Genomic DNA, 72,089 nt, shown 5'->3' with positions numbered 1-72,089 from the left:
GGGATACAGTAAACCGGAAGGGAAGCATCGGAATCTAAAACTGTACTCACAGGAGAGGTTCATATCATAGAATGTTATAGTGTCAGTCCTCTTGTACTCAAGTCGGCTATGTGACTTTTGTATTAAATTCGGATGCAATTTCTGTGTTTCATCGTCAATAAGAAGATATAAGGGATACAGTAAAACTTAAGTTAAGCATCGGAATCTAAAACTGGACTCACAGGAGAGGCTCAAAACACAGAAATTTAAAGTGTCAGTCCTCTTGTACTTAGGTCGGCATTGAGACTTTTATATTAAATTCGGATGCAAATTCTGTGTTTCATCGTCAATAAGAAGGTCCAAGGCATACAGTTAACCTGAAGTGAAGCATCGGAATCTAAAGCTGGACTCACAGGAGATATTGAAACCATAGAAAGTTTGAGTGTCTGTCCTCTTGTACTTAAGTCGGCTTTGTGCCTTTTGTAATAAATTCGGATGCAATTTGTGTGTTTCATCGTTAATAAGAAGGTCCAAGGGATACAGTAAATCTGAAGTGAAGCATCGGAATCTAAAACTGGACCCACAGGACAGGTTCAAATCATAGAAAGTTAGAGTGTCAGTCCTCTTGTACTTAAGTCGGCATTGTGACTTTTGCATTAATTTCGGATGCAATTTCTGTGTTTCATCGTCAATAAGAACGTCCATGGGATACAGTAAACCTGAAGTGAAGCATCGGAATCGAAAACTGGACTCACAGGAGAGGTTAAAATCATTGAAAGTTAGTGTCCAAGTCTTCTTGTACTTCAGTCGGCATTGTGCCTTTTGTATTAAATTCGGATGCAATTTCTGTGTTTCATCGTCAATACGAAGGTCCATGGGATACAGTAAACCTGAAGTGAAGCATCGGAATCGAAAACTGGACTCACAGGAGAGGTTCAAATCATAGAAAGTGAGAGTGTCAGTCCGCTTGTACTTAAGTCGGCATTGTGACTATTGTATTAAATTCGGATGCAATTTCTGTGTTTCATCGCCAATAAGAAGGTCCAAGGGATACAGTAAACCTGAAGAGAAGCATGGGAATCGAAAACTGGACTCACAGGAGAGGTTCAAATCACAGAAAGTTAGAGAGCGAGTCTTCTTGTACTTAAGTCCGCATTGTGACTTTTGTATTAAATTTGGATGCAATTTCTGTGCTTCATCGTCAATAAGAAGGTCCAAGGGATACAGTAAACCCGAAGTGAAGCATCGGAATCTAAAACTGGGCTCACAGGAGAGGTTCATATCATAGAAAGTTAGAGTGTCAGTCCTCTTGTACGCAAGTCGGCTTTGTGACTTTTGTATTAAATTCGGATGCAATTTCTGTGTTTCACAGTCAATAAGAAGGTCCAAGGGATACAGTAAACCTGAAGTGAAGCATCGGAATCTAAAACTGGACTCACAGGAGAGTTTCAAATCTTAAATGGTGGGAGTGTCAGTCCGCTTGTACTTAAGTCGGCATTGTGAAATTTGTATTAATTCGGATGCAATTTCAGTGTTTCATCGTCAATAAGAAGATCCAAGGGATACAGTAAACCTGAAGTGAAGCATCGGAATCGAAAACAGGACTCACAGGAGGGGTTCAAATCACAGAAAGTTAGAGTGTCAGTTCTCTTGTACTTAAGTCGGCATTGTGACTTTTGTATTAAATTCGGATGCAATATCTGAGTTTCATCGTCAATAAGAAGGTCCAAGGGATACGGTAAACCTGAAGTGAAGTATCCGAATCTACAACTGGACTCACAGGAGGGCTTCAAATCATAGAAAGTTTGAGTGTCAGTTCTCTTGTACATAAGTCGGCATTGTGACTTTTGTATTAAATTCGGATGCAATTTCTGTGCCTCATCGTCGATAAGAAGGTCCAAGGGATACAGTAAACCTGAAGAGGAGCATGGGAATCGAAAACTGGACTCACAGGAGAGGTTCAAATCACAGAAAGTTAGAGAGTGAGTCCTCTTGTACTCAAGTCGGCATGTTGACTTTTGTATTAAATTCGGATGCAATTTCTGTGCTTTATCGTCAATAAGAAGGTCCAAGGGATACAGTAAACCTGAAGGGAAGCATCGGAATCTAAAACTGTACTCACAGGAGAGGTTCATATCATAGAATGTTATAGTGTCAGTCCTCTTGTACTCAAGTCGGCTATGTGACTTTTGTATTAAATTCGGATGCAATTTCTGTGTTTCATCGTCAATAAGAAGATATAAGGGATACAGTAAAACTTAAGTTAAGCATCGGAATCTAAAACTGGACTCACAGGAGATGCTCAAAACACAGAAATTTAAAGTGTCAGTCCTCTTGTACTTAGGTCGGCATTGAGACTTTTGTATTAAATTCGGATGCAAATTCTGTGTTTCATCGTCAATAAGAAGGTCCAACGGATACAGTAAACCTGTTTGAAGTATCCGAATCTACAACTGGACTCACAGGAGGGGTTCAAATCATAGAAAGTTAGAGTGTCAGTTCTCTTGTACTTATGTCGGCATTGTGACTTTTAATTAAGTTCGGATGCAAATTCTGTGTTTCATCGTCAATAAGAAGGTCCAAGGGATACAATAAACCTGAAGTGAAGCATCGGAATATAAAACTGGACTCACAGGAGAGGTTCAAATCATAGAAATTTAGAGTGTCAGTCCTCTTGTACTTAAGTCGGCATTGAGACTTTTGTATTAAATTCGGATGCAATTTCTGTGTTTCATCGTCAATAAGAAGGACCAAGGGATACAGTAAACATGAAGTGAGGCATCGGAATCTAAAACTGGACTCACAGGAGATATTCAAACCATAGAAAGTTAGAGTGTCAGTCCTCTTGTACTTATGTCGGCAATGTGCCTTTTGTATTAAATTCGGATGCAATTTGTGTGTTTCATCGTTAATAAGAAGGTCCAAGGGATACAGTAAATCTGAAGTGAGGCAGCGGAATCTAAAACTGGACTCACAGGACAGTTTCAAATCATACAAAGTTAGAGTTTCAGTCCTCTTGCACTTAAGTCGGCATTGTGACTTTTGTATTAAATTCGGATGCAATTTCTGTGTTTCATCGTTAATAAGAAGGTCCAAGGGATACAGTAAACCTGAAGTGAATCATCGGAATCTAAAACTGGACTCACAGGAGAGGTTCAAATCATAGAAAATTAGAGTGTCAGTTCTCTTGTACTTATGTCGGCATTGTGACTTTTGTATTAAGTTCGGATGCAATTTCTGTGTTTCATCGTCAATAAGAAGGTCCAAGGGATAGAGTAAACCTGAAGTGAAGGATCGGAATCGAAAACTGGACTCACAGGAGAGGTTCAAATCATAGAAAATGAGAGTGTCAGTCCGCTTGTGCTAAAGACGCCATTGTGACTATTGTATTAAATTCGGATGCAGTTTCTGTGTTTCATCGCCAATAAGAAGGTCCAAGGGATAAAGTAAACGTGAAGTTAATCAACGGAATCTAAAACTGGACTCAAAGGAGAGGCTCAAAACACAGATATTTAAAGTGTCAGTCTTCTTGTACTTAAGTCGGCATTGAGACTTTTGTATTAATTTCGGATGCAATTTCTGTGTTTCATCGTCAATAAGAAGGTCCAAGGCATACAGCAAACCTAAAGTGAAGCATCGGAATCTAAAGCTGGACTCGTAGGAGATATTCAAACCATAGAAAGTTAGAGTGTCTGTCCTCTTCTACTTAAGTCGGCATTGTGCCTTTTGTAATAAATTCGGATGCAATTTGTGTGTTTCATCGTTAATAAGAAGGTCCAAGTGATACAGTAAATCTGAAGTGAAGCATCGGAATCTAAAACTGGACTCACAGGACAGGTTCAAATCATAGAAAGTTAGAGTTTCAGTCCTCTTGTACTTAAGTCGGCATTGTGACTTTTGTATTAAATTCGGATGCAAATTCTGTGTTTCATCGTCATTAAGAAGGGCCAAGGGATACAGTAAACCTGTTTGAAGCATCCGAATCTACAACTGGACTCACAGGAGGGTTTCAAATCATAGAAAGTTAGAGTGTCAGTACTCTTGTACTTATGTCGGCATTGTGACTCTTGTATTAAGTTCGGATGCAATTTCTGTGTTTCATCGTCAATAAGAAGGACCAAGGGATACAGTAAACCTGAATTGAAGCATCGGAATCTAAAACTGGACTCACAGGAGAGTTTCAAATCATAGAAATTTAGAGTGTCAGTCCACTTGTACTTAAGTCGGCATTGAGACTTTTGTATTAAATTCGGATGCAATTTCTGTGTTTCATCGTCAATAAGAAGGCCAAAGGGTTACTGTAAACATAAAGTGAAGCATCGGAATCTAAAACTGGACCCACAGGAGATATTCAAACCATAGAAAGTTAGAGTGTCAGTCCTCTTGTACTTAAGTCGGCATTGTGCCTTCTGTATTAAATTCGGATGCAATTTGTGTGTTTCATCGTTAATAAGAAGGTCCAAGGGATACAGTAAATCTGAAGTGAAGCATCGGAATCTAAAACTGGACGCACAGGACAGGTTCAAATCATACAAAGTTAGTGTTTCAGTCCTCTTGTACTTAAGTCGGCATTGGGACTTTTGTATTAAATTCGGATGCAATTTCTGTGTTTCATCGTTAATAAGAAGGTCCAAGGGATACAGTAAACCTGAAGTGAATCATCGGAATCTAAAACTGGAATCACAGGAGAGGTTCAAATCATTGAGAGTTAGAGTGTCAGTCCTCTTGTACGTAAGTCCCCATTAAGATTTTTGTATTAAATTCGGATGCAATTTCTGTGTTTCATCGTCAATATGAAGGTCCAAGGGATACAGTAAAGATGAAGTGAAGTATCCGAATCTACCACTTGGATTCACAGCAGGGGTTCAAATCATAGAAAGTTAGAGCGTCAGTTCCCTTGTACTTAAGGCTGCATTGTGACTTTTGTATTATATTCGGATGCAATCTCTGTGTTTCATCGTCAATAAGAAGGTCCAAGGGATACAGTAAACCTGAAGTGAAGCATCGGAATCGAAAACTGGCCTCACAGGAGAGGTTCAAATCATAGAAAGTGAGAGTGTCAGTCCGCTTGTACTTAAATCGGCATTGTGACTATTGTATTAAATTCGGATGCAATTTCTCTGTTTCATCGCCAATAAGAAGATCCAAGGGATACAGTAAACCTGAAGTGAAGCATCGGAATCGAAACCAGGACTCACAGGAGGGGTTCAAATCATAGAAAGTTAGAGTGTCAGTTCTCTTGTACTTAAGTCGGCATTGTGACTTTTGTATTAAATTCGGATGCAATTTCTGTGTTTCATCGTCAATAAGAAGGTCCAAGGGGTACAGTAAACCTGAAGTGAAGTATCCGAATCTACAACTGGACTCACAGGAGGGGTTCAAATCATAGAAAGTTAGAGTGTAAGTTCTCTTGTACTTAAGTCGGCATTGTGAATTTTGTATTAAATTCGGATGCAATATCTGTGTTTCATCGTTAATAAGAAGGTCCAAGGGATACAGTAAACCTGAAGAGAAGCATGGGGATCGATAACTGGACTCACAGGAGAGGTTCAAATCACAGAAAGTTAGAGTGTGAGTCCTCTTGTACTTAAGTCGGCATGTTGACTTTTGTATTAAATTCGGATGCAATTTCTGTGCTCCATCGTCAACAAGAAGGTCCAAGGGATACAGTAAACCTGAAGTGAAGCATCGGAATCTAAAACTGAACTCACAGGACAGGTTCAAATCATACAAAGTTAGAGTTTCAGTCCTCTTGTACTTAAGTCGGCATTGGGACTTTTGCATTAAATTCGGATGCAATTTCTGTGTTTCATCGTTAATAAGAAGGTCCAAGGGATACAGTAAACCTGCAGTGAATCATCGGAATCTAAAACTGGACTCACAGGAGAGGTTCAAATCATAGAAAGTTAGAGTGTCAGTCCTCTTGTACGTAAGTCGGCATTGTGACTTTTGTATTAAATTCGGATGCAATTTCTGTTTTTCATCGTCAATAAGAAGGTCCAAGGGATACAGTAAACCTGAAGTGAAGTATCCGAATCTACAACTGGACTCACAGGAGGGGTTCAAATCATAGAAAGTTAGAGTGTCAGTCCTCTTGTACTTAAGTCTGCATTGTGACTTTTGTATTGTATTCGGATGCAATCTCTGTGTTTCATCGTCAATAAGAAGGTCCAAGGGATACAGTAAACCTGAAGTGAAGCATCGTAATCTAAAACTGGACTCACAGGAGAGGTTCAAATCATAGAAATTTAGAGTGTCGGACCTCTTCTACTTAAGTCGCCATTGAGACTTTTGTATTAAATTCGGATGCAATTTCTGTATTTCTTCGTCAATAAGAAGGTCCAAGGGATACAGTAAACCTGAAGTGAAGCATCGGAATCCAAAACTGGACTCACAGGAGAGGTTCCTATCATGGAAAGTTAGAGTGTCAGTCCTCTTGTATTTAAGTCGGCATTGTGATTTTTGCATTAATTTCGGATGAGATTTCTGTGTTTCATCGTCAATAAGAAGGTCCAAGGGATACAGTAAACCTGAAGTGAAGCATCGGAATCTAAAACTGGACTCACAGGAGAGGTTAAAATCATAGAAAGTTAGTGTGCCAGTCTTCTTGTACTTCAGTCGGCATTGTGCCTTTTGTATTAAATTCGGATGCAATTTCTGTGTTTCATCGTCAATAAGAAGGTCCAAGGGATACAGTAAACCTGAAGTGAAGCATCGGAATCGAAAACTGGACACACAGGAAAGGTTCAAATCATAGAAAGTGAGAGTGTCAGTCCGCTTGTACTTAAGTCGGCATTGTGACTATTGTATTAAATTCGGATGCAATTTCTGTGTTTCATCGCCAATAAGAAGGTCCAAGGGATACAGTAGACCTGAAGAGAAGCATGGGAATCGAAAACTGGGCTCACAGGAGAGGTTCAAATCACAGAAAGTTAGAGTGTGAGTCCTCTTGTACTTAAGTCGGCATTGTGACTTTTGTATTAAATTTGGATGCAATTTCTGTGCTTCATCGTCAATGAGAAGGTCCAAGGGATACAGTAAACCCGAAGTGAAGCATCGGAATCTAAAACTGGACTCACAGGAGAGGTTCATATCATAGAAAGTTAGAATATCAGTCCTCTTGTACTCAAGTCGGTTTTGTTACTTTTGTATTAAATTCGGATGCAATTTCTGTATTTCATCGTCAATAAGAAGGCCCAAGGGATACAGTAAACCTGAAGTGAACTATCCGAATCTACAACTGGACTCACAGGAGGGGTTCAAATCATAGAAAGTTAGAGTGTCAGTCCTCTTGTACTTAAGTCGGCATTGTGACTTTTGTATTATATTCGGATGCAATTTCTGTGTTTCATCGTCAATAAGAAGGTCCAAGGGATACAGTAAACCTGAAGTGAAGCATCGGAATCTAAAACTGGACTCACAGAAGAGGTTCAATTCATGGAAAGTGAGAGTGTCAGTCCGCATGTTCATAAGTCGGCATTGTGAATTTAGTATTAAATTCGGATGCAATTTCTGTGTTTCATCGTCAATAAGAAGATCCAAGGGATACAGTAAACCTGAAGTGAAGCATCGGAATCGCAAACAGGGCTCACAGGAGAGGTTCAAATCACAGAAAGTTAGAGTGTCATTCCTCTTGGACTTAAGTCGGCATTGTGACTTTTGTATTAAATTCGGATGCAATTTCTGTGCCTCATCGTCAATAAGAAGGTCCAACGCATACAGTAAACCTGAAGTGAATCATCGGAATCTAAAACTGGACTCACAGGAGAGGTTCAAATCATAGAAAGTTAGAGTGTCAGCCCTCTTGTACTTAAGTCGGCATTGTGACTTTTGTATTGAATTCGGATGCAATTTCTGTGTTTCATCGTCAACAAGAAGGTCCAAGGGATACAGTAAACCTGAAGTGACGCATCGGAATCGAAAACGGGACACACAGGAGAGGTTAAAATCATAGAAAGTTAATGTGTCAGTCTTCTAGTACTTCAGTCGGCATTGTGCCTTTTGTATTAAATTTGGCTGCAATTTCTGTGTTTCATCGTCAATAAGAAAGTCCAAGGGATACAGTAAACCTGAAGTGAAGCATCGGAATCGAAAACTGGACTCACAGGAGAGGTTCAAATCATAGAAAGTGAGAATGTCAGTCCGCTTGTACTTAAGTCGGCATTGTGACTATTATATTAAATTCGGATGCAATTTCTGTGTTTCATCGCCAATAAGAAGGTCCAAGGGAGACAGTAAACCTGAAGAGAAGCATCGGAATCGAAAACTGGACTCACAGGAGAGGTTCAAATCACAGAAAGTTAGAGTGTGAGTCCTCTTGTATTTAAGTCGGCATTGTGACTTTTGTATTAAATTCGGATGCAATTTCTGTGCTTCATCGTCAATAAGAAGGTCCAAGGGATACAGTAAACCTGAAGTGAACTATCGGAATCTAAAACTGGACTCACAGGAGAGGTTCAAATCACATAAAGTTAGAGTGTCAGTCCTCTTGTACTCAAGTCGGCTTTGTGACTTTTGTATTAAATTCGGATGCAATTTCTGTGTTTCATCGTCAATAAGAAGGTCCAAGGGATACAGGAAACCTGAAGTGAAGTATCGGAATCTAAAACTGGTCTCACAGGAGAGGTTCAAATCATAGAAAGTTAGAGTGTCAGTCCGCTTGTACTTAAGTCGGCATTGAGACTTTTGTATTAAATTCGGATGCAATTTCTGTGTTTCATCGTCAATAAGAAGGTCTAAGGGATACAGTAAACCTGAAGTGAAGTATCCGAAACTACAACTGGACTCACAGGAGGGGTTCAAATCATAGAAAGTTAGAGTGTCAGTTCTCTTGTACTTAAAACGGCATTGTGACTTTTGTATTAAATTCGGATGCAATTTCTGTGTTTCATCGTCAATAAGAAGGTCCAAGGGATACAGTAAACCTGAAGTGAAGTATCAGAATCTACAACTGGACTCACAGGAGGGGTTAAAATCATTGAAATTTAGAGTGTCAATTCTCTTGTACTTAAGTCGGCATTGTGACTTTTGTATTAAATTCGGATGCAATTTCTGTGTTTCATCGTCAATAAGAAGGTCCAAGGGATACAGTAAACCATAAGTGAAGCATCGGAATCTAAAACTGAACTCACAGGAGAGGTTCAAATCATAGAAATTTAGAGTGTCAGTCCTCTTGTACTTAAGTCGGCATTGAGACTTTTGTATTAAATTCGGATGCAATTTCTGTGTTTCATCGTCAATAGGAAGGTCCAGGGGATACAGTAAACCTGAAGTGAAGCATCGGAATCTAAAACTGGACTCACAGGAGAGGTTCAAATCATGGAAAGTTAGAGTGTCAGTCCTCTTGACTTAAGTCGGCATTGTGAGTTTTTTATTAAATTCGGATGCAATTTCTGTTTTTCATCGTCAATAAGAAGGTGCAAGGGATACAGTAAACCTGAAGTGACGCATCGGAATCGAAAACAGGACTCACAGGAGAGGTTAAAATCATAGAAAGTTAATGTGTCAGTCTTCAAGTACTTCAGTCGGCATTGTGCCTTTTGTATTAAATTCGGCTGCAATTTCTGTGTTTCATCGTCAATAAGAAAGTCCAAGGGATACAGTAAACCTGAAGTGAAGCATCGGAATCGAAAACTGGACTCACAGGAGAGGTTCAAATCACAGAAAGTGAGAGTGTCAGTCCGCTTGTACTTAAGTCGGCATTGTGACTATTATATTAAATTCGGATGCAATTTCTGTGTTTCATCGCCAATGAGAAGGTCCAAGGGATACAGTAAACCAGAAGTGAAGCATCAGAATCGAAAACTGGACTCACAGGAGACGTTAAAAGCATAGAAAGTTAGTGTGTCAGTCTTCTTGTACTTCAGTCGGCTTTGTGCCTTTTGTATTAAATTCGGACGCAATTTCTGTGTTTCATCGCCGATAAGACGGTCCAAGTGATACAGTTAACCTGAAGAGAAGCATCGGAATCGAAAACTGGACTAACAGGAGAGGCTCAAATCACAGAAAGTTAGAGTGTGAGTCCTCTTGTACTTAAGTCGGCATTGTGACTTTTGTATTAAATTCGGATGCAATTTCTGTGCTTCATCGTCAATAAGAAGGTCCAAGGGATACAGTATACCTGAAGTGAAGCATCGGAATCTGAAACTGGACTCACAGGAGAGGTTCAAATCATAGAAAGTGAGAGTGTCAGTCCGCTCGTACTTAAGTTGGCATTGTGAATTTTGTATTAAATTCGGATGCAATTTCTGTGTTTTATCGTCAATAAGAAGGTCCAAGGGATACAGTAAACCTGAAGTCAAGCATCGGAATCGAAAACAGGACTCACAGGAGAGGTTCAAATCACGGAAAGTTAGAGTGTCAGTCCTCTTGTACTTAAGTCGGCATTGTGACTTTTGTATTAAATTCGGATGCAATTTTTGTGCCTCATCGTCAATAAGCAGGTCCATGGGATACAGTAAACCTGAAGTGAAGCATGGGAATCTCAAACTGGACTCACAGGAAAGGTTCAAATCATCGAAAGTTAGAGTGTCAGTCCTCTTGTACTTAAGTCGGCATTGAGACTTTTGTATTAAATTCGGATGCAATTTCTGTGTTTCATCGTCAATAAGAAGGTCCAAAGGATACAGTAAACCTGAAGTGAAGCATCGGAATCTGAAACTGGACACACGAGAGTGGTTCATATCATGGAAAGTTAGAGTGTCAGTCCTCTTGTACTTATGTCGGCATTGTGACTTTTGTATTAAACTCGGATGCAATTTCTGTATTTCATCGTCATTAAGAGGGTCAAGGGATACAGTAAACCTGAAGTGAAGCATCGGAATCTCAAACTGGACTCACAGGAAAGGTTCAAATCATCGAAAGTTAGAGTGTCAGTCCTCTTGTACTTAAGTCGGCATTGAGACTTTTGTATTAAATTCGGATGCAATTTCTGTGTTTCATCGTCAATAAGAAGGACCAAGGGATACAGTAAACCTGAAGTGAAGTATCGGAATCTAAAACTGGACTCACAGGAGAGGTTCAAATCATAGAAAGTTAGAGTGTCAGTCCGCTTGTACTTAAGTCGGCATTGTGAATTTTGTATTAAATTCGGATGCAATTACTGTGATTCATCGTCAATAGGAAGATCCAAGGGAAACAGTAAACCTGAAGTGAAGCATCGGAATCGAAAACAGGGCTCACAGGAGTGGTTCAAATCACAGAAAGTTAGAGTGTCAGTCCTCTTGTACTGAAGTCGGCATTGTGACTTTTGTATTAAATTCGGATGGAATTTCTGTGCCTCATCGTCAATAAGAAGGTCTAAGGGATACAGTAAACCTGAAGTGAAGTATCCGAAACTACAACTGGACTCACAGGAGGGGTTCAAATCATAGAATGTTAGAGTGTCAGTTCTCTTGTACTTAAGTCGGCATTGTGACTTTTGTATTAAATTCGGATGCAATTTCTGTGTTTCATCGTCAATAAGAAGGTCCAAGGGATACAGTAAACCTGAAGTGAAGTATCCGAATCTACAACTGGACTCACAGGAGGGTTTAAAATCATTGAAATTTAGAGTGTCAATTCTCTTGTACTTAAGTCGGCATTGTGACTTTTGTATTAAATTCGGATGCAATTTCTGTGTTTCATCGTCAATAAGAAGGTCCAAGGGATACAGTAAACCAGAAGTGAAGCATCGGAATCTAAAACTGAACTCACAGGAGAGGTTCAAATCATAGAAATTTAGAGTGTCAGTCCTCTTGTACTGAAGTCGGCATTGAGACTTTTGTATTAAATTCGGATGCAATTTCTGTGTTTCATCGTCAATAAGAAGGTCCAGGGGATACAGTAAACCTGAAGTGAAGCATCGGAATCTAAAACTGGACTCACGGGAGAGGTTCAAATAATGGAAAGTTAGAGTGTCAGTCCTCTTGTACTTAAGTCGGCATTGTGAGTTTTTTATTAAATTCGGATGCAATTTCTGTTTTTCATCGTCAATAAGAAGGTCCAAGGGATACAGTAAACCTGAAGTGACGCATCGGAATCGAAAACTGGACTCACAGGAGAGGTTTAAATCATAGAAAGTTAATGTGTCAGTCTTCAAGTACTTCAGTCGGCATTGTGCCTTTTGTATTAAATTCGGCTGCAATTTCTGTGTTTCATCGTCAATAAGAAAGTCCAAGGGATACAGTAAACCTGAAGTGAAGCATCGGAATCGAAAACTGGACTCACAGGAGAGGTTCAAATCACAGAAAGTGAGAGTGTCAGTCCGCTTGTACTTAAGTCGGCATTGTGACTATTATATTAAATTCGGATGCAATTTCTGTGTTTCATCGCCAATAAGAAGGTCCAAGGGATACAGTAAACCTGAAAAGAAGCATCGGAATCGAAAACTGGACTCACAGGAGAAGTTCAAATCACAGAAAGTTAGAGTGTGAGTCCTCTCGTATTTAAGTCGGCATTGTGACTTTTGTATTAAATTCGGATGCAATTTCTGTGCTTCATCGTCAATAAGAAGGTCCAAGGGATACAGTAAACCTGAAGTGAAGCATCGGAATCTAAAACTGGACTCACAGGAGAGGTTCAAATCATATAAAGTTAGAGTGTCAGTCCTCTTGTACTCAAGTCGGCTTTGTGACTTTTTTATTAAATTCGGATGCAATTTTAGTGTTTCATCGTCAATAAGAAGGTCCAAGGGATACAGAAAACCTGAAGTGAAGCATCGGAATCTAAAACTGGACTCACAGGAGGGGTTCAAATCATAGAAATTTAGAGTGTCAGTCCGCTTGTACTTAAGTCGGCATTGTGAATTTTGTGTTAAATTCGGATGCAATTTCTGTGTTTCATCGTCAATAAGAAGATCCAAGGGATACAGTAAACCTGAAGTGAAGCATCGGAATCGAAAACAGGACTCACAGGAGAGGTTCAAATCACCGAAAGTTAGAGTGACAGTCCTCTTGTACTTAAGGCGGCATTGTGACATTTGTATTAAATTCGGATGCAATTTCTGTGCCTCATCGTCAATAAGAAGGTCCAAGGGATACAGTATACCTGAAGTGAAGCATCGGAATATGAAACTGGACTCACAGGAGAGGTTCAAATCACGGAAAGTTAGAGTGTCAGTCCTCTTGTACTTAAGTCGGCATTGTGACTTTTGTATTAAATTCGGATGCAATTTTTGTGCCTCATCGTCAATAAGCAGGTCCATGGGATACAGTAAACCTGAAGTGAAACATCGGAATCTCAAACTGGACTCACAGGAAAGGTTCAAATCATCGAAAGTTAGAGTGTCAGTCCTCTTGTACTTAAGTCAGCATTGAGACTTTTGTATTAAATTCGGATGCAATTTCTGTGTTTCATCGTCAATAAGAAGGTCCAAGGGATACAGTAAACCTGAAGAGAAGCATCGGAATCGAAAACTGGACTCACAGGAGAGGTTCAAATCATAGAAAGTGAGGGTGTCAGTCCGCTTGTACTTAAGTCGGCATTGTGACTATTATAAAAATTCGGATGCAATTTCTGTGTTTCATCGCCAATAAGAAGGTCCAAGGGATACAGTAAACCTGAAGAGAAGCATCGGAATCGAAAACTGGACTCACAGGAGAGGTTCAAATCACAGAATGTTAGAGTGTGAGTCCTCTTGTATTTAAGTCGGCATTGTGACTTTTGTATTAAATTCGGATGCAATTTCTGTGCTTCATCGTCAATAAGAAGGTCCAAGGGATACAGTAAACCTGAAGTGAAGCATCGGAATCTAAAACTGGACTCACAGGAGAGGTTCAAATCATAGAAAGTTAGAGTGTCAGTCCTCTTGTACTCAAGTCGGCTTTGTGACTTTTGTATTAAATTCGGATGCAATTCCTGTGTTTCATCGTCAATAAGAAGGTCCAAGGGATACAGTAAACCTGAAGTGAAGTATCGGAATCTAAAACTGGACTCACAAGAGAGGTTCAAATCATAGAAAGTTAGAGTGTCAGTCCGCTTGTACTTAAGTCGGCATTGTGAATTTTGTATTAAATTCGGATGCAATTTCTGTGTTTCATCGTCAATAAGAAGATCCAAGGGATACAGTAAACCTGAAGTGAAGCATCGGAATCGAAAACAGGGCTCACAGGAGAGGTTCAAATCACAGAAAGTTAGAGTGTCAGTCCTCTTGTACTTAAGTCGGCATTGTGACTTTTGTATTGAATTCGGATGCAATTTCTGTGTTTCATCGTCAATAAGAAGGTCCAAGGGATACAGTAAACCTGAAGTGAAGTATCCGAATCTACAACTGGACTCACAGGAGGGGTTCAAATCATAGAAAGTTAGAGTGTCTGTTCTCTTGTTCTTAAGTCAGCATTGTGATTTGTGTATTAAATTCGGATGCAATTTCTGTGTTTCATCGTCAATAAGAAGGTTCCAAGGGATACAGTAAACCTGAAGTGAAGCATCGGAATCTAAAACTGGACTCACAGGAGAGGTTCAAATCATGGAAAGTTAGAGTGTCAGTCCTCTTGTACTTAAGTCGGCATTGTGAATTTTGTATTAAATTCGGATGCAGTTTCTGTGTTTCATCGTCAATAAGAAGGTCCAAGGGATACAGTAAACCTGAAGTGAAGCATCGGAATCTAAAACTGAACTCACAGGAGAGGTTCAAATCACAGAAATTTAGAGTGCCAGTCCTCTTGTACTTATGTCGGCATTGAGACTTTTGTATTAAATTCGGATGCAATTTCTGTGTTTCATCATCAATAAGAAGGTCCAAGGGATACAGTAAACCTGAAGTGAAGCATCGGAATCTAAAACTGGACTCACAGGAGAGGTTCAAATCATGGAAAGTTAGAGTGTCAGTCCTCTTGTACTTAAGTCGGCATTGTGAATTTTGTATTAAATTCAGATGCAATTACTGTGTTTCATCGTCAATAAGAAGATCCAAGGGATACAGTAAACCTGAAGTGAAGCATCGGAATCGAAAACAGGGCTCACAGGAGAGGTTCAAATCACAGAAAGTTAGAGTGTCAGTCCTCTTGTACTTAAGTCGGCATTGTGACTTTTGTATTGAATTCGGATGCAATGTCTGTGTTTCATCGTCAATAAGAAGATCCAAGGGATACAGTAAACCTGAAGTGAAGCATCGGAATCGAAAATAGGGCTCACAGGAGAGGTTCAAATCACAGAAAGTTAGAGTGTCAGTCCTCTTGTACTTAAGTCGGCATTGTGACTTTTGTATTGAATTCGGATGCAATTTCTGTGTTTCATCGTCAATAAGAAGGTCCAAGGGATACAGTAAACCTGAAGTGAAGTATCCGAAACTACAACTGGACTCACAGGAGGGGTTCAAATCATACAAAGTTAGAGTGTCAGTCCTCTTGTACTTAAGTCGGCATTGTGACTTTTGTATTAAATTCGGATGCAATTTCTGGGTTTCATCGTCAATAAGAAGGTCCAAGGGATAGAGTAAACCTGAAGTGAAGTATCCGAATCTACAACTGGACTCACAGGAGAGGTTCAAATCATAGAAAGTTAGTGTGTCAGTCTTCTTGTACTTCAGTCGGCTTTGTGCCTTTTGTATTAAATTCGGATGCAATTTCTGTGTTTCATCGCCACTAAGAAGGTCCAAGTGATACAGTTAACCTGAAGAGAAGCATCGGAATCGAAAACTGGACTAACAGGAGAGGTTCAAATCACAGAAAGTTAGAGTGTGAGTCCTCTTGTACTTAAGTCGGCATTGTGACTTTTGTATTAAATTCGGATGCAATTTCTGTGCTTCATCGTCAATAAGAAGGTCCAAGGGATACAGTATACCTGAAGTGAAGCATCGGAATCTGAAACTGGACTCACAGGAGAGGTTCAAATCACGGAAAGTTAGAGTGTCAGTCCTCTTGTACTTAAGTCGGCATTGTGACTTTTGTATTAAATTCGGATGCAATTTTTGTGCCTCATCGTCAAGAAGCAGGTCCATGGGATACAGTAAACCTGAAGTGAAGCATCGGAATCTCAAACTGGACTCACAGGAAAGGTTCAAATCATCGAAAGTTAGGGTGTCAGTCCTCTTGTACTTAAGTCAGCATTGAGACTTTTGTATTAAATTCGGATGCAATTTCTGTGTTTCATCGTCAATAAGAAGGTCCAAAGGATACAGTAAACCTGATGTGAAGCATCGGAATCTGAAACTGGACTCACGAGAGTGGTTCATATCATGGAAAGTTAGAGTGTCAGTCCTCTTGTACTTATGTCGGTATTGTGACTTTTGTATTAAACTCGGATGCAATTTCTATATTTCATCGTCATTAAGAGGGTCAAGGGATACAGTAAAACTGATGTGAAGCATCGGAATCTAAAACTGGACCCACAGGAGAGGTTAAAATCATAAAAAGTTAGAGTGTCAGTCCTCTTGTACTTAAGTCGGCATTGTGACTTTGTGTTGAATTCGGATGCAATTTCTGTGTTTCACCGTCAATGAGAAGGTCCAAGGGATACAGTAAACCTGAAGTGAAGCATCGGAATCTAAAACTGGACTCACATGAGAGGTTAAAATCATAGGAAGTTAGTGTGTCAGTCTTCTTGTACATCAGTCGGCATTGTGCCTTTTGTATTAAATTCGGATGCAATTTCTGTGTTTCATCGTCAATAAGAAGATCCAAGGGATACAGTAAACCTGAAGTGAAGCATCGGAATATGAAACTGGACTCACAGGAGAGGTTCAAATCACGGAAAGTTAGAGTGTCAGTCCTCTTGTACTTAAGTCGGCATTGTGACTTTTGTATTAAATTCGGATGCAATTTTTGTGCCTCATCGTCAATAAGCAGGTCCATGGGATACAGTAAACCTGAAGTGAAACATCGGAATCTCAAACTGGACTCACAGGAAAGGTTCAAATCATCGAAAGTTAGAGTGTCAGTCCTCTTGTACTTAAGTCAGCATTGAGACTTTTGTATTAAATTCGGATGCAATTTCTGTGTTTCATCGTCAATAAGAAGGTCCAAGGGATACAGTAAACCTGAAGAGAAGCATCGGAATCGAAAACTGGACTCACAGGAGAGGTTCAAATCATAGAAAGTGAGGGTGTCAGTCCGCTTGTACTTAAGTCGGCATTGTGACTATTATAAAAATTCGGATGCAATTTCTGTGTTTCATCGCCAATAAGAAGGTCCAAGGGATACAGTAAACCTGAAGAGAAGCATCGGAATCGAAAACTGGACTCACAGGAGAGGTTCAAATCACAGAATGTTAGAGTGTGAGTCCTCTTGTATTTAAGTCGGCATTGTGACTTTTGTATTAAATTCGGATGCAATTTCTGTGCTTCATCGTCAATAAGAAGGTCCAAGGGATACAGTAAACCTGAAGTGAAGCATCGGAATCTAAAACTGGACTTACAGGAGAGGTTCAAATCATAGAAAGTTAGAGTGTCAGTCCTCTTGTACTCAAGTCGGCTTTGTGACTTTTGTATTAAATTCGGATGCAATTCCTGTGTTTCATCGTCAATAAGAAGGTCCAAGGGATACAGTAAACCTGAAGTGAAGTATCGGAATCTAAAACTGGACTCACAAGAGAGGTTCAAATCATAGAAAGTTAGAGTGTCAGTCCGCTTGTACTTAAGTCGGCATTGTGAATTTTGTATTAAATTCGGATGCAATTTCTGTGTTTCATCGTCAATAAGAAGATCCAAGGGATACAGTAAACCTGAAGTGAAGCATCGGAATCGAAAACAGGGCTCACAGGAGAGGTTCAAATCACAGAAAGTTAGAGTGTCAGTCCTCTTGTACTTAAGTCGGCATTGTGACTTTTGTATTGAATTCGGATGCAATTTCTGTGTTTCATCGTCAATAAGAAGGTCCAAGGGATACAGTAAACCTGAAGTGAAGTATCCGAATCTACAACTGGACTCACAGGAGGGGTTCAAATCATAGAAAGTTAGAGTGTCTGTTCTCTTGTTCTTAAGTCAGCATTGTGATTTGTGTATTAAATTCGGATGCAATTTCTGTGTTTCATCGTCAATAAGAAGGTTCCAAGGGATACAGTAAACCTGAAGTGAAGCATCGGAATCTAAAACTGGACTCACAGGAGAGGTTCAAATCATGGAAAGTTAGAGTGTCAGTCCTCTTGTACTTAAGTCGGCATTGTGAATTTTGTATTAAATTCGGATGCAGTTTCTGTGTTTCATCGTCAATAAGAAGGTCCAAGGGATACAGTAAACCTGAAGTGAAGCATCGGAAACTAAAACTGAACTCACAGGAGAGGTTCAAATCACAGAAATTTAGAGTGCCAGTCCTCTTGTACTTATGTCGGCATTGAGACTTTTGTATTAAATTCGGATGCAATTTCTGTGTTTCATCATCAATAAGAAGGTCCAAGGGATACAGTAAACCTGAAGTGAAGCATCGGAATCTAAAACTGGACTCACAGGAGAGGTTCAAATCATGGAAAGTTAGAGTGTCAGTCCTCTTGTACTTAAGTCGGCATTGTGAATTTTGTATTAAATTCAGATGCAATTACTGTGTTTCATCGTCAATAAGAAGATCCAAGGGATACAGTAAACCTGAAGTGAAGCATCGGAATCGAAAACAGGGCTCACAGGAGAGGTTCAAATCACAGAAAGTTAGAGTGTCAGTCCTCTTGTACTTAAGTCGGCATTGTGACTTTTGTATTGAATTCGGATGCAATGTCTGTGTTTCATCGTCAATAAGAAGATCCAAGGGATACAGTAAACCTGAAGTGAAGCATCGGAATCGAAAATAGGGCTCACAGGAGAGGTTCAAATCACAGAAAGTTAGAGTGTCAGTCCTCTTGTACTTAAGTCGGCATTGTGACTTTTGTATTGAATTCGGATGCAATTTCTGTGTTTCATCGTCAATAAGAAGGTCCAAGGGATACAGTAAACCTGAAGTGAAGTATCCGAAACTACAACTGGACTCACGGGAGGGGTTCAAATCATACAAAGTTAGAGTGTCAGTCCTCTTGTACTTAAGTCGGCATTGTGACTTTTGTATTAAATTCGGATGCAATTTCTGTGTTTCATCGTCAATAAGAAGGTCCAAGGGATAGAGTAAACCTGAAGTGAAGTATCCGAATCTACAACTGGACTCACAGGAGAGGTTCAAATCATAGAAAGTTAGTGTGTCAGTCTTCTTGTACTTCAGTCGGCTTTGTGCCTTTTGTATTAAATTCGGATGCAATTTCTGTGTTTCATCGCCACTAAGAAGGTCCAAGTGATACAGTTAACCTGAAGAGAAGCATCGGAATCGAAAACTGGACTAACAGGAGAGGTTCAAATCACAGAAAGTTAGAGTGTGAGTCCTCTTGTACTTAAGTCGGCATTGTGACTTTTGTATTAAATTCGGATGCAATTTCTGTGTTTCATCGTCAATAAGAAGGTCCAAAGGATACAGTAAACCTGATGTGAAGCATCGGAATCTGAAACTGGACTCACGAGAGTGGTTCATATCATGGAAAGTTAGAGTGTCAGTCCTCTTGTACTTATGTCGGTATTGTGACTTTTGTATTAAACTCGGATGCAATTTCTATATTTCATCGTCATTAAGAGGGTCAAGGGATACAGTAAAACTGATGTGAAGCATCGGAATCTAAAACTGGACCCACAGGAGAGGTTAAAATCATAAAAAGTTAGAGTGTCAGTCCTCTTGTACTTAAGTCGGCATTGTGACTTTGTGTTGAATTCGGATGCAATTTCTGTGTTTCACCGTCAATGAGAAGGTCCAAGGGATACAGTAAACCTGAAGTGAAGCATCGGAATCTAAAACTGGACTCACAGGAGGGGTTCAAATCATAGAAATTTAGAGTGTCAGTCCGCTTGTACTTAAGTCGGCATTGTGAATTTTGTGTTAAATTCGGATGCAATTTCTGTGTTTCATCGTCAATAAGAAGATCCAAGGGATACAGTAAACCTGAAGTGAAGCATCGGAATCGAAAACAGGACTCACAGGAGAGGTTCAAATCACCGAAAGTTAGAGTGACAGTCCTCTTGTACTTAAGGCGGCATTGTGACATTTGTATTAAATTCGGATGCAATTTCTGTGCCTCATCGTCAATAAGAAGGTCCAAGGGATACAGTATACCTGAAGTGAAGCATCGGAATATGAAACTGGACTCACAGGAGAGGTTCAAATCACGGAAAGTTAGAGTGTCAGTCCTCTTGTACTTAAGTCGGCATTGTGACTTTTGTATTAAATTCGGATGCAATTTTTGTGCCTCATCGTCAATAAGCAGGTCCATGGGATACAGTAAACCTGAAGTGAAACATCGGAATCTCAAACTGGACTCACAGGAAAGGTTCAAATCATCGAAAGTTAGAGTGTCAGTCCTCTTGTACTTAAGTCAGCATTGAGACTTTTGTATTAAATTCGGATGCAATTTCTGTGTTTCATCGTCAATAAGAAGGTCCAAGGGATACAGTAAACCTGAAGAGAAGCATCGGAATCGAAAACTGGACTCACAGGAGAGGTTCAAATCATAGAAAGTGAGGGTGTCAGTCCGCTTGTACTTAAGTCGGCATTGTGACTATTATAAAAATTCGGATGCAATTTCTGTGTTTCATCGCCAATAAGAAGGTCCAAGGGATACAGTAAACCTGAAGAGAAGCATCGGAATCGAAAACTGGACTCACAGGAGAGGTTCAAATCACAGAATGTTAGAGTGTGAGTCCTCTTGTATTTAAGTCGGCATTGTGACTTTTGTATTAAATTCGGATGCAATTTCTGTGCTTCATCGTCAATAAGAAGGTCCAAGGGATACAGTAAACCTGAAGTGAAGCATCGGAATCTAAAACTGGACTCACAGGAGAGGTTCAAATCATAGAAAGTTAGAGTGTCAGTCCTCTTGTACTCAAGTCGGCTTTGTGACTTTTGTATTAAATTCGGATGCAATTCCTGTGTTTCATCGTCAATAAGAAGGTCCAAGGGATACAGTAAACCTGAAGTGAAGTATCGGAATCTAAAACTGGACTCACAAGAGAGGTTCAAATCATAGAAAGTTAGAGTGTCAGTCCGCTTGTACTTAAGTCGGCATTGTGAATTTTGTATTAAATTCGGATGCAATTTCTGTGTTTCATCGTCAATAAGAAGATCCAAGGGATACAGTAAACCTGAAGTGAAGCATCGGAATCGAAAACAGGGCTCACAGGAGAGGTTCAAATCACAGAAAGTTAGAGTGTCAGTCCTCTTGTACTTAAGTCGGCATTGTGACTTTTGTATTGAATTCGGATGCAATTTCTGTGTTTCATCGTCAATAAGAAGGTCCAAGGGATACAGTAAACCTGAAGTGAAGTATCCGAATCTACAACTGGACTCACAGGAGGGGTTCAAATCATAGAAAGTTAGAGTGTCTGTTCTCTTGTTCTTAAGTCAGCATTGTGATTTGTGTATTAAATTCGGATGCAATTTCTGTGTTTCATCGTCAATAAGAAGGTTCCAAGGGATACAGTAAACCTGAAGTGAAGCATCGGAATCTAAAACTGGACTCACAGGAGAGGTTCAAATCATGGAAAGTTAGAGTGTCAGTCCTCTTGTACTTAAGTCGGCATTGTGAATTTTGTATTAAATTCGGATGCAGTTTCTGTGTTTCATCGTCAATAAGAAGGTCCAAGGGATACAGTAAACCTGAAGTGAAGCATCGGAATCTAAAACTGAACTCACAGGAGAGGTTCAAATCACAGAAATTTAGAGTGCCAGTCCTCTTGTACTTATGTCGGCATTGAGACTTTTGTATTAAATTCGGATGCAATTTCTGTGTTTCATCATCAATAAGAAGGTCCAAGGGATACAGTAAACCTGAAGTGAAGCATCGGAATCTAAAACTGGACTCACAGGAGAGGTTCAAATCATGGAAAGTTAGAGTGTCAGTCCTCTTGTACTTAAGTCGGCATTGTGAATTTTGTATTAAATTCAGATGCAATTACTGTGTTTCATCGTCAATAAGAAGATCCAAGGGATACAGTAAACCTGAAGTGAAGCATCGGAATCGAAAACAGGGCTCACAGGAGAGGTTCAAATCACAGAAAGTTAGAGTGTCAGTCCTCTTGTACTTAAGTCGGCATTGTGACTTTTGTATTGAATTCGGATGCAATGTCTGTGTTTCATCGTCAATAAGAAGATCCAAGGGATACAGTAAACCTGAAGTGAAGCATCGGAATCGAAAATAGGGCTCACAGGAGAGGTTCAAATCACAGAAAGTTAGAGTGTCAGTCCTCTTGTACTTAAGTCGGCATTGTGACTTTTGTATTGAATTCGGATGCAATTTCTGTGTTTCATCGTCAATAAGAAGGTCCAAGGGATACAGTAAACCTGAAGTGAAGTATCCGAAACTACAACTGGACTCACAGGAGGGGTTCAAATCATACAAAGTTAGAGTGTCAGTCCTCTTGTACTTAAGTCGGCATTGTGACTTTTGTATTAAATTCGGATGCAATGTCTGTGTTTCATCGTCAATAAGAAGGTCCAAGGGATAGAGTAAACCTGAAGTGAAGTATCCGAATCTACAACTGGACTCACAGGAGAGGTTCAAATCATAGAAAGTTAGTGTGTCAGTCTTCTTGTACTTCAGTCGGCTTTGTGCCTTTTGTATTAAATTCGGATGCAATTTCTGTGTTTCATCGCCACTAAGAAGGTCCAAGTGATACAGTTAACCTGAAGAGAAGCATCGGAATCGAAAACTGGACTAACAGGAGAGGTTCAAATCACAGAAAGTTAGAGTGTGAGTCCTCTTGTACTTAAGTCGGCATTGTGACTTTTGTATTAAATTCGGATGCAATTTCTGTGCTTCATCGTCAATAAGAAGGTCCAAGGGATACAGTATACCTGAAGTGAAGCATCGGAATCTGAAACTGGACTCACAGGAGAGGTTCAAATCACGGAAAGTTAGAGTGTCAGTCCTCTTGTACTTAAGTCGGCATTGTGACTTTTGTATTAAATTCGGATGCAATTTTTGTGCCTCATCGTCAAGAAGCAGGTCCATGGGATACAGTAAACCTGAAGTGAAGCATCGGAATCTCAAACTGGACTCACAGGAAAGGTTCAAATCATCGAAAGTTAGGGTGTCAGTCCTCTTGTACTTAAGTCAGCATTGAGACTTTTGTATTAAATTCGGATGCAATTTCTGTGTTTCATCGTCAATAAGAAGGTCCAAAGGATACAGTAAACCTGATGTGAAGCATCGGAATCTGAAACTGGACTCACGAGAGTGGTTCATATCATGGAAAGTTAGAGTGTCAGTCCTCTTGTACTTATGTCGGTATTGTGACTTTTGTATTAAACTCGGATGCAATTTCTATATTTCATCGTCATTAAGAGGGTCAAGGGATACAGTAAAACTGATGTGAAGCATCGGAATCTAAAACTGGACCCACAGGAGAGGTTAAAATCATAAAAAGTTAGAGTGTCAGTCCTCTTGTACTTAAGTCGGCATTGTGACTTTGTGTTGAATTCGGATGCAATTTCTGTGTTTCACCGTCAATGAGAAGGTCCAAGGGATACAGTAAACCTGAAGTGAAGCATCGGAATCTAAAACTGGACTCACATGAGAGGTTAAAATCATAGGAAGTTAGTGTGTCAGTCTTCTTGTACATCAGTCGGCATTGTGCCTTTTGTATTAAATTCGGATGCAATTTCTGTGTTTCATCGTCAATAAGAAGGTCCAAGGGATACAGTAAACCTGAAGAGAAGCATCGGAATCGAAAACTGGACTCACAGGAGAGGTTCAAATCATAGAAAGTGAGGGTGTCAGTCCGCTTGTACTTAAGTCGGCATTGTGACTATTATAAAAATTCGGATGCAATTTCTGTGTTTCATCGCCAATAAGAAGGTCCAAGGGATACAGTAAACCTGAAGAGAAGCATCGGAATCGAAAACTGGACTCACAGGAGAGGTTCAAATCACAGAATGTTAGAGTGTGAGTCCTCTTGTATTTAAGTCGGCATTGTGACTTTTGTATTAAATTCGGATGCAATTTCTGTGCTTCATCGTCAATAAGAAGGTCCAAGGGATACAGTAAACCTGAAGTGAAGCATCGGAATCTAAAACTGGACTCATATGAGAGGTTCAAATCATAGAAAGTTAGAGTGTCAGTCCTCTTGTACTCAAGTCGGCTTTGTGACTTTTGTATTAAATTCGGATGCAATTCCTGTGTTTCATCGTCAATAAGAAGGTCCAAGGGATACAGTAAACCTGAAGTGAAGTATCGGAATCTAAAACTGGACTCACAGGAGAGGTTCAAATCATAGAAAGTTAGAGTGTCAGTCCGCTTGTACTTAAGTCGCCATTGTGAATTTTGTATTAAATTCGGATGCAATTTCTGTGTTTCATCGTCAATAAGAAGGTCCAAGGGATACAGTAAACCTGAAGTGACGCATCGGAATCGAAAACTGGACACACAGGAGAGGTTAATATCATAGAAAGTTAATGGGTCAGTCTTCTAGTACTTCAGTCGGCATTGTGCCATTTGTATTAAATTCGGCTGCTATTTCTGTGTTTCATCGTCAATAAGAAAGTCCAAGGGATACAGTAAACCTGAAGTGAAGCATCGGAATCTAAAACTGGACTCACAGGAGAGGTTCAAATCACAGAAAGTTAGAGTGTCAGTCCTCTTGTATTTAAGTCGGCATTGTGACTTTTGTATTAAATTCGGATGCAATTTCTGTGCTTCATCGTCAATAAGAAGGTCCAAGGGATACAGTAAACCTGAAGTGAAGCATCGGTATCTAAAACTGGACTCACAGGAGAGGTTCAAATCACAGAAAGTTAGGGTGTGAGTCCTCTTGTATTTAAGTCGGCATTGTGACTTTTGTATTAAATTCGGATGCAATATCTGTGCTTCATCGTCAATAAGAAGGTCCAAGGGATACAGTAAACCTGAAGTGAAGCATCGGAATCTAAAACTGGACTCACAGGAGAGGATCAAATCATAGAAAGTTAGAGTGTCGGTCCTCTTGTACTTAAGTCGGCATTGTGACTTTTGTATTGAATTCGGATGCAATTTCTGTGTTTCATCGTCAATAAGAAGGTCCAAGGGATACAGTAAACCTGAAGTGAAGTATCCGAAACTACAACTGGACTCACAGGAGGGGTTCAAATCATAGAAAGTTAGAGTGTCAGTTCTCTTGTACTTAAGTCGGCATTGTGACTTGTGTATTAAATTCGGATGCAATTTCTGTGTTTCATCGTCAATAAGAAGGTTCCAAGGGATATAGTAAACCTGAAGTGAAGCATCGGAATCTAAAACTGGACTCACAGGAGAGGTTCAAATCATAGAAAGCTAGAGTGTCAGTCCTCTTGAACTGAAGCCGGCATTGTGACTTTTGTATTAAATTCGGATGCAATTTCTGGGTTTCATCGTCAATAAGAATTTCCAAGGGATACAGTAAACCTGAAGTGAAGTATCCGAATCTGCAACTGGACTCACAGGAGGGGTTCAAATCATTGAAATTTAGAGTGTCAGTTCTCTTGTACTTAAGTCGGCATTGTGACTTTTGTATTAAATTCGGATGCAATTTCTGTGTTTCATCGCCAATAAGAAGGTCCAAGGGATACAGTAAACCTGAAGTGATGCATCGGAATCTAAAACTGAACTCACAGGAGAGGTTCAAATCACAGAAATTTAGAGTGCCAGTCCTCTTGTACTTAAGTCGGCATTGAGCCTTTTGTATTAAATTCGGATGCAATTTCTGTGTTTCATCGTCAATAAGAAGGTCCAAGGGATACAGTAAACCTGAAGTGAAGCATCGGAATCTAAAACTGGACTCACAGGAGAGGTTCAAATCATGGAAAGTTAGAGTGTCAGTCCTCTTGTACTTAAGTTGGCATTGTGACTTTTGTATTAAATTCGGATGCAATTTCTGTGTTTCATCGCCAATAAGAAGGTCCAAGGGATACAGTAAACCTGAAGTGACGCATCGGAATCGAAAACTGGACACACAGGAGAGGTTAATATCATAGAAAGTTAATGTGTCAGTCTTCTAGTACTTCAGTCGGCATTGTGCCATTTGTATTAAATTCGGCTGCTATTTCTGTGTTTCATCGTCAATAAGAAAGTCCAAGGGATACAGTAAACCTGAAGTGAAGCATCGGAATCTAAAACTGGACTCACAGGAGAGGTACAAATCACAGAAAGTTAGAGTGTGAGTCCTCATGTATTTAAGTCGGCATTGTGACTTTTGTATTAAATTCGGATGCAATTTCTGTGCTTCATCGTCAATAAGAAGGTCCAAGGGATACAGTAAACCTGAAAAGAAGCATCGGAATCGAAAACTGGACTCACAGGAGAGGTTCAAATCACAGAAAGTGAGAGTGTCAGTCCGCTTGTACTTAAGTCGGCATTGTGACTATTATATTAAATTCGGATGCAATTTCTGTGTTTCATCGCCAATAAGAAGGTCCAAGGGATACAGTAAACCTGAAAAGAAGCATCGGAATCGAAAACTGGACTCACAGGAGAGGTTCAAATCACAGAAAGTTAGAGTGTGAGTCCTCTCGTATTTAAGTCGGCATTGTGACTTTTGTATTAAATTCGGATGCAATTTCTGTGCTTCATCGTCAATAAGAAGGTCCAAGGGATACAGTAAACCTGAAGTGAAGCATCGGAATCTAAAACTGGACTCACAGGAGAGGTTCAAATCATATAAAGTTAGAGTGTCAGTCCTCTTGTACTCAAGTCGGCTTTGTGACTTTTTTATTAAATTCGGATGCAATTTTAGTGTTTCATCGTCAATAAGAAGGTCCAAGGGATACAGAAAACCTGAAGTGAAGCATCGGAATCTAAAACTGGACTCACAGGAGGGGTTCAAATCATAGAAATTTAGAGTGTCAGTCCGCTTGTACTTAAGTCGGCATTGTGAATTTTGTGTTAAATTCGGATGCAATTTCTGTGTTTCATCGTCAATAAGAAGATCCAAGGGATACAGTAAACCTGAAGTGAAGCATCGGAATCGAAAACAGGACTCACAGGAGAGGTTCAAATCACCGAAAGTTAGAGTGACAGTCCTCTTGTACTTAAGGCGGCATTGTGACATTTGTATTAAATTCGGATGCAATTTCTGTGCCTCATCGTCAATAAGAAGGTCCAAGGGATACAGTATACCTGAAGTGAAGCATCGGAATATGAAACTGGACTCACAGGAGAGGTTCAAATCACGGAAAGTTAGAGTGTCAGTCCTCTTGTACTTAAGTCGGCATTGTGACTTTTGTATTAAATTCGGATGCAATTTTTGTGCCTCATCGTCAATAAGCAGGTCCATGGGATACAGTAAACCTGAAGTGAAACATCGGAATCTCAAACTGGACTCACAGGAAAGGTTCAAATCATCGAAAGTTAGAGTGTCAGTCCTCTTGTACTTAAGTCAGCATTGAGACTTTTGTATTAAATTCGGATGCAATTTCTGTGTTTCATCGTCAATAAGAAGGTCCAAGGGATACAGTAAACCTGAAGAGAAGCATCGGAATCGAAAACTGGACTCACAGGAGAGGTTCAAATCATAGAAAGTGAGGGTGTCAGTCCGCTTGTACTTAAGTCGGCATTGTGACTATTATAAAAATTCGGATGCAATTTCTGTGTTTCATCGCCAATAAGAAGGTCCAAGGGATACAGTAAACCTGAAGAGAAGCATCGGAATCGAAAACTGGACTCACAGGAGAGGTTCAAATCACAGAATGTTAGAGTGTGAGTCCTCTTGTATTTAAGTCGGCATTGTGACTTTTGTATTAAATTCGGATGCAATTTCTGTGCTTCATCGTCAATAAGAAGGTCCAAGGGATACAGTAAACCTGAAGTGAAGCATCGGAATCTAAAACTGGACTCACAGGAGAGGTTCAAATCATAGAAAGTTAGAGTGTCAGTCCTCTTGTACTCAAGTCGGCTTTGTGACTTTTGTATTAAATTCGGATGCAATTCCTGTGTTTCATCGTCAATAAGAAGGTCCAAGGGATACAGTAAACCTGAAGTGAAGTATCGGAATCTAAAACTGGACTCACAAGAGAGGTTCAAATCATAGAAAGTTAGAGTGTCAGTCCGCTTGTACTTAAGTCGGCATTGTGAATTTTGTATTAAATTCGGATGCAATTTCTGTGTTTCATCGTCAATAAGAAGATCCAAGGGATACAGTAAACCTGAAGTGAAGCATCGGAATCGAAAACAGGGCTCACAGGAGAGGTTCAAATCACAGAAAGTTAGAGTGTCAGTCCTCTTGTACTTAAGTCGGCATTGTGACTTTTGTATTGAATTCGGATGCAATTTCTGTGTTTCATCGTCAATAAGAAGGTCCAAGGGATACAGTAAACCTGAAGTGAAGTATCCGAATCTACAACTGGACTCACAGGAGGGGTTCAAATCATAGAAAGTTAGAGTGTCTGTTCTCTTGTTCTTAAGTCAGCATTGTGATTTGTGTATTAAATTCGGATGCAATTTCTGTGTTTCATCGTCAATAAGAAGGTTCCAAGGGATACAGTAAACCTGAAGTGAAGCATCGGAATCTAAAACTGGACTCACAGGAGAGGTTCAAATCATAGAAAGTGAGAGTGTCAGTCCTCTTGTACTGAAGCCGGCATTGTGACTTTTGTATTAAATTCGGATGCAATTTCTGGGTTTCATCGTCAATAAGAATTTCCAAGGGATACAGTAAACCTGAAGTGAAGTATCCGAATCTGCAACTGGACTCACAGGAGGGGTTAAAATCATTGAAATTTAGAGTGTCAGTTCTCTTGTACTTAAGTCGGCATTGTGATTTTGTATTAAATTCGGATGCAGTTTCTGTGTTTCATCGTCAATAAGAAGGTCCAAGGGATACAGTAAACCTGAAGTGAAGCATCGGAATCTAAAACTGAACTCACAGGAGAGGTTCAAATCACAGAAATTTAGAGTGCCAGTCCTCTTGTACTTATGTCGGCATTGAGACTTTTGTATTAAATTCGGATGCAATTTCTGTGTTTCATCATCAATAAGACGGTCCAAGGGATACAGTAAACCTGAAGTGAAGCATCGGAATCTAAAACTGGACTCACAGGAGAGGTTCAAATCATGGAAAGTTAGAGTGTCAGTCCTCTTGTACTTAAGTCGGCATTGTGAATTTTGTATTAAATTCAGATGCAATTACTGTGTTTCATCGTCAATAAGAAGATCCAAGGGATACAGTAAAACTGAAGTGAAGCATCGGAATCGAAAACAGGGCTCACAGGAGAGGTTCAAATCACAGAAAGTTAGAGTGTCAGTCCTCTTGTACTTAAGTCGGCATTGTGACTTTTGTATTGAATTCGGATGCAATGTCTGTGTTTCATCGTCAATAAGAAGATCCAAGGGATACAGTAAACCTGAAGTGAAGCATCGGAATCGAAAATAGGGCTCACAGGAGAGGTTCAAATCACAGAAAGTTAGAGTGTCAGTCCTCTTGTACTTAAGTCGGCATTGTGACTTTTGTATTGAATTCGGATGCAATTTCTGTGTTTCATCGTCAATAAGAAGGTCCAAGGGATACAGTAAACCTGAAGTGAAGTATCCGAAACTACAACTGGACTCACAGGAGGGGTTCAAATCATACAAAGTTAGAGTGTCAGTCCTCTTGTACTTAAGTCGGCATTGTGACTTTTGTATTAAATTCGGATGCAATTTCTGTGTTTCATCGTCAATAAGAAGGTCCAAGGGATAGAGTAAACCTGAAGTGAAGTATCCGAATCTACAACTGGACTCACAGGAGAGGTTCAAATCATAGAAAGTTAGTGTGTCAGTCTTCTTGTACTTCAGTCGGCTTTGTGCCTTTTGTATTAAATTCGGATGCAATTTCTGTGTTTCATCGCCACTAAGAAGGTCCAAGTGATACAGTTAACCTGAAGAGAAGCATCGGAATCGAAAACTGGACTAACAGGAGAGGTTCAAATCACAGAAAGTTAGAGTGTGAGTCCTCTTGTACTTAAGTCGGCATTGTGACTTTTGTATTAAATTCGGATGCAATTTCTGTGCTTCATCGTCAATAAGAAGGTCCAAGGGATACAGTATACCTGAAGTGAAGCATCGGAATCTGAAACTGGACTCACAGGAGAGGTTCAAATCACGGAAAGTTAGAGTGTCAGTCCTCTTGTACTTAAGTCGGCATTGTGACTTTTGTATTAAATTCGGATGCAATTTTTGTGCCTCATCGTCAAGAAGCAGGTCCATGGGATACAGTAAACCTGAAGTGAAGCATCGGAATCTCAAACTGGACTCACAGGAAAGGTTCAAATCATCGAAAGTTAGGGTGTCAGTCCTCTTGTACTTAAGTCATCATTGAGACTTTTGTATTAAATTCGGATGCAATTTCTGTGTTTCATCGTCAATAAGAAGGTCCAAAGGATACAGTAAACCTGATGTGAAGCATCGGAATCTGAAACTGGACTCACGAGAGTGGTTCATATCATGGAAAGTTAGAGTGTCAGTCCTCTTGTACTTATGTCGGTATTGTGACTTTTGTATTAAACTCGGATGCAATTTCTATATTTCATCGTCATTAAGAGGGTCAAGGGATACAGTAAAACTGATGTGAAGCATCGGAATCTAAAACTGGACCCACAGGAGAGGTTAAAATCATAAAAAGTTAGAGTGTCAGTCCTCTTGTACTTAAGTCGGCATTGTGACTTTGTTTTGAATTCGGATGCAATTTCTGTGTTTCACCGTCAATGAGAAGGTCCAAGGGATACAGTAAACCTGAAGTGAAGCATCGGAATCTAAAACTGGACTCACATGAGAGGTTAAAATCATAGGAAGTTAGTGTGTCAGTCTTCTTGTACATCAGTCGGCATTGTGCCTTTTGTATTAAATTCGGATGCAATTTCTGTGTTTCATCGTCAATAAGAAGGTCCAAGGGATACAGTAAACCTGAAGAGAAGCATCGGAATCGAAAACTGGACTCACAGGAGAGGTTCAAATCATAGAAAGTGAGGGTGTCAGTCCGCTTGTACTTAAGTCGGCATTGTGACTATTATAAAAATTCGGATGCAATTTCTGTGTTTCATCGCCAATAAGAAGGTCCAAGGGATACAGTAAACCTGAAGAGAAGCATCGGAATCGAAAACTGGACTCACAGGAGAGGTTCAAATCACAGAATGTTAGAGTGTGAGTCCTCTTGTATTTAAGTCGGCATTGTGACTTTTGTATTAAATTCGGATGCAATTTCTGTGCTTCATCGTCAATAAGAAGGTCCAAGGGATACAGTAAACCTGAAGTGAAGCATCGGAATCTAAAACTGGACTCATATGAGAGGTTCAAATCATAGAAAGTTAGAGTGTCAGTCCTCTTGTACTCAAGTCGGCTTTGTGACTTTTGTATTAAATTCGGATGCAATTCCTGTGTTTCATCGTCAATAAGAAGGTCCAAGGGATACAGTAAACCTGAAGTGAAGTATCGGAATCTAAAACTGGACTCACAGGAGAGGTTCAAATCATAGAAAGTTAGAGTGTCAGTCCGCTTGTACTTAAGTCGCCATTGTGAATTTTGTATTAAATTCGGATGCAATTTCTGTGTTTCATCGTCAATAAGAAGGTCCAAGGGATACAGTAAACCTGAAGTGACGCATCGGAATCGAAAACTGGACACACAGGAGAGGTTAATATCATAGAAAGTTAATGGGTCAGTCTTCTAGTACTTCAGTCGGCATTGTGCCATTTGTATTAAATTCGGCTGCTATTTCTGTGTTTCATCGTCAATAAGAAAGTCCAAGGGATACAGTAAACCTGAAGTGAAGCATCGGAATCTAAAACTGGACTCACAGGAGAGGTTCAAATCACAGAAAGTTAGAGTGTGAGTCCTCTTGTATTTAAGTCGGCATTGTGACTTTTGTATTAAATTCGGATGCAATTTCTGTGCTTCATCGTCAATAAGAAGGTCCAAGGGATACAGTAAACCTGAAGTGAAGCATCGGAATCTAAAACTGGACTCACAGGAGAGGTTCAAATCACAGAAAGTTAGGGTGTGAGTCCTCTTGTATTTAAGTCGGCATTGTGACTTTTGTATTAAATTCGGATGCAATATCTGTGCTTCATCGTCAATAAGAAGGTCCAAGGGATACAGTAAACCTGAAGTGAAGCATCGGAATCTAAAACTGGACTCACAGGAGAGGATCAAATCATAGAAAGTTAGAGTGTCGGTCCTCTTGTACTTAAGTCGGCATTGTGACTTTTGTATTGAATTCGGATGCAATTTCTGTGTTTCATCGTCAATAAGAAGGTCCAAGGGATACAGTAAACCTGAAGTGAAGTATCCGAAACTACAACTGGACTCACAGGAGGGGTTCAAATCATAGAAAGTTAGAGTGTCAGTTCTCTTGTACTTAAGTCGGCATTGTGACTTGTGTATTAAATTCGGATGCAATTTCTGTGTTTCATCGTCAATAAGAAGGTTCCAAGGGATATAGTAAACCTGAAGTGAAGCATCGGAATCTAAAACTGGACTCACAGGAGAGGTTCAAATCATAGAAAGTTAGAGTGTCAGTCCTCTTGAACTGAAGCCGGCATTGTGACTTTTGTATTAAATTCGGATGCAATTTCTGGGTTTCATCGTCAATAAGAATTTCCAAGGGATACAGTAAACCTGAAGTGAAGTATCCGAATCTGCAACTGGACTCACAGGAGGGGTTCAAATCATTGAAATGTAGAGTGTCAGTTCTCTTGTACTTAAGTCGGCATTGTGACTTTTGTATTAAATTCGGATGCAATTTCTGTGTTTCATCGTCAATAAGAAGGTCCAAGGGATACAGTAAACCTGAAGTGATGCATCGGAATCTAAAACTGAACTCACAGGAGAGGTTCAAATCACAGAAATTTAGAGTGCCAGTCCTCTTGTACTTAAGTCGGCATTGAGCCTTTTGTATTAGATTCGGATGCAATTTCTGTGTTTCATCGTCAATAAGAAGGTCCAAGGGATACAGTAAACCTGAAGTGAAGCATCGGAATCTAAAACTGGACTCACAGGAGAGGTTCAAATCATGGAAAGTTAGAGTGTCAGTCCTCTTGTACTTAAGTTGGCATTGTGACTTTTGTATTAAATTCGGATGCAATTTCTGTGTTTCATCGCCAATAAGAAGGTCCAAGGGATACAGTAAACCTGAAGTGACGCATCGGAATCGAAAACTGGACACACAGGAGAGGTTAATATCATAGAAAGTTAATGTGTCAGTCTTCTAGTACTTCAGTCGGCATTGTGCCATTTGTATTAAATTCGGCTGCTATTTCTGTGTTTCATCGTCAATAAGAAAGTCCAAGGGATACAGTAAACCTGAAGTGAAGCATCGGAATCTAAAACTGGACTCACAGGAGAGGTACAAATCACAGAAAGTTAGAGTGTGAGTCCTCATGTATTTAAGTCGGCATTGTGACTTTTGTATTAAATTCGGATGCAATTTCTGTGCTTCATCGTCAATAAGAAGGTCCAAGGGATACAGTAAACCTGAAGTGAAGCATCGGAATCTAAAACTGGACTCACAGGAGAGGTTCAAATCACAGAAAGTTAGGGTGTGAGTCCTCTTGTATTTAAGTCGGCATTGTGACTTTTGTATTAAATTCGGATGCAATATCTGTGCTTCATCGTCAATAAGAAGGTCCAAGGGATACAGTAAACCTGAAGTGAAGCATCGGAATCTAAAACTGGACTCACAGGAGAGGTTCAAATCATAGAAAGTTAGAGTGTCAGTCCTCTTGTACTCAAGTCGGCTTTGTGACTTTTTTATTAAATTCGGATGCAATTGCTGTGCCTCATCGTCAATAAGAAGGTCCAAGGGATACAGTAAACCTGAAGTGAAGTATCCGAAACTACAACTGGACTCACAGGAGGGGTTCAAATCATAGAAAGTTAGAGTGTCAGTTCTCTTGTACTTAAGTCGGCATTGTGACTTGTGTTTTAAATTCGGATGCAATTTCTGTGTTTCATCGTCAATAAGAAGGTCCAAGGGATACAGTAAACCTGAAGTGAAGTATCCGAATCTACAACTGGACTCACAGGAGGGGTTCAAATCATTGAAATTTAGAGTGTCAGTTCTCTTGTACTTAAGTTGGCATTGTGACTTTTGTATTAAATTCGGATGCAATTTCTGTGTTTCATCGTCAATAAGAAGGTCCAAGGGATACAGTAAACCTGAAGTGAAGCATCGGAATCTAAAACTGAACTCACAGGAGAGGTTCAAATCACAGAAAGTGAGAGTGTCAGTCCGCTTGTACTTAAGTCGGCATTGTGACTATTATATTAAATTCGGATGCAATTTCTGTGTTTCATCGCCAATAAGAAGGTCCAAGGGATACAGTAAACCTGAAAAGAAGCATCGGAATCGAAAACTGGACTCACAGGAGAGATTCAAATCTCAGAAAGTTAGAGTGTGAGTCCTCTTGTATTTAAGTCGGCATTGTGACTTTTGTATTAAATTGGGATGCAATTTCTGTGCTTCATCGTCAATAAGAAGGTCCAAGGGATACAGTAAACCTGAAGTGAAGCATCGGAATCTAAAACTGGACTCACAGGAGAGGTTCAAATTATATAAAATGAGAGTGTCAGTCCTCTTGTACTCAAGTCGGCTTTGTGACTTTTGTATTAAATTCGGATGCAATTTCTGTGTTTCATCGTCAATAAGAAGGTCCAAGGGATACAGAAAACCTAAAGTGAAGCATCGGAATCTAAAACTGGACTCACAGGAGGGGTTCAAATCATAGAAATTTAGAGTGTCAGTCCGCTTGTACTTAAGTCGGCCTTGTGAATTTTGTATTAAATTCGGATGCAATTTCTGTGTTTCATCGTCAATAAGAATATCCAAGGGATACAGTAAACCTGAAGTGAAGCATCGGAATCGAAAACAGGACTCACAGGAGAGGTTCAAATCACCGAAAGTTAGAGTGTCAGTCCTCTTGTACTTAAGTCGGCATTGTGACTTTTGTATTAAATTCGGATGCAATTTCTGTGCCTCATCGTCAATAAGAAGGTCCAAGGGATACAGTAAACCTGAAGTGAAGTATCGGAATCTAAAACTGGACTCACAGGTGAGGTTCAAATCATAGAAAGTTAGAGTGTCAGTCCTCTTGTACTTAAGTCGGCATTGTGACTTTTGTATTAAATTCGGATGCAATTTCTGTGTTTCATCGTCAATAAGAAGGTCCAAGGGATACAGTAAACCTGAAGTGAAGCATCCGAATCTACAACTGGACTCACAGGAGGTGTTCAAATCATAGAAAGGTAGAGTGTCAGTTCTCTTGGTCTTAAGTCGGCATTGTGACTTTTGTATTAAATTCGGATGCAATTTCTGTGATTCATCGTCAATAAGAAGGTCCAAGGGATACAGTAAACCTGAAGTGAAGCATCGGAATCTGAAACTGGACTCACAGGAGAGGTTCAAATCATAGAAATTTAGAGTGTCAGTCCTCTTGTACTTAAGTCGCCATTGAGACTTTTGTATTAAATTCGGATGCAATGTCTGTGTTTCATCGTCAATAAGAAGGTCGAAGGGATACAGTAAACCTGAAGTGAAGCTTTGGAATCTAAAACTGGACTCACAGGAGAGGTTCAAATCATGGAAAGGTAGTGTGTCAGTCCTCTTGTACTTATGTTGGCATTGTGACTTTTGTGTTAATTTCGGATGCAATTTCTGTGTTTCATCGTCAATAAGAAGGTCCAAGGGATACAGTAAACCAGAAGTGAAGCAACGGAATCTAAAACTGGACTCACAGGAGAGGTTAAAATCATAGAGAGTTAGTGTGTCAGTCTTCTTGTACTTCAGTCGGCAGTGTGCCTTTTGTATTAAATTCGGATGCAATGTCTGTGTTTGATCGCCAATAAGAAGGTCCAAGTGATACAGTTAACCTGAAGAGAAGCATCGGAATCGAAAACTGGACTCACAGGAGAGGTTCAAATCACAGAAAGTTAGAGTGTGAGTCCTCTTGTACTTAAGTCGGCATTGTGACTTGTGTATTACATTCGGATGCAATTTCTGTGTTTCATCGTCAATAAGAAGGTCCAAGGGATACAGTAAACCTGAAGTGAAGCATCTGAATCTAAAACTGGACTCACAGGAGAGGTTCAAATCACAGAAAGTTAGAGTGTCAGTCCTCTTGTACTTAAGTCGGCATTGAGACTTTTGTATTAAATTCGGATGCAATTTCTGTGTTTCATCGTCAATAAGAAGTTCCAAAGGATACAGTAAACCTGAAGTGAAGCATCGGAATCTGAAACTGGACTCACGAGAGTGGTTCATATCATGGAAAGTTAGAGTGTCAGTCCTCTTGTACTTAAGTCGGCATTGTGACTTTTGTATTAAATTCGGATGCAATATCTGTGTTTCATCGTCATTAAGAGGGTCAAGGGATACAGTAAACCTGAAGTGAAGCATCGGAATCTAAAACTGGACCCACATCAGAGGTTAAAATCATAAAAAGTTAGAGTGTCAATCCTCTTGTACTTACGTCGGCATTGTGACTTTTGTGTTGAATTCGGATGCAATTTGTGTGTTTCATCGTCAATAAGAAGGTCCAAGGGATACAGTAAACCTGAAGTGAAGCGTCGGAATCTAAAACTGGACTCACAGGAGAGGTTCAAATCACAGAAAGTTAGAGTGTGAGTCCTCTTGTATTTAAGTCGGCATTGTGACTTTTGTATTAAATTCGGATGCAATTTCTGTGCTTCATCGTCAATAAGAAGGTCCAAGGGATACAGTAAACCTGAAGTGAAGCATCGGAATCTAAAACTGGACTCACAGGAGAGGTTCAAATCACAGAAAGTTAGGGTGTGAGTCCTCTTGTATTTAAGTCGGCATTGTGACTTTTGTATTAAATTCGGATGCAATATCTGTGCTTCATCGTCAATAAGAAGGTCCAAGGGATACAGTAAACCTGATGTGAAGCATCGGAATCTAAAACTGGACTCACAGGAGAGGATCAAATCATAGAAAGTTAGAGTGTCGGTCCTCTTGTACTTAAGTCGGCATTGTGACTTTTGTATTGAATTCGGATGCAATTTCTGTGTTTCATCGTCAATAAGAAGGTCCAAGGGATACAGTAAACCTGAAGTGAAGTATCCGAAACTACAACTGGACTCACAGGAGGGGTTCAAATCATAGAAAGTTAGAGTGTCAGTTCTCTTGTACTTAAGTCGGCATTGTGACTTGTGTATTAAATTCGGATGCAATTTCTTTGTTTCATCGTCAATAAGAAGGTTCCAACCGATATAGTAAACCTGAAGTGAAGCATCGGAATCTAAAACTGGACTCACAGGAGAGGTTCAAATCATAGAACGTTAGAGTGTCAGTCCTCTTGAACTGAAGCCGGCATTGTGACTTTTGTATTAAATTCGGATGCAATTTCTGGGTTTCATCGTCAATAAGAATTTCCAAGGGATACAGTAAACCTGAAGTGAAGTATCCGAATCTGCAACTGGACTCACAGGAGGGGTTCAAATCAATGAAATTTAGAGTGTCAGTTCTCTTGTACTTAAGTCGGCATTGTGACTTTTGTATTAAATTCGGATGCAATTTCTGTGTTTCATCGTCAATAAGAAGGTCCAAGGGATACAGTAAACCTGAAGTGAAGCATCGGAATCTAAAACTGAACTCACAGGAGAGGTTCAAATCACAGAAATTTAGAGTGCCAGTCCTCTTGTACTTATGTCGGCATTGAGACTTTTGTATTAAATTCGGATGCAATTTCTGTGTTTCATCGTCAATAAGAAGGTCCAAGGGATACAGTAAACCTGAAGTGACGCATCGGAATCGAAAACTGGACACACAGGAGAGGTTAATATCATAGAAAGTTAATGTGTCAGTCTTCTAGTACTTCAGTCGGCATTGTGCCATTTGTATTAAATTCGGCTGCTATTTCTGTGTTTCATCGTCAACAAGAAAGTCCAAGGGATACAGTAAACCTGAAGTGAAGCATCGGAATCTAAAACTGGACTCACAGGAGAGGTTCAAATCACAGAAAGTTAGAGTGTGAGTCCTCATGTATTTAAGTCGGCATTGTGACTTTTGTATTAAATTCGGATGCAATTTCTGTGCTTCATCGTCAATAAGAAGGTCCAAGGGATACAGTAAACCTGAAGTGAAGCATCGGAATCTAAAACTGGACTCACAGGAGAGGTTCAAATCACAGAAAGTTAGGGTGTGAGTCCTCTTGTATTTAAGTCGGCATTGTGACTTTTGTATTAAATTCGGATGCAATATCTGTGCTTCATCGTCAATAAGAAGGTCCAAGGGATACAGTAAACCTGAAGTGAAGCATCGGAATCTAAAACTGGACTCACAGGAGAGGTTCAAATCATAGAAAGTTAGAGTGTCAGTCCTCTTGTACTCAAGTCGGCTTTGTGACTTTTTTATTAAATTCGGATGCAATTGCTGTGCCTCATCGTCAATAAGAAGGTCCAAGGGATACAGTAAACCTGAAGTGAAGTATCCGTAACTACAACTGGACTCACAGGAGGGGTTCAAATCATAGAAAGTTAGAGTGTCAGTTCTCTTGTACTTAAGTCGGCATTGTGACTTGTGTTTTAAATTCGGATGCAATTTCTGTGTTTCATCGTCAATAAGAAGGTCCAAGGGATACAGTAAACCTGAAGTGAAGCATCGGAATCTAAAACTGAACTCACAGGAGAGGTTCAAATCATAGAAATTTAGAGTGTCAGTCCTCTTGTACTTAAGTCGGCATTGTGACTTTTTTATTAAATTCGGATGCAATTTCTGTTTTTCATCGTCAATAAGAAGGTCCAAGGGATACAGTAAACCTGAAGAGACGCATCGGAATCTAAAACTGGACTCACAGGAGAGGTAAAAATCATAGAAAGTTAATGTGTCAGTCTTCTAGTACTTCAGTCGGCATTGTGCCTTTTGTATTAAATTCGGCTGCAATTTCTGTGTTTCATCGTCAATAAGAAAGTCCAAGGGATACAGTAAACCTGAAGTGAAGCATCGGAATCGAAAACTGGACTCACAGGAGAGGTTCAAATCACAGAAAGTGAGAGTGTCAGTCCGCTTGTACTTAAGTCGGCATTGTGACTATTATATTAAATTCGGATGCAATTTCTGTGTTTCATCGCCAATAAGAAGGTCCAAGGGATACAGTAAACCTGAAAAGAAGCATCGGAATCGAAAACTGGACTCACAGGAGAGATTCAAATCTCAGAAAGTTAGAGTGTGAGTCCTCTTGTATTTAAGTCGGCATTGTGACTTTTGTATTAAATTCGGATGCAATTTCTGTGCTTCATCGTCAATAAGAAGGTCCAAGGGATACAGTAAACCTGAAGTGAAGCATCGGAGTCTAAAACTGGACTCACAGGAGAGGTTCAAATTATATAAAATGAGAGTGTCAGTCCTCTTGTACTCAAGTCGGCTTTGTGACTTTTGTATTAAATTCGGATGCAATTTCTGTGTTTCATCGTCAATAAGAAGGTCCAAGGGATACAGAAAACCTGAAGTGAAGCATCGGAATCTAAAACTGGACTCACAGGAGGGGTTCAAATCATAGAAATTTAGAGTGTCAGTCCGCTTGTACTTAAGTCGGCCTTGTGAATTTTGTATTAAATTCGGATGCAATTTCTGTGTTTCATCGTCAATAAGAATATCCAAGGGATACAGTAAACCTGAAGTGAAGCATCGGAATCGAAAACAGGACTCACAGGAGAGGTTCAAATCACCGAAAGTTAGAGTGTCAGTCCTCTTGTACTTAAGTCGGCATTGTGACTTTTGTATTAAATTCGGATGCAATTTCTGTGCCTCATCGTCAATAAGAAGGTCCAAGGGATACAGTAAACCTGAGGTGAAGTATCGGAATCTAAAACTGGACTCACAGGTGAGGTTCAAATCATAGAAAGTTATAGTGTCAGTCCTCTTGTACTTAAGTCGGCATTGTGACTTTTGTATTAAATTCGGATGCAATTTCTGTGTTTCATCGTCAATAAGAAGGTCCAAGGGATACAGTAAACCTGAAGTGATGCATCCGAATCTACAACTGGACTCACAGGAGGTGTTCAAATCATAGAAAGGTAGAGTGTCAGTTCTCTTGGTCTTAAGTCGGCATTGTGACTTTTGTATTAAATTCGGATGCAATTTCTGTGTTTCATCGTCAATAAGAAGGTCCAAGGGATACAGTAAACCTGAAGTGAAGCATCGGAATCTGAAACTGGACTCACAGGAGAGGTTCAAATCATAGAAATTTAGAGTGTCAGTCCTCTTGTACTTAAGTCGCCATTGAGACTTTTGTATTAAATTCGGATGCAATGTCTGTGTTTCATCGTCAATAAGAAGGTCCAAGGGATACAGTAAACCTGAAGTGAAGCTTTGGAATCTAAAACTGGACTCACAGGAGAGGTTCAAATCATGGAAAGGTAGTGTGTCAGTCCTCTTGTACTTATGTTGGCATTGTGACTTTTGTGTTAATTTCGGATGCAATTTCTGTGTTTCATCGTCAATAAGAAGGTCCAAGGGATACAGTAAACCAGAAGTGAAGCAACGGAATCTAAAACTGGACTCACAGGAGAGGTTAAAATCATAGAAAGTTAGTGTGTCAGTCTTCTTGTACTTCAGTCGGCAGTGTGCCTTTTGTATTAAATTCGGATGCAATGTCTGTGTTTGATCGCCAATAAGAAGGTCCAAGTGATACAGTTAACCTGAAGAGAAGCATCGGAATCGAAAACTGGACTCACAGGAGAGGTTCAAATCACAGAAAGTTAGAGTGTGAGTCCTCTTGTACTTAAGTCGGCATTGTGACTTGTGTATTACATTCGGATGCAATTTCTGTGTTTCATCGTCAATAAGAAGGTCCAAGGGATACAGTAAACCTGAAGTGAAGCATCTGAATCTAAAACTGGACTCACAGGAGAGGTTCAAATCACAGAAAGTTAGAGTGTCAGTCCTCTTGTACTTAAGTCAGCATTGAGACTTTTGTATTAAATTCGGATGCAATTTCTGTGTTTCATCGTCAATAAGAAGTTCCAAAGGATACAGTAAACCTGAAGTGAAGCATCGGAATCTGAAACTGGACTCACGAGAGTGGTTCATATCATGGAAAGTTAGAGTGTCAGTCCTCTTGTACTTAAGTCGGCATTGTGACTTTTGTATTAAATTCGGATGCAATATCTGTGTTTCATCGTCATTAAGAGGGTCAAGGGATACAGTAAACCTGAAGTGAAGCATCGGAATCTAAAACTGGACCCACAGGAGAGGTTAAAATCATAAAAAGTTAGAGTGTCAATCCTCTTGTACTTACGTCGGCATTGTGACTTTTGTGTTGAATTCGGATGCAATTTGTGTGTTTCATCGTCAATAAGAAGGTCCAAGGGATACAGTAAACCTGAAGTGAAGCGTCGGAATCTAAAACTGGACTCACAGGAGAGGTTAAAATCATAGGAAGTTAGTGTGTCAGTCTTCTTGTACATCAGTCGGCATTGTGCCTTTTGTATTAAATTCGGATGCAATTTCTGTGTTTCATCGCCGATAAGAAGGTCCAAGTGATACAGTAAACCTGAAGAGAAGCATCGGAATCGAAAACTGGACTCACAGGAGAGGTTCAAATCACAGAAAGTTAGAGTGTGAGTCCTTTTGTACTTAAGTCGGCATTGTGACTTTTGTATTAATTTCGGATGCAATTTCTGTGCTTCATCGTCAATAAGAAGGTCCAAGGGATACAGTAAACCTGAAGTGCAGCATCGGAATCTAAAACTGGACTCACAGGAGAGGTACAAATCATAGAATGTGAGAGTGTCAGTCCGCTCGTACTTATGGCGGCATTGTGAATTTTGAATTAAATTCGGATTCAATTTCTGTGTTTCATCGTCAATAAGAAGGTCCAAGGGATACAGTAAACCTGAAGTGAAGCATCGGAATCTAAAACTGGACTCACAGGAGAGGTTCAAATCATAGAAATTTAGAGTGTCAGTCCACTTGTACTTAAGTCGGCATTGTGAATTTTGTATCAAATTCGGATGCAATTCCTGTGTTTCATCGTCAATAAGAAGATCCAAGGGATACAGTAAACCTGAAGTGAAGCATCGGAATCGAAAACAGGAGTCACAGGAGAGGTTCAAGTCACAGAAAGTTAGATTGTCAGCCCTCTTGTACTTAAGTCAGCATTGTGACTTTTGTATTAAATTCGGATGCAATTTCTGTGTCTCATCGTCAATAAGGAGGTCCAAGGGATACAGTAAACCTGAAGTGAAGTATCGGAATCTAAAACTGGACTCACAGGAGAGGTTCAAATCATAGAAAGTTAGAGTGTCAGTCCTCTTGTACTTAAGTCGGCATTGTGACTTTTGTATTAAATTCGGATGCAATTTGTGTGCCTCATCGTCAATAAGAAGGTCCATGAGATACAGTAAACCTGAAGTGAAGCATCGGAATCTCAAACTGGACTCACAGGAGAGGTTCAAATCACAGAAAGTTAGAGTGTGAGTCCTCTTGTACTTAAGTCGGCATTGTGACTTTTGTATTAAATTCGGATGCAATTTCTGTGCTTCATCGTCAATAACATGGTCCAAGGGATACAGTAAACCTGAAGTGAAGCATCGGAATCTAAAACTGGACTCACAGGAGAGGTTCAAATCATAGAAAGTGAGAGTGTCAGTCCGCTCGTACTTAAGTCGGATTTGTGAATTTTGTATTACATTCGGATTCAATTTCTGTGTTTCATCATCAATAAGAATTTCCAAGGGATACAGTAAACCTGAAGTGAAGCATCGGAATCTCAAACTGGACTCACAGGAGAGGTTCAAATCATCGAAAGTTAGAGTGTCAGTCCTCCTGTACTTAAGTCGGCATTGACACTTTTGTATTAAATTCGAATGCAATTTCTGTGTTTCATCGTCAATAAGAGGGTCCAAAGGATACAGTAAACCTGAAGTGAAGCATCGGAATCTCAAACTGGACTCACAGGAAAGGTTCAAATTATCGAAAGTTAGAGTGTCAGTCCTCTTGTACATAAGTCGGCATTGAGACTTTTGTATTAAATTCGGATGCAATTTCTGTGTTTCATCGTCAATAAGAAGGTCCAAGGGATACAGTAAACCTGAAGTGAAGCATCGGAATCTAAAACTGGAGTCACAGGAGAGGTTCAAATCATATAAAGTTAGAGTGTCAGTCCTCTTGTACTCAAGTCGGCTTTGTGACTTTTGTATTAAATTCGGATGCAATTTCTGTGTTTCATCGTCAATAAGAAGGTCCAAGGGATACAGAAAACCTGAAGTGAAGCATCGGAATCTAAAACTGGACTCACAGGAGGGGTTCAAATCATAGAAATTTAGAGTGTCAGTCCGCTTGTACTTAAGTCGGCTTTGTGAATTTTGTATTAAATTCGGATGCAATTTCTGTGTTTCATCGTCAATAAGAATATCCAAGGGATACAGTAAACCTGAAGTGAAGCATCGGAATCGAAAACAGGACTCACAGGAGAGGTTCAAATCACCGAAAGTTAGAGTGTCAGTCCTCTTGTACTTAAGACGGCATTGTGACTTTTGTATTAAATTCGGATGCAATTTCTGTGCCTCATCGTCAATAAGAAGGTCCAAGGGATACAGTAAACCTGAAGTGAAGTATCGGAATCTAAAACTGGACTCACAGGTGAGGTTCAAATCATAGAAAGTTAGAGTGTCAGTCCTCTTGTACTTAAGTCGGCATTGTGACTTTTGTATTAAATTCGGATGCAATTTCTGTGTTTCATCGTCAATAAGAAGGTCCAAGGGATACAGTAAACCTGAAGTGAAGCATCCGAATCTACAACTGGACTCACAGGAGGGGTTCAAATCATAGAAAGTTAGAGTGTCAGTTCTCTTGGTCTTAAGTCGGCATTGTGACTTTTGTATTAAATTCGGATGCAATTTCTGTGTTTCATCGTCAATAAGAAGGTCCAAGGGATACAGTAAACCTGAAGTGAAGCATCGGAATCTGAAACTGGACTCACAGGAGAGGTTCAAATCATAGAAATTTAGAGTGTCAGTCCTCTTGTACTTAAGTCGGCATTGAGACTTTTGTATTAAATTCGGATGCAATGTCTGTGTTTCATCGTCAATAAGAAGGTCCAAGGGATACAGTAAACCTGAAGTGAAGCTTTGGAATCTAAAACTGGACTCACAGGAGAGGTTCAAATCATGGAAAGTTAGTGTGTTAGTCCTCTTGTACTTATGTCGGCATTGTGACTTTTGTGTTAATTTCGGATGCAATTTCTGTGTTTCATCGTCAATAAGAAGGTCCAAGGGATACAGTAAACAAGAAGTGAAGCATCGGAATCTAAAACTGGACTCACAGGAGAGGTTAAAATCATAGAAGGTTAGTGTGTCAGTCTTCTTGTACTTCAGTCGGCATTGCGCCTTTTGTATTAAATTCGGATGCAATGTCTGTGTTTGATCGCCAATAAGAAGGTCCAAGTGATACAGTTAACCTGAAGAGAAGCATCGGAATCGAAAACTAGACTCACAAGAGAGGTTCAAATCACAGAAAGTTAGAGTGTGAGTCCTCTTGTACTTAAGTCGGCATTGTGACTTGTGTATTACATTCGGATGCAATTTCTGTGCTTCATCGTCAATAAGAAGGTCCAAGGGATACAGTAAACCTGAAGTGAAGCATCGGAATCTAAAACTGGACTCACAGGAGAGGTTCAAATCACAGAAAGTTAGAGTGTCAGTCCTCTTGTACTTAAGTCGGCATTGAGACTTTTGTATTAAATTCGGATGCAATTTCTGTGTTTCATCGTCAATAAGAAGTTCCAAAGGATACAGTAAACCTGAAGTGAAGCATCGGAATCTGAAACTGGACTCACGAGAGTGGTTCATATCATGGAAAGTTAGAGTGTCAGTCCTCTTGTACTTAAGTCGGCATAGTGACTTTTGTATTAAATTCGGATGCAATATCTGTGTTTCATCGTCATTAAGAGGGTCAAGGGATACAGTAAACCTGAAGTGAAGCATCGGAATCTAAAACTGGACCCACAGGAGAGGTTAAAATCATAAAAAGTTAGAGTGTCAATCCTCTTGTACTTACGTCGGCATTGTGACTTTTGTGTTGAATTCGGACGCAATTAGTGTGTTTCATTGTCAATAAGAAGGTCCAAGGGATACAGTAAACCTGAAGTGAAGCATCGGAATCTAAAACTGGACTCACAGGAGAGGTTAAAATCATAGGAAGTTAGTGTGTCAGTCTTCTTGTACATCAGTCGGCATTGTGCCTTTTGTATTAAATTCGGATGCAATTTCTGTGTTTCATCGCCGATAAGAAGGTCCAAGTGATACAGTAAACCTGAAGAGAAGCATCGGAATCGAAAACTGGACTCACAGGAGAGGTTCAAATCACAGAAAGTTAGAGTGTGAGTCCTCTTGTACTTACGTCGGCATTGTGACTTTTGTATTAAATTCGGATGCAATTTCTGTGCTTCATCGTCAATAAGAAGGTCCAAGGGATACAGTAAACCTGAAGTGCAGCATCGGAATCTAAAACTGGACTCACAGGAGAGGTACAAATCATAGAATGTGAGAGTGTCAGTCCGCTCGTACTTATGGCGGCATTGTGAATTTTGAATTAAATTCGGATTCAATTTCTGTCTTTCATCGTCAATAAGAAGGTCCAAGGGATACAGTAAACCTGAAGTGAAGCATCGGAATCTAAAACTGGACTCACAGGAGAGGTTCAAATCATAGAAATTTAGAGTGTCAGTCCACTTGTACTTAAGTCGGCATTGTGAATTTTGTATCAAATTCGGATGCAATTCCTGTGTTTCATCGTCAATAAGAAGATCCAAGGGATACAGTAAACCTGAAGTGAAGCATCGGAATCGAAAACAGGAGTCACAGGAGAGGTTCAAATCACAGAAAGTAAGAGTGTCAGTCCTCTTGTACTTAAGTCGGCATTGTGACTTCTGTATTAAATTCGGATGCAATTTCTGTGTCTCATCGTCAATAAGGAGGTCCAAGGGATACAGTAAACCTGAAGTGAAGTATCGGAATCTAAAACTGGTCTCACAGGAGGGGTTCAAATCATAGAAAGTTAGAGTGTCAGTTCTCTTGTACTTAAGTCGGCATTGTGACTTTTGTATTAAATTCGGATGCAATTTCTGTGTTTCATCGCCGATAAGAAGGTCCAAGTGATACAGTAAACCTGAAGAGAAGCATCAGAATCGAAAACTGGACTCACAGGAGAGGTTCAAATCACAGAAAGTTAGAGTGTGAGTCCTCTTGTACTTAAGTCGGCATAGTGACTTTTGTATTAAATTCGGATGCAATTTCTGTGCTTCATCGTCAATAAGAAGGTCCAAGGGATACAGTAAACCTGAAGTGCAGCATCGGAATCTAAAACTGGACTCACAGGAGAGGTACAAATCTTAGAAAGTGAGAGTGTCAGTCCGCTCGTACTTATGGCGGCATTATGAATTTTGTATTAAATTCGGATTCAATTTCTGTGTTTCATCGTCAATAAGAAGGTCCAAGGGATACAGTAAACCTGAAGTCAAGCATCGGAATCGAAAACAGGACTCACAGGAGAGGTGCAAATCACAGAAAGTTAGTGTGTCAGTCCTCTTGTACTTAAGTCGGCAATGTGACTTTTGTATTAAATTCGGATGAAATTTCTGTGCCTCATCGTCAATAAGAAGGTCCATGGGATACAGTAAACCTGAAGTGAAGCATCGGAATCTAAAACTGGACTCACAGGAGAGGTTCAAATCATAGAAATTTAGAGTGTCAGTCCTCTTGTACTTAAGTCGGCATTGAGACTTTTGTATTAAATTCGGATGCAATTTCTGTGTTTCATCGTCAATAAGAAGGTCCAAGGGATACAGTAAGCCTGAAGTGAAGCATCGGAATCTAAAACTGGACTCACAGGAGAGGTTCAAATCATCGAAAGTTAGAGTGTCAGTCCTCTTGTACTCAAGTCGGCTTTGTGACTGTTGTATTAAATTCGGTAGCAATTTCTGTGTTTCATCGTCAATAAGAAGGTCCAAGGCATACAGTAAACCTGAAGTGAAGCATCGGAATCTGAAACTGGACTCACAGGACAGGTTCAAATCATAGAAAGTTAGAGTGTCAGTCCACTTGTACTTAAGTCGGCATTGTGACTTTTGTATTAAATTCGGATGCAATTTCTGTGTTTCATCGTCAATAAGAAGGTCCAAGGGATACAGTAAACCTGAAGTGAAGGATCCGAATCTACAAGTGGACTCACAGGATGGGTTCAAATCATAGAAAGTTAGAGTGTCAGTTCTCTTGTACTTAAGTCGGCATTGTGACTTTTGTATTAAATTCGGATGCAATTTCTGTGTTTCATCGTCAGTAAGAATGTCCAAGGGATACAGTAAACCTGAAGTGAAGCATCGGAATCTAAAACTGGACTCACAGGAGAGGTTCAAATCATAGAAATTTAGAGTGTCAGTCCTCTTGTACTTAAGTCGGCATTGAGACTTTTGTATTAAATTCGGATGCAATGTCTGTGTTTCATCGTCAATAAGAAGGTCCAAGGGATACAGTAAACCTGAAGTGAAGCATCGGAATCTAAAACTGGACTCACAGGAGAGGTTCAAATCATGGAAAGTTAGAGTGTCTGTCCTCTTGTACTTAAGTCGGCATTGTGACTTTTGTATTAATTTTGGATGCAATTTCTGTGTTTCATCGTCAATAAGAAGGTCCAAGGGATACAGTAAACCAGAATTGAAGCATCGGAATCTAAAACTGGACTCACAGGAGAGGTTAAAATCATAGGAAGTTAGTGTGTCAGTCGTCTTGTACTTCAGTCGGCATTGTGCCTTTTGTATTAAATTCGGATGCAAATTCTGTGTTTCATCGCCAATAAGAAGGTCCAAGTGATACAGTTAACCTGAAGCGAAGCATCGGAATCGAAAACTGGACTCACAGGAGAGGTTCAAATCACAGAAAGTTAGAGTGTGAGTCCTCTTGTACTTAAGTCGGCATTGTGACTTTTGTATTAAATTCGGATGCAATTTCTGTGCTTCATCGTCAATAAGAAGGTCCAAGGGATACAGTAAACCTGAAGTGAAGCATCGGAATCTAAAACTGGACTCACAGGAGAGGTTCAAATCACAGAAAGTTAGAGTGTGAATCCTCTTGTACTTAAGTCGGCATTGTGACCTTTGTATTAAATTTCGGATGCAATTTCTGTGCTTCATCGTCAATAACATGGTCCAAGGGATACAGTAAACCTGAAGTGAAGCATCGGAATCTAAAACTGGACTCACAGGAGAGGTTCAAATCATAGAAAGTGAGAGTGTCAGTCCGCACGTACTTAAGTCGGATTTGTTAATTTTGTATTAAATTCGGATTCAATTTCTGTGTTTCATCGTCAATAAGAAGGTCCAAAGGATACAGTAAACCTGAAGTGAAGCATCGGAATCTGAAACTGGACTCACGAGAGTGGTTCATATCATGGAAAGTTAGAGTGTCAGTCCTCTAGTACTTAAGTCGGCATTGTGACTTTTGTATTAAATTCGGATGCAATTTCTGTGTTTCATCGTCTTTAAGAAGGACCCAGGGATGCAGTAAACCTAAAGTGAAGCATCGGAATCTAAAACGGGACTCACAGGAGAGGTTCAAAACATTGAAAGTTAGAATGTCAGTCCTCTTGTACTTAAGTCGGCATTGTGACTTTTTTATTATATTCGGATGCAATTTCTGTGTTTCATCGTCAATAAGATGGTCCAAGGGATACAGTAAACCCGAAGTGGAGCATCGGAATCTAAAACTGGACTCACAGGAGAGGTTCAAATCATCGAAAGTTAGAGTGTCAGTCCTCTTGTACATAAGTCGGCATTGAGACTTTTGTATTAAATTCGGATGCAATTTCTGTGTTTCATCGTCAATAAGAAGGTCCAAAGGATACAGTAAACCTGAAGTGAAGCATCGGAATCTAAAACTGGACTCACGAGAGAGGTTTAAATCATAGATAGTTAGAGTGTCAGTCTTCTTGTACTTAAGTCGGCATTGTGACTTTTGTATTAAATTCGGATGCAATTTCAGTGTTTCATCGTCAATAAGAAGGTCCAAGGGATACTGTAAACCTGAAGTGAAGGATTGGAATCGAAAACTGGACTCACAGGAGAGGTTCAGATCATAGAAAGTGAGAGTCTCAGTCCGCTTGTACTTAAGTCGGCATTGTGACTATTGTATTACATTCGGATGCAATTTCTGTGTATCATCGCCAATAAGAAGGTCCAAGGGATACAGCAATCCTGAAGTGAAGCATCGGAATCTAAAACTGGACTCACTGGAGAGGTTCAAATCACAGAAATTTAGAGTGTCGGTCCTTTTGTACTTAAGTAGTCCTTGTGACTTTTGTATTAATTTCGGATGCAAATTCTGTGTTTCATCGTCAATAAGAAGGTCCATGGAATACAATAAACCTGTAATGAAGTATCGGAATCTAAAACTAGACTCACAGGAGGGGTTCAAATCATAGACATTTAGAGTGTCAGTCCTCTTGAACATAAGTCGGCATTGTGCCTTTTGTATTAAATTCGGATGCAATTTGTGTGTTTCATCGTTAATAAGAATGTCCAAGGGATACAGTAAATCAGAAGTGAATCATCGGAATCTAAAACTGGACTCACAGGAGAGGTTCAAATCATAGTAAGTTAGAGTGTCAGTCCTCTTGTACTTAAGTCGGCATTGTGACTTTTGTATTAAATTCGGACGCAATTTCTGTGTTTCATCGTCAATAAGAAGGTCCAAGGGATACAGTAAACTTGAAGTGAAGTATCGGAATCTAAAACTGGACTCACATGAGGGGTTCAAATCATAGAAAGTTAGAGTGTCAGTTCTCTTGTACTTAAGTCGGCATTGTGACTTTTGTATTACATTTGGGTGCAATTTCTGTGTTTCATCGTCAATAAGAAGGTCCAAGGGATACAGTAAACCTGAAGTGAAGCATCGGAATCTAAAATTGGACTCACAGGAGAGGTTCAAATCATAGAAATTTAGAGTGTCAGTGCTCTTGGACTTAAGTCGGCATTGTGACTTTGGTATTAATTTCGGATGCAATTTCTGTGTTTCATCGTCAATACGAAGGTCCAAGGGATACAGTAAACCTGAAGTGAAGCATCTGAATCTAAAACTGGACTCACAGGAGAGGTTAAAATCATAGAAAGTTAGAGTGTCAGTCTTCTTGTACTTCAGTCGGCATTGTGCCTTTTGTATTAAATTCGGATGCAATATCTGTGTTTCAACGTCAATAAGAAGGTCCAAGGGATACAGTAATCCTGAAGTCAAGCATCGGAATCGAAAACAGGACTCACAGGAGAGGTTCAAATCACAGAAAGTTAGAGTGTCAGTCCTCTTGTACTTAAGTCGGCATTGTGACTTTTGTATTAAATTCGGATGCAATTTCTGTGCCTCATCGTCAATAAGAAGGTCCATGGGATACAGTAAACCTGAAGTGAAGCATCGGAATCTCAGACTGGACTCACAGGAGAGGATCAAATCACAGAAAGTTAGAGTGTGAGTCCTCTTGTACTTAAGTCGGCATTGTGACTTTTGTATTAAATTCGGATGCAATTTCTGTGCCTCATCGTCAATAAGAAGGTCCATGGGATACAGTAAACCTGACGTTAAGCATCGGAATCTCAAACTGGACTCACAGGAGAGGTTCAAATAATCGAAAGTTAGAGTGTCAGTCCTCCTGTACTTAAGTCGGGAGTGAGACTTTTGTATTAAATTCGGATGCAATTTCTGTGTTTCATCGTCAATAAGAAGGTCCAAGGGATACAGTAAACCTGATGTGAAGCATCGGGATCTAAAACTGGATTCACAGGAGATATTCATACCATAGAAAGTTAGAGTGTCAGTCCTCTTGTACTTAAGTCGGCATTGTGCTTTTTGTATTAAATTCGGATGCAATTTGTGTGTTTCATCGTTAATAAGAAGGTCCAAGGGATACAGTAAACCTGAAGTGAATCATCGGAATCTAAAACTGGACTCACAGGAGAGGTTCAAATCATCGAAAGTTAGAGTGTCAGTCCTCTTGTACATAAGTCGGCATTGAGACTTTTGTATTAAATTCGGATGCAATTTCAGTGTTTCATCGTCAGTAAGAAGGTCCAAGGGATACAGTAAACCTGAAGTGAAGGATGGGAATCGAAAACTGGACTCACAGGAGAGGTTCAGATCATAGAAAGTGAGAGTGTCAGTCCGCTTGTACTTAAGTCGGCATTGTGACTATTGTATTACATTCGGATGCAATTTCTGTGTTTCATCGCCAATAAGAAGGTCCAAGGGATACAGTAATCCTGAAGTGAAGCATCGGAATCTAAAACTGGTATCACAGGAGAGGTTCAAATAACAGAAATTTAGAGTGACAGCCCTCTTGTACTTAAGTCGGCCTTGAGACTTTTGTATTAGATTCGGATGCAATTTCTGTGTTTCATCGTCAATAAGAAGGTCCATGGAATACAATAAACCTGTAATGAAGTATCGGAATCTAAAACTGGACTCACAGGAGGGGTTCAAATCATAGACAGTTAGAGTGTCAGTCCTCTTGAACTTAAGTCGACATTGTGACTTTTGTATTAAATTCGGACGCAATTTCTGTGTTTCATCGTCAATAAGAAGGTCCAAGGGATACAGTAAACTTGAAGTGAAGTATCGGAATCCAAAACTGGACTCACATGAGGGGTTCAAATCATAGAAAGTTAGAGTGTCAGTCTCTTGTACTTAAGTCGGCATTGTGACTTTTGTATTACATTTGGGTGCAATTTCTGTGTTTCATCGTCACTAAGAAGGTCCAAGGGATACAGTAAACCTGAAGTTAAGCATCAGAATCTAAAACTGGACTCACAGGAGAGGTTCAAATCATAGAAATTTAGAGTGTCAGTGCTCTTGGACTTAAGTCGGCATTGAGACTTTTGTATTAAATTCGGATGCAATTTCTGTCATTCATCGTCAATAAGAGGGTCCAAAGGATACAGTAAACCTGAAGTGCAGCATCGGAATCTAAAAGTGGACTCACAGGAGAGGTTCAAATCATGGAAAGTTAGAGTGTCAGTCCTCTTGTACTTAAGTCGGCATTGTGACTATTGTATTAAATTCGGATGCAATTTGTGTGTTTCATCGTTAATAAGAAGGTCCAAGGGATACAGTAAACCTGAAGTGAATCATCGGAATCTAAAACTGGACTCACAGGAGAGGTTCAAATCATCGAAAGTTAGAGTGCCAGTCCTCTTGTACATAAGTCGGCATTGAGACTTTTGTATTAAATTCGGATGCAATTTCTGTGTTTCATCGTCAATAAGAAGGTCCAAAGGATACAGTAAACCTGAAGTGAAGCATCGGAATCTAAAACTGGACTCACGAGAGAGGTTTAAATCATAGATAGTTAGAGTGTCAGTCTTCTTGTACTGAAGTCGGCATTGTGACTTTTGTATTAAAATCGGATGCAATTTCAGTGTTTCATCGTCAGTAAGAAGGTCCAAGGGATACAGTAAACCTGAAGTGAAGGATGGGAATCGAAAACTGGACTCACAGGAGAGGTTCAGATCATAGAAAGTGAGAGTGTCAGTCCGCTTGTACTTAAGTCGGCATTGTGACTATTGTATTACATTCGGATGCAATTTCTGTGTTTCATCGCCAATAAGAAGGTCCAAGGGATACAGTAATCCTGAAGTGAAGCATCGGAATCTAAAACTGGACTCACAGGAGAGGTTCAAATCACAGAAATTTAGAGTGACAGCCCCTTTGTACTTAAGTCGGCCTTGAGACTTTTGTATTAGATTCGGATGCAATTTCTGTGTTTCATCGTCAATAAGAAGGTCCATGGAATACAATAAACCTGTAATGAAGTATCGGAATCTAAAACTGGACTCACAGGAGGGGTTCAAATCATAGACAGTTAGAGTGTCAGTCCTCTTGAACTTAAGTCGGCATTGTGCCTTTTGTATTAAATTCGGATGCAATTTGTGTGTTTCATCGTTAATAAGAAGGTCCAAGGGAAACAGTAAGCCTGAAGTGAATCATCGGAATCTAAAACTGGACTCACAGGGGAGGTTCAAATCATAGTAAGTTAGAGTGTCAGTCCTCTTGTACTTAAGTCGACATTGTGACTTTTGTATTAAATTCGGACGCAATTTCTGTGTTTCATCGTCAATAAGAAGGTCCAAGGGATACAGTAAACTTGAAGTGAAGTATCGGAATCCAAAACTGGACTCACATGAGGGGTTCAAATCATAGAAAGTTAGAGTGTCAGTTCTCTTGTACTTAAGTCGGCATTGTGACTTTTGTATTACATTTGGGTGCAATTTCTGTGTTTCATCGTCACTAAGAAGGTCCAAGGGATACAGTAAACCTGAAGTTAAGCATCAGAATCTAAAACTGGACTCACAGGAGAGGTTCAAATCATAGAAATTTAGAGTGTCAGTGCTCTTGGACTTAAGTCGGCATTGAGACTTTTGTATTAAATTCGGATGCAATTTGTGTCTTTCATCGTCAACAAGAGGGTCCAAAGGATACAGTAAACCTGAAGTGCAGCATCGGAATCTAAAACTGGACTCACAGGAGAGGTTCAAATCATGGAAAGTTAGAGTGTCAGTCCTCATGTACTTAAGTCGGCATTGTGACTATTGTATTAAATTCGGATGCAATTTCTGTGTTTCATCGCCAATAAGACGGTCCAAGGGATACAGTAATCCTGAAGTGTAGCATCGGAATCTAAAACTGGACTCACAGGAGAGGTTCAAATCACAGAAAGTTAGAGTGTCAGTCCTTTTGTACTTAAGTCGGCCTTGAGACTTTTGTATTAAATTCGGATGCAATTTCTGTGTTTCATCGTCAATAAGAAGGTCCATGGAGTACAATAAACCTGTAGTGAAGTATCGGAATCTAAAACTGGACTCACAGGAGAGGTTCAAATCATAGTAAGTTAGAGTGTCAGTCCTCTTGTACTTAAGTCGGCATTGTGACTTTTGTATTAAATTCGCACGCAATATCTGTGTTTCATCGTCAATAAGAAGGTCCAAGGGATACAGTAAACTTGAAGTGAAGTATCGGAATCTAAAACTGGACTCACATGAGGGGTTCAAATCATAGGAAGTTAGGGTGTCAATTCTCTTGTACTTAAGTCGGCATTGTGACTTTTGTATTACATTTGGATGCAATTTCTGTGCTTCATCGTCAATAAGAAGGTCCAAGGGATACAGTAAACCTGAAGTGAAGCATCGGAATCTAAAACTGGACTCACAGGAGAGGTTCAAATCATAGAAAGTTAGTGTCAGTCCTCTTGTACTAAGGTCGGCATTGTGACTTTCGAATTACATTCGAATGTAATTTCTGAGCTACATCGTCAATACGAAGGTCCAAGGGATACAGTAAACCTGAAGTGAAGCATCGGAATCTAAAACTGGACTCACAGGAGAGGTTCAAAACATAGAAAGTTAGAGTGTCAGTCCTCTTGTACTTAAGTCGGCATTGTGACTTTTGTATTAAATTCGGATGCAATTTCTGTGTTTCATCGTCAATAAGAAGGTCCATGGAATACAATAAACCTGTAATGAAGTATCGGAATCTAAAACTGGACTCACAGGAGGGGTTCAAATCATAGATAGTTAGAGTGTCAGTCTTCTTGTACTTAAGTCGGCATTGTGCTTTTTGTATTAAATTCGGATGCAATTTCAGTGTTTCATCGTCAATAAGAAGGTCCAAGGGATACAGTAAACCTGAAGTGAAGCATCGGAATCGAAAACTGGACTCACAGGAGGGGTTCAAATCATAGAAAGTGAGAGTGTCAGTCCGCTTGTACTTAAGTCGGCATTACGACTATTGTATTAAATTCGGATGCAATTTCTGTGTTTCATCGCCAATAAGAAGGTCCAAGGGATACATTAATCCTGAAGTGAAGCATCGGAATCTAAAACTGGACTCCCAGGAGTGGTTCAAATCATAGAAAGTTAGAGTGTCAGTTCTCTTGTACCTAAGTCGGCATTGTGACTTTTGTATTACATTTGGATGCAATTTCTGTGTTTCATCGTCAATAAGAAGGTCCAAGGGATACAGTATACCTGAAGTGCAGCATCGGAATCTAAAACTGGACTCACAGGAGAGGTTCAAATCATGGAAAGTTAGAGTGTCAGTCTTCTTGTACTCAAGTCGGCATTGTGACTTTTGTATTAAATTCGGATGCAATTTCTGTGTTTCATCGTCAATAAGAAGGTCCAAGGGATGCAGTAAACCTGAAGTGAAGCAACGGAATCTAAAACTGGACTCACAGGAGAGGTTCAAAACATAGAAAGTTAGAGTGTCAGTCCTCTTATACTTAAGTCGGCATTGTGACTTTTTTATTATACTCGGATGCAATTTCTGTGTTTCATCGTCAATAAGAAGGTCCAAGGGATACAGTAAACCTGAAGTGTATCATCGGAATCTAAAACTGGTCTCACCGGAGATAATCAAATCATAGAAAGTTAGAGGGTCACTCCTCTTGTACTTAAGTCGGCATTGTGCCTTTTGTATTAAATTCGGATGCAATATCTGTGTTTCATCGTTAATAAGAAGGTCCAAGGGATACAGTAAATCTTAAGTGAAGCATCGGAATCTAAAACTGGACTCACGGGAGGGGTTCAAATCATAGATAGTTAGAGTGTCAGTCTTCTTGTACTTAAGTCGGCATTGTGCCTTTTGTATTAAATTCGGATGCAATTTCAGTGTTTCATCGTCAATAAGAAGGTCCAAGGCATACAGTAAACCTGAAGTGAAGCATCGGAATCGAAAACTGCGCTCACAGGAAGGGTTCAAATCATAGAAAGTGAGAGTGTCAGTCCGCTTGTACTTAAGTCGGCATTGTGACTATTGTATTAAATTCGGATGCAATTTCTGTGTTTCATCGCCAATAGGAAGGTCCAAGGGGTACAGTAATCCTGAAGTGAAGCATCGGAATCTAAAACTTTACTCACAGGAGAGGTTCAAATCAGAGAAATTTAGAGTGTCAGTCCTCTTGTACTTAAGTCAGCTTTGAGACTTTTGTATTATATTCGGATGCAATTTCTGTGTTTCATCGTCAATAAGAAGGTCCAAGGAATACAGTAAACCTGTAGTGAAGTAACGGAATCTAAAACTGGACTCACAGGAGAGGTTCAAATCATAGTAAGTTAGAGTGTCAGTCCTCTTGTACTTAAGTCGGCATTGTGACTTTTGTATTAAATTCGGACGCAATTTCTGTGTTTCATCGTCAATAAGAAGGTCCAAGGGATACAGTAAACTTGAAGTGAAGTATCGGAATCTAAAACTGGACTCACATGATGGGTTCAAATCATAGAAAGTTAGAGTGTCAGTTCTCTTGTACTTAAGTCGGCATTGTGACTTTTGTATTACATTTGGGTGCAATTTCTGTGTTTCATCGTCAATAAGAAGGTCCAAGGGATACTGTAAACCTGAAGTGAAGCATCGGAATCTAAAATTGGACTCACAGGAGAGGTTCAAATCATAGAAATTTAGAGTGTCAGTGCTCTTGGACTTAAGTCGGCATTGTGACTTTGGTATTAATTTCGCATGCAATTTCTGTGTTTCATCGTCAATACGAAGGTCCAAGGGATACAGTAAACCTGAAGTGAAGCATCTGAATCTAAAACTGGACTCACAGGAGAGGTTAAAATCATAAAAAGTTAGAGTGTCAGTCTTCTTGTACTTCAGTCGGCATTGTGCCTTTTGTATTAAATTCGGATGCAATATCTGTGTTTCATCGTCAATTAGAAGGTCCAAGGGATACAGTAAACCTGAAGTCAAGCATCGGAATCGAAAACAGGACTCACAGGACAGGTTCAAATCACAGAAAGTTAGAGTGTCAGTCCTCTTGTACTTAAGTCGGCATTGTGACTTTTGTATTAAATTCGGATGCAATTTCTGTGCCTCATCGTCAATAAGAAGGTCCATGGGATACAGTAAACCTGAAGTGAAGCATCGGAATCTCAGACTAGACTCACAGGAGAGGATCAAATCACAGAAAGTTAGAGTGTGAGTCCTCTTGTACTTAAGTCGGCATTGTGACTTTTGTATTAAATTCGGATGCAATTTCTGTGCCTCATCGTCAATAAGAAGGTCCATGGGATACAGTAAACCTGACGTTAAGCATCGGAATCTCAAACTGGACTCACAGGAGAGGTTCAAATCATCGAAAGTTAGAGTGTCAGTCCTCCTGTACCTAAGTCGGCAGTGAGACTTTTGTATTAAATTCGGATGCAATATCTGTGTTTCATCGTCAATAAGAAGGTCCAAGGGATACAGTAAGCCTCATGTGAAGCATCGGGATCTAAAACTGGATTCACAGGAGATATTCAAACCATAGAAAGTTAGAGTGTCAGTCCTCTTGTACTTAAGTCGGCATTGTGCCTTTTGTATTAAATTCAGATGCAATTTGTGTGTTTCATCGTTAATAAGAAGGTCCAAGGGATACAGTAAACCTGAAGTGAATCATCGGAATCTAAAACTGGACTCACAGGAGAGGTTCAAATCATCGAAAGTTAGAGTGTCAGTCCTCTTGTACATAAGTCGGCATTGAGACTTTTGTATTAAATTCGGATGCAATTTCTGTGTTTCATCGTCAATAAGAAGGTCCAAAGGATACAGTAAACCTGAAGCATCGGAATCTAAAACTGGACTCACGAGAGAGGTTTAAATCATAGATAGTTACAGTGTCAGTCTTCTTGTACTTAAGTCGGCATTGTGACTTTTGTATTAAGTTCGGATGCAATTTCAGTGTTTCATCGTCAGTAAGAAGGTCCAAGGGAAACAGTAAACCTGAAGTGAAGGATGGGAATCGAAAACTGGACTCACAGGAGAGGTTCAGATCATAGAAAGTGAGAGTGTCAGTCCGCTTGTACTTAAGTCGGCATTGTGACTATTGTATTACATTCGGATGCAATTTCTGTGTTTCATCGCCAATAAGAAGGTCCAAGAAATACAGTAATCCTGAAGTGAAGCATCGGAATCTAAAACTGGACTCACAGGAGAGGTTCAAATCACAGAAATTTAGAGTGACAGTCCTTTTGTACTTAAGTCGGCCTAGAGACTTTTGTATTAGATTCGGATGCAATTTGTGTGTTTCATCGTTAATAAGAAGGTCCAAGGAAACAGTAAGCCTGAAGTGAATCATCGGAATCTAAAACTGGACTCACAGGAGAGGTTCAAATCATAGTAAGTTAGAGTGTCAGTCCTCTTGTACTTAAGTCGACATTGTGACTTTTGTATTAAATTCGGACGCAATTTCTGTGTTTCATCGTCAATAAGAAGGTCCAAGGGATACAGTAAACTTGAAGTGAAGTATCGGAATCCAAGACTGGACTCACATGAGGGGTTCAAATCATGGAAAGTTAGAGTGTCAGTTCTCTTGTACTTAAGTCGGCATTGTGACTTTTGTATTACATTTGGGTGCAATTTGTGTGTTTCATCGTCACTAAGAAGGTCCAAGGGATACAGTAAACCTGAAGTGAAGCATCAGAATCTAAAACTGGACTCACAGGAGAGGTTCAAATCATAGAAATTTAGAGTGTCAGTGTTCTTGGACTTAAGTCGGCATTGAGACTTTTGTATTAAATTCGGATGCAATTTCTGTCTTTCATCGTCAATAAGAGGGTCCAAAGGATACAGTAAACCTGAACTGAAGCATCGGAATCTAAAACTGGACTCACAGGAGGGGTTCAAATCATAGATAGTTAGAGTGTCAGTCTTCTTGTACTTAAGTCGGCATTGTGCTTTTTGTATTAAATTCGGATGCAATTTCAGTGTTTCATCGTCAATAAGAAGGTCCAAGGGATACAGTAAACCTGAAGTGAAGCATCGGAATCGAAAACTGGACTCACAGGAGGGGTTCAAATCATAGAACGTGAGAGTGTCAGTCCGCTTGTACTTAAGTCGGCATTATGACTATTGTATTAAATTCGGATGCAATTTCTGTGTTTCATCGCCAATAAGAAGGTCCAAGGGATACAGTAATTCTGAAGTGAAGCATCGGAATCTAAAACTGGACTCCCAGGAGAGGTTCAAATCATAGAAAGTTAGAGTGTCAGTTCTCTTGTACCTAAGTCGGCATTGTGACTTTTGTATTACATTTGGATGCAATTTCTGTGTTTCATCGTCAATAAGAAGGTCCAAGGGATACAGTATACCTGAAGTGCAGCATCGGAATCTAAAACTGGACTCACAGGAGAGGTTCAAATCATGGAAAGTTAGAGTGTCAGTCTTCTTGTACTTCAGTCGGCATTGTGCCTTTTGTATTAAATTCGGATGCAATATCTGTGTTTCATCGTCAATAAGAAGGTCCAAGGGATACAGTAAACCTGAAGTCAAGCATCGGAATCGAAAACAGGACTCACAGGAGAGGTTCAAATCACAGAATGTTAGAGTGTCAGTCCTCTTGTACTTAAGTCGGCATTGTGACTTTTGCATTAATTTCGGATGCAATTTCTGTGCCTCATCGTCAATAAGAAGGTCCAAGAGATACAGTAAACCTGAAGAGAAGCATCGGAATCTAAAACTGGACTCACAGGAGAGGTTCAAATCATAAAAAGTTAGAGTGTCAGTCCTCTTGTACTCAAGTCGGCATTGTGACTTTTGTATTAAATTCGGATGCAATTTCTGTGTTTCATCGTCAATAAGAAGGTCCAAGGGATGCAGTAAACCTGAAGTGAAGCAACGGAATCTAAAACTGGACTCACAGGAGAGGTTCAAAACATAGAAAGTTAGAGTGTCAGTCCTCTTGTACTTAAGTCGGCATTGTGACTTTTTTATTATACTCGGATGCAATTTCTGTGTTTCATCGTCAATAAGAAGGTCCAAGGGATACAGTAAACCTGAAGTGTATCATCGGAATCTAAAACTGGTCTCACAGGAGATAATCAAATCATAGAAAGTTAGAGGGTCACTCCTCTTGTACTTAAGTCGGCATTGTGCCTTTTGTATTAAATTCGGATGCAATATCTGTGTTTCATCGTTAATAAGAAGGTCCAAGGGATACAGTAAATCTTAAGTGAAGCATCGGAATCTAAAACTGGACTCACGGGAGGGGTTCAAATCATAGATAGTTAGAGTGTCAGTCTTCTTGTACTTAAGTCGGCATTGTGCCTTTTGTATTAAATTCGGATGCAATATCAGTGTTTCATCGTCAATAAGAAGGTCCAAGGGATACAGTAAACCTGAAGTGAAGCATCGGAATCGAAAACTGCGCTCACAGGAGGGGTTCAAATCATAGAAAGTGAGAGTGTCAGTCCGCTTGTACTTAAGTCGGCATTGTGACTATTGTATTAAATTCGGATGCAATTTCTGTGTTTCATCGCCAATAGGAAGGTCCAAGGGGTACAGTAATCCTGAAGTGAAGCATCGGAATCTAAAACTTTACTCACAGGAGAGGTTCAAATCAGAGAAATTTAGAGTGTCAGTCCTCTTGTACTTAAGTCGGCTTTGAGACTTTTGTATTAAATTCGGATGCAATTTCTGTGTTTCATCGTCAATGAGAAGGTCCAAGGAATACAGTAAACCTGTAGTGAAGTATCGGAATCTAAAACTGAACTCACAGGAGAGGTTCAAATCATAGAAAGTTAGAGTGTCAGTTCTCTTGTACTTAAGTCAGCATTGTGACATTTGTATTAAATTCGGATGCAATTTATGTGTTTCATCGTTAATAATAAGGTCCAAGGGATACAGTAAACCTGAAGTGAAGCATCGGAATCAAAAACTGGACTCACAGAGAAGGATCAAATCATAGAAAGTTAGAGTGTCAGTCCTCTTGTACTTAAGTCGGCAGTGAGACCTTTGTAATAAATTCGGATGCAATTTCTGTGTTTCATCGTCAATAAGAAGGTCCAAGGGATACAGTAAACCTGATGTGAAGCATCGGGATCTAAAACTGGACTCACAGGAGATATTCAAACCATAGAAAGTTAGAGTGTCAGTCCTCTTGTACTTAAGTCGGCATTGTGCCTTTTGTATTAAATTCGGATGCAATTAGTGTGTTTCATCGTTAATAAGAAGGTCCAAGGGATACAGTAAACCTGAAGTGAATCATCGGAATCTAAAACTGGACTCACAGGAGAGGTTCAAATCATAGAAAGTTAGAGTGTCAGTCCTCTTGTACTTAAGTCGGCACTGTGACTTTTGTATTAAATTGGGATGCAATTTCTGTGTTTCATCGTCAATAAGAAGGTCCAAGGGATACAGTAAACTTGAAGTGAAGTATAGGAATCTACAACTGGACTCACATGAGGGGTTCAAATCATAGAAAGTTAGAGTGTCAGTTCTCTTGTACCTAAGTCGGCATTTTGACCGTTGTATTAAAATTTGGATGCAATTTCCGTGTTTCACCGGCGATAAGAAAGTCCATGGGATACAGTAAACCTGAAGTGAAGCTTCGGAATCTAAAACTGGACTCACAGGAGAGGTTCAAATCATAAAAATTTAGAGTGTCAGTCCTCTTGGACTTAAGTCGGCATTGAGACTTTTGTATTAAATTCGGATGCAATTTCTGTGTTTCATCGTCAATAAGAAGGTCCAAAGGATACAGTAAACCTGAAGTGAAGCATCGGAATCTAAAACTGGACTCACAGGAGAGGTTCAAATCATGGAAAGTTTGAGTGTCAGTCCTCTTGTACTTAAGTCGGCATTGTGACCTTTGTATTAATTTCGGATGCAATTTCTGTGTTTCATCGTCAATAAGAAGGTCCAAGGGATACAGTAAACCTGAAGTGAAGCATCGGAATCTAAAACTGGACTCACAGGAGAGGTTAAAATCATAGAAAGTTAGAGTGTCAGTCCGCTTGTACTTAAGTCGGCGTTGTGACTATTGTATTAAATTCGGATGCAATTTCTCTGTTTCATCGCCAATAAGAAGGTCCAAGAAATACAGTAAACCTGAAGTGAAGCATCGGAATCGAAAACTGGACTCACAGGAGAGGTTCAAATCAAAGAAAGTTAGAGTGTCAGTCCTCCTGTACTTAAATCATCATTGTGACTTTTGTATTAAATTCGGATGCAATTTCTATGCTTCATCGTCAATAAGAAGGTCCAAGGGATACAGTAAACCTGAAGTGAAGCATCGGAATCTAAAAGTGCACTCGTAGGAGAGGTTCATATCATAGAAAGTTAGAGTGTCAGTCCTCTTGTACTCAAGTTGGCTTAGTGATTTTTGTAATAAATACGGATGCAATTTCTGTGTTTCATCGTCAATAAGAAGGTCCAAGGGATACAGTAAACCTGTAGTGAAGTGTCGGAATCAAAAACTGGACTCACAGGAGGGGTTCAAATCATAGAAAGATAGAGTGTCAGTTCTCTTGTACTTTAGTCGGCAATGGGACTTTTGTATTAAATTCGGTTGCAATTGCTGTGTTTCATCGTCAATAAGAAGGTCCAAGAGATACAGTAAACCTGAAGTGGAGCATCGGAATCTAAAACTGGACTCACAGGAGAAGTTAAAATCATAGAAAGTTAGAGTGTCAGTCCTCTAGTACTAAGATTGGCATTGTGACTTTTGTATTACATTCGTATGCAATTTCTGTGTTTCATCGTCAATAAGAAGGTCCAAGGGATACAGTAAACCTGAAGTGAAGCATCGGAATCTAAAACTGGTTTCACAGGAGAGTTTAAAACCATAGAAAGTTAGAGTGTCAGTCTTCTTGTACTTAAGTCGGCATTGTGCCTTTTGTATTAAATTCGGATGCAATTTCTGTGTTTCATCGTCATTAAGAAGGTCCAAGAGATGCAGTAAAATTAAAGTGAAGCATCAGAATCTAAAACTGGACTCACAGGAGAGGTTAAAATCATAGAAAGTTAGTGTGTCAGTCTTCTTGTACTTAAGTCGGCATTGTGCCTTTTGTATTAAATTCGGATGCAATTTCTGTGTTTCATCGTCAATAAGAAGGTCCAAGGGATACAGTAAACCTGAAGTGAAGCATCGGAATCTAAAACTGGACTCACAGGAGAGGTTCAAATCATAGGAGGTTAGAGTTTCAGTCCTCTTGTACTTAAGTCGGCATTGTGACATTTGTATTACATTCGTATGCAATTTCTGTGTTTCATCGTCAATAACAAGGTCCGAGGGATACAGTAAACTTGAAGTGAAGCATCGGAACCTAATACTGGACTCACAGGAGAGGTTCAAATCATAGAAAGTTAGAGGGTCGCTCCTCTTGTACTTAAGTCGGCATTGTGCCTTTTGTATTAAATTCGGATGCAATTTCTGTGTTTCATCGTTAATAAGAAGGTCCAAGGGATACAGTAATTCTGAAGTGAAGCATCGGAATCTAAAACTGGACTCACAGGAGAGGTTAAAATCATAGATAGTTAGAGTGTCAGTCTTCTTGTACTTAAGTCGGGATTGTGCCTGTTGTATTAAATTCGGATGCAATTTCAGTGGTCCATCGTCAATAAGAAGGTCCAAGGGATACAGTAAACCTGAAGTGAAGCATCGGAATAGAAAACTGGACTCACAGGAAAGGTTCAAATCATAGAAAGTGAGAGTGTCAGTCCGCTTGTACTTAAGTCGGCATTGTGACTATTGTATTAAATTCGGATGCAATTTCTGTGTTTCATCGCCAATAAGAAGGTCCAAGGGATACAGTAAACCTGAACTGAAGCATCGGAATCTAAAACTGGACTCACAGGAGAGGTTGAAATCACAGAAATTTAGAGTGTCAGTCCCCTTGTACTTCAGTCGGCTTTGAGACTTTTGTATTAAATTCGGATGCAATTTCTGTGTTTCATCGTCAACAAGAAGGTCCAAGGAATACAGTGAACCTGTAGTAAAGTATCGGAATCTAAAACTGGACTCACAGGAGGGGTTCAAATCAAAGAAAGTTAGAGTGTCAGTTCTCTTGTTCTTAAGTCGGCATTGTGACATTTGTATTAAATTCGGATGCAATTTCTGTGTTTCATCGTTAATAAGAAGGTCCAAGGGATACAGTAAACCTGAAGTGAAGCATCGGAATCTAAAACTGGACTCACAGAGAAGGATCAAATCATAGAAAGTTAGAGTGTCAGTCCACTTGTACTTAAGTCGGCAGTGAGACTATTGTATTAAATTCGGATGCAATTTCTGTGTTTCATCGTCAATAAGAAGGTCCCAGGGATACAGTAAACCTGAAGTGAAGCATCGGGATCTAAAACTGGACTCACAGGAGATATTCAAACCATAGAAAGTTAGAGTGTCAGTCCTCTTGTACTTAAGTCGGCATTGTGACTTTTGTATTAAATTCGGATGCAATTTGTGTGTTTCATCGTTAATAAGAAGGTCCAAGGGATACAGTAAACCTGAAGTTTATCATCGGAATCTAAAACTGGACTCACAGAAGAGGTTCAAATCATAGAAAGTTAGTGTCAGTCCTCTTGACCTCAAGTCGGCTTTGTGACTTTTGTAATAAATTCGGATGCAATTTCTGTGTTTCATCGTCAATACGAAGGGCCAAGGGATACAGTAAACCTAAAGTGATGCATCGGGATCTAAAACTGGTCTCACAGGAGATATTCAAACCATAGAAATTTAGAGTGTCAGTCCTCTTGTACTTAAGTCGGCTTTGAGACTTTTGTATTAAATTCGGATGCAATTTCTGTGTTTCATCGTCAATAAGAAGGTCCAAGGGATACAGTAAACCTGAAGTGAAGCATCGGAATCTAATAGTGGACTCACAGGAGAGGTTCATATCATAGAAAGTTAGTGTCAGTCCTCTTGACCTCATGTCGGCTTTGTGACTTTTGTAATAAATTCGGATGCAATTTCTGTGTTTCATCGTCAATACGAAGGTCCAAGGGATACAGTAAACCTAAAGTGATGCATCGGAATCTAAAACTGGACTCACAGGAGAGGTTCAAATCATAGAAACTTAGAGTGTCAGTCCTCTTGTACTTAAGTTAGCATTGTGGCCTTTGTATTAAATACGGATGCAATTTCTGTGTTTCTTCGTCAATAAGAAGGTCCAAGGGATACAGTAAACCGGAAGTGAAGCATCGGAAACTAAAACTGGAATCACAGGAGAGGTTCAAATCATAGAAAGTTAGAGTGTCAGTCCTCTTGTACTTAAGACGGCATTGTGACTTTTTTTATTAAATTTGGATGCAATTTCTGTGTTTCATCGTCAATAAGAAGGTCCAAGGGATACAGTAAACCTGAAGTGAAGCATCGGAATCTAAAACTGGACTCACAGGAGAGGTTCAAATCATAGGAGGTTAGACTTTCAGTCCTCTTGTACTTAAGTCGGCATTGTGACTTTTGTATTACATTCGTATGCAATTTCTGTGTTTCATCGTCAATAACAATGTCCAAGGGATACAGTAAACTTGAAGTGAAGCATCGGAACCTAAAACTGGACTCACAGGAGAGGTTCAAATCATAGAAAGTTAGAGGGTCACTCCTCTTGTACTTATGTCGGCATTGTGCCTTTTGTATTAAATTCGGATGCAATTTCTGTGTTTCATCGTTAATAAGAAGGTCCAAGGGATACAGTAATTCTGAAGTGAAGCATGAGAATCTAAAACTGGACTCACAGGAGAGGTTAAAATCATAGATAGTTAGAGTGTCAGTCTTCTTGTACTTAAGTCGGGATTGTGCCTGTTGTATTAAATTCGGATGCAATTTCAGTGTTTCATCGTAAATAAGACGGTCCAAGGGATACAGTAAACCTGAAGTGAAGCATCGGAATCGAAAACTGGACTCACAGGAGAGGTTCAAATTAAAGAAAGTGAGAGTGTCAGTCCGCTTGTACTTAAGTCGGCATTGTGACTATTGTATTAAATTCGGATGCAATTTCTGTGTTTCATCTCCAATAAGATGGTCCAAAGGATACAGTAATCCTGAAGTGAAGCATCGGAATCTAAAACTGGACTCACAGGAGAGGTTGAAATCACAGAAATTTAGAGTGTCAGTCCTCTTGTACTTAAGTCGGCTTTGAGACTTTTGTATTAAATTCGGATGCAATTTCTGTGTTTCATCGTCAACAAGAAGGTCCAAGGAATACAGTGAACCTGTAGTAAAGTATCGGAATCTAAAACTGGACTCACAGGAGGGGTTCAAATCAAAGAAAGTTAGAGTGTCAGTTCTCTTGTTCTTAAGTCGGCATTGTGACATTTGTATTAAATTCGGATGCAATTTCTGTGCATCATCGTCAATAAGAAGGTCCAAGGGATACAGTAAACCTGAAGTGAAGCATCGGAATCTAAAAGTGGACTCACAGGAGAGGTTCATATGATAGAAAGTTAGTGTCAGTCCTCTTGACCTCAAGTCGGCTTTGTGACTTTTGTAATAAATTCGGATGCAATTTCTGTGTTTCATCGTCAATACGAAGGTCCAAGGGATACAGTAAACCTAAAGTGATGCATCGGAATCTAAAACTGGACTAACAGGAGAAGTTCAAATCATAGAAACTTAGAGTTTCAGTCCTCTTGTACTTAAGTTAGCATTGTGGCTTTTGTATTAAATACGGATGCAATTTCTGTGTTTTTTCGTCAATAAGAAGGTCCAAGGGATACAGTAAACCGGAAGAGAAGCATCGGAATCTAAAACTGGAATCACAGGAGAGGTTCAAATCATAGAAAGTTAGAGTGTCAGTCCTCTTGTACTTAAGTCGGCATTGAGAGTTTTGTATTAAATTCGGATGCAATTTCTGTGTTTCATCGTCAATAACAATGTCCAAAGGATACAGTAAACCTGAAGTGAAGCATCGGAATCTAAAACTGGACTCACGGGAGAGGTTCATATCATGGAAAGTTAGAGTGTCAGTCCTCTTGTACTTAAGTCGGCATTGTGACTTTTGTATTAAATTCGGATGCAATTTCTGTGCATCATCGTCAATAAGAAGGTCCAAGGGATACAGTAAACCTGAACTGAAGCATCGGAATCTAAAACTGGACTCACAGGAGAGGTTAAAATCATAGAACGTTAGAGTTTTTAGTCTTCTTGTACTTAAGTCGGCATTGTGCCTTTTGTATTAAATTCGGATGCAATTTCTGTGTTTCATCGTTAATAAGAAGGTCCAAGGGATACAGTAAATCTGAAGTGAAGCATCGGAATCTAAAACTGGACTCACTGGAGAAGTTAAAATCATAGAAAGTTAGAGTGTTAGTCCTCTAGTACTAAGGTTGGCATTGTGACTTTTGTATTACATTCGTATGCAATTTCTGTGTTTCGTCGTCAATAAGAAGGTTCAAGGGATACAGTAAACCTGAAGTGAAGCATCGGAATCTAAAACTGGTTTCACAGGAGAGGTTAAAATCATAGAAAGATAGAGTGTCAGTCTTCTTGTACTTAAGTCGGCATTGTGCCATTTGTATTAAATGCGGATGCAATTTCTGTGTTTCATCGTCAATAAGAAGGTCCAAGGGATACAGTAAACCTGAAGTGAAGCATCGGAAACTAAAACTGGACTCACAGGAGAGGTTCAAATCATAGAAAGTTAGAGTGTCAGTCCTCTTGTATTTAAGTCGGCAGTGAGACTTTTGTATTAAATTCGGATGCAATTTCTGTGTTTCATCGTCAATAAGAAGGTCCAAGGGATACAGTAAACCTGAAGTGAAGCATCGGGATCTAAAACTGGACTCACAGGAGATATTCAAACCATAGAAAGTTACAGTGTCAGTCCTCTTGTACTCAAGTCGGCTTTGTGACTTTTGTAATAAATTCGGATGCAATATCTGTGTTTCATCGTCAATACGAAGGTCCAAGGGATACAGTAAACCTAAAGTGTAGCTTCGGAATCTAAAACTGGACTCACAGGAGAGGTCCAAATCATAGAAAGTTAGACTGTCAGTCCTCTTGTACTTAAGTTAGCATTGTGGCTTTTGTATTAAATTTGGATGCAATTTCTGTGTTTCATCGTCAATAAGAAGGTCCAAGGGATACAGTAAACCTGAAGTGAAGTGTCGGAATCAAAAACAGGACTCACAGGAGGGGTTCAAATCATAGAAAGTTAGGGTGTCAGTTCTCTTGCACTTAAGTCGGCATTGTGACTTTTGTATTAAATTCGGATGCAATTGCTGTGTTTCATCGTCAATAAGAAGGTCCAAGGGATACAGTAAACCTGAAGTGGAGCATCGGAATCTAAATCTTGTCTCACAGGAGAGGTTCAAATCATAGAAAGTTAGAGTGTCATTCCTTTGTACTTAAGTCGGCATTGAGAATTTTGTATTAAATTCGGATGCAACTTCAGTGTTTCATCGTCAATAACAATGTCCAAAGGATACAGTAAACCTGAAGTGAAGCATTGGAATCTAAAACTGGACTCACGGGAGAGCTTCATATCATGGAAATTTAGAGTGTCAGTCCTCTTGTACTTAATTCGGCATTGTGACTTTTGTATTAAATTGAGATGCAATTTCTGTGTTTCATCGTCATTAAGATGGTCCAAGGGATACAGTAAACCTGAACTGAAGCATCGGAATCTAAAACTGGACTCACAGGAGAGGTTCAAATCGTAGAAAGTTAGAGTGTCAGTCCTTTTGTACTTAAGTCTGCATTGTGCCTTTTGTATATAATTCGGATGCAATATCAGTGTTTCATCGTCAATAAGAAGATCCAAGGGATACAGTAAATCTGAAGTGAAGCATCGGAATCTAAAAGTGGACTCACAGGAGAGGTTAAAATCATAGAAAATTAGAGTGTCAGTCTTCTTGTACTTAAGTCAGCATTGTGCCTTTTGTATTAAATTCGGATGCAATTTCTGTGTTTCATCGTTAATAAGAAGGTCCAAGGGATACAGTAAACCTGAAGTGAAGCATCGGGATCTAAAACTGGACTCACAGGAGATATTCAAACCATAGAAAGTTAGAGTGTCAGTCCTCTTGTACTTAAGTCGGCATTGTGCCTTTTGTATTAAATTCGGATGCAAATTGTGTGTTTCATCGTTAATAAGAAGGTCCAAGGGATACAGTAAACCTGAAGTGAATCATCGGAATCTAAAACTGGACTCACAGGAGAGGTTCAAATCATAGAAAGTTAGAGTGTCAGTCATCCTGTACTTAAGTCGGCATTGTGACTTTTGTATTAAATTCGGATGCAATTTATTTGTTTCATCGTTAATAAGAAGGTCCAAGGGATACAGTAAACCTGAAGTGAATCATCGGAATCTAAAACAGGACTCACAGGAGAGGTTCAAATCATAGAAAGTTAGAGTGTCAGTCCTCTTGTACTTAAGTTAGCATTGTGGCTTTTGTATTAAATACGGATGCAATTTCTGTGTTTCTTCGTCAATAGGAAGGTCCAAGGGATACAGTAAACCTGAAGTGAAGCATCGGAATCTAAAACTGGAATCACAGGAGAGGTTCAAATCATAGAAAGTTAGAGTGTCAGTCCTCTTGTACTTAAGACGGCATTGTGACTTTTTTATTAAATTTGGATGCAATTTCTGTGTTTCATCGTCAATAAGAAGGTCCAAGGGATACAGTAAACCTGAAGTGAAGTGTCGGAATCAAAAACTGGACTCACAGGAGGGGTTCAAATCATAGAAATTTAGGGTGTCAGTTCTCTTGTACTTAAGTCGGCATTGTGACTTTTGTATTAAATTCGGATGCAATTGCTGTGTTTCATCGTCAACAAGAAGGTCCAAGGGATACAGTAAACCTGAAGTGGAGCATCGGAATGTAAAACTTGACTCACAGGAGAGGTTCAAATCATAGAAAGTTAGAGTGTCAGTCCTCTTGTACTTAAGTCGGCATTGAGAATTTTGTATTAAATGCTAATGCAATTTCTGTGTTTCATCGTCAATAACAATGTCCAAAGGATACAGTAAACCTGAAGTGAAGCATCGGAATCTAAAACTGGACTCACGGGAGAGGTTCATATCATGGAAAGTTAGAGTGTCAGTCCTCTTGTACTTAAGTCGGCGTTGTGACTTTTGTATTAAATTCGGATGCAATTTCTGTGTTTCATCGTCATTAAGATGGTCCAAGGGATACAGTAAACCTGAACTGAAGCATCGGAATCTAAAACTGGACTCACAGGAGAGGTTAAAATCATAGAACGTTAGAGTGTCAGTCTTCTTGTACTTAAGTCGGCATTGTGCCTTTTGTATTAAATTCGGATGCAATTTCTGTGTTTCATCGTTAATAAGAAGGTCCAAGGGATACAGTAAATCTGTAGTGAAGCATCGGAATCTAAAACTGGACTCACAGGAGAAGTTAAAATCATAGAAAGTTAGAGTGTCAGTCCTCTAGTACTAAGGTTGGCATTGTGACTTTTGTATTACATTCGTATGCAATTTCTGTGTTTCATCGTCAATAAGAAGGTCCAAGGGATACAGTAAACCTGAAGTGAAGCATCGGAATCTAAAACTGGTTTCACAGGAGACGTTAAAATCATAGAAAGTTAGAGTGTCAGTCCTCTTGTACTTAAGTCGGCATTGTGCCATTTCTATTAAATGCGGATGTAATTTCTGTGTTTCATCGTCAATAAGAAGGTCCAAGGGATGCAGTAATTCTGAAAGGAAGCTTCAGGATTAAAAACTGGACTCACAGGAGAGGTACAAGTCATTGAAAGTAAGAGTGTCAGTCCTTCTGTACTTAAGTCGGCATTGTGCCTTTTGTATTAAATTGAGATGCAATTTCTGTGCTTCATCGTCAATAAGATGGTCCAAAGTATACAGTAAACCTGAAGTGAAGCATCGGAATCTAAAAGTGGACTCACAGGAGAGGTTCAAATCGTAGAAAGTTAGAGTGTCAGTCCTTTTGTACTTAAGTCTGCATTGTGCCTTTTGTATATAATTCGGATGCAATATCAGTGTTTCATCGTCAATATGAAGATCCAAGGGATACAGTAAATCTGAAGTGAAGCATCGGAATCTAACACTGGACTCACAGGAGAGGTTAAAATCATAGAAAATTACAGTGTCAGTCTTCTTGTACTTAAGTCAGCATTGTGCCTTTTGTATTAAATTCGGATGCAATTTCTGTGTTTCATCGTTAATAAGAAGGTCCAAGGGATACAGTAAACCTGAAGTGAAGCATCGGGATCTAAAACTGGACTCACAGGAGATATTCAAACCATAGAAAGTTAGAGTGTCAGTCCTCTTGTACTTAAGTCGGCGTTGTGCCTTTTGTATTAAATTCGGATGCAATTTGTGTGTTTCATCGTTAATAAGAAGGTCCAAGGGATACAGTAAACCCGAAGTGAATCATCGGAATCTAAAACTGGACTCACAGGAGAGGTTCAAATCATAGAAAGTTATAGTGTCAGTCATCCTGTACTTAAGTCGGCATTGTGACTTTTGTATTAAATTCGGATGCAATTTGTGTGTTTCATCGTTAATAAGAAGGTCCAAGGGATACAGTAAACCTAAAGTGAAGCATCGGAATCTAAAACTGGACTCACAGGAGAGGTTCAAATCATAGAAAGTTAGAGTGTCAGTCCTCTTGTACTTAAGTCGGCATTGTGACTTTTGTATTAAATTCGGATGCAATTGCTGTGTTTCATCGTCAATAAGAAGGTCCAAGGGATACAGTAAACCTGAAGTGGAGCATCGGAATCTAAAACTGGACTCACAGGAGAGGTTCAAATCTTAGAAAGTTAGAGTGTCAGACCTCTTGTACTTAAGTCGGCATTGAGAATTTCGTATTAAATTCTAATGCAATATCTGTGTTTCATCGTCATTAACAATGTCCAAAGGATACACTAAACCTGAAGTGAAGCATCGGAATCTAAAACTGGACTCACGGGAGAGGTTCATATCATGGAAAGTTAGAGTGTCAGTCCTCTTGTACTTAAGTCGGCATTGTGACTTTTGTATTAAATTCGGATGCAATTTCTGTGTTTCATCGTCATTAAGATGGTCCAAGGGATACAGTAAACCTGAACTGAAGCATCGGAATCTAAAACTGGACTCACAGGAGAGGTTAAAATCATAGAACGTTAGAGTGTCACTCTTCTTGTACTTAAGTCGACATTGTGCCTTTTGTATTAAATTCGGATGCAATTTCTGTGTTTCATCGTTAATAAGAAGGTCCAAGGGATACAGTAAATCTGTAGTGAAGCATCGGAATCTAAAACTGGACTCCCAGGAGAAGTTGAAATCATAGAAAGTTAGAGTGTCAGTCCTCTAGTACTAAGGTTGGCATTGTGACTTTTGTATTACATTCGTATACAATTTCTGTGTTTCATCGTCAATAAGAAGGTCCAAGGGATACAGTAAACCTGAAGTGAAGCATCGGAATCTAAAACTGGTTTCACAGGAGACGTTAAAATCATAGAAAGTTAGAGTGTCAGTCCTCTTGTTGTTAAGTCGGCATTGTGCCATTTGTATTAA

The sequence above is a fragment of the Schistocerca americana genome, chromosome 10 (genome assembly GCF_021461395.2).
Source record: "Schistocerca americana isolate TAMUIC-IGC-003095 chromosome 10, iqSchAmer2.1, whole genome shotgun sequence".
Classification (NCBI taxonomy): Eukaryota; Metazoa; Arthropoda; class Insecta; order Orthoptera; family Acrididae; genus Schistocerca; species Schistocerca americana.
Note: the sequence above shows the minus strand (reverse complement) of the source record.